Source organism: Pyrgilauda ruficollis, unplaced genomic scaffold (assembly GCF_017590135.1).
Source record: "Pyrgilauda ruficollis isolate IOZ18807 unplaced genomic scaffold, ASM1759013v1 scaffold41, whole genome shotgun sequence".
NCBI lineage: Eukaryota > Metazoa > Chordata > Aves > Passeriformes > Passeridae > Pyrgilauda > Pyrgilauda ruficollis.
In genome coordinates, this window is record NW_024525601.1 from 9,067,338 (window position 1) to 9,128,285 (window position 60,948).

General features: G+C 39.2%; 1 protein-coding gene across 3 annotated transcripts; it reads right to left on the minus strand.

Annotated features, from left to right (window-relative positions):
* Window positions 1-16,852: 16,852 nt before the first annotated feature.
* Window positions 16,853-59,487, minus strand: SS18 (SS18 subunit of BAF chromatin remodeling complex). Of its 3 annotated transcripts, XM_041477728.1 has the most exons (11): window positions 59,358-59,487; window positions 55,810-55,886; window positions 54,384-54,468; window positions 42,525-42,678; window positions 35,972-36,193; window positions 27,840-28,007; window positions 26,992-27,096; window positions 24,674-24,766; window positions 23,818-23,940; window positions 21,040-21,173; window positions 16,853-18,925 (listed from the first exon to the last, which is right to left on the minus strand). In XM_041477728.1, the coding sequence occupies exons 1-11, from the start codon at window positions 59,424-59,426 to the stop codon at window positions 18,899-18,901; spliced, it is 1,257 nt and encodes a 418-aa protein (XP_041333662.1). In that variant the 5' UTR covers window positions 59,427-59,487; the 3' UTR covers window positions 16,853-18,898. The 3 variants fall into 3 exon arrangements, with proteins under 3 accessions (XP_041333662.1, XP_041333663.1, XP_041333664.1); XM_041477729.1 differs by lacking the exon at window positions 24,674-24,766; XM_041477730.1 differs by lacking the exons at window positions 24,674-24,766; window positions 26,992-27,096.
* Window positions 59,488-60,948: the final 1,461 nt, after the last annotated feature.

Here is a 60,948-nt window from a genome sequence, read left to right on the forward strand (position 1 = left end):
TGCTGCAGGTGCAAACAGCTGTGGGCTCGGCTTCCGCATCGGCTGTTGGCATAGCAAACACTTTAAAAAAAAAAAAAACAATTTAAAAAATGCACAAAGGATTACAAGTTTTATAATTGTATGGAAAGGCCAGACTTCTCTGACTAGGAGCCTGAGATTTAGCATAAAGAGACTTTGGCACTCAGTGATTTCCCATAGGTTATAGATGCTTGAAACTCTGTGCCACCATTTAAGCTGGAGCTTCACATCTAAATCTATCAAAACATGGAGTTTGCCATCAGGTACAGTGAGATGTTGTACTTCACCCAGCAGGAGGATGAGGCTTGCCAGATTCCCCTGCACTGTGCTATTTGGTCTTTGTGCTCATCGATCCTCAGGAAAAGTAAATTCAGACTGTGCAAGGGAAAGCAAAGCACAGATGGCGAGCTGGAGTCTGTAGAAGGAAATCCACAGAATCATAGGATGGCCTGAGTTGGAAGGGACCTTAGAGGTCATCTTTTTCCAACCTCTCCTGCCATGGGGCAGGGATGCCTTCCACTAGACCAAGTTGCTCCAAGCATTGTTCAACCTGGCCTTGAAAACTTCCAGGGATGGGACATCCACAGCTTCTCTGGACAACCTGTTTCTGTGCCTCACCACCATCACCACCATGAAGTAAAGAATTTCTTCCTAACACCTAATCTAAACCTACTCTATCTCAGTGTGAAGCCATTCTCCCTTGTCCTGCCACTCCAGGCCCTTGTAAATAGTCTCTCTCCATCTCTCCTGTAGGCTCCCTCAAGGTACTTCATTCTTCTCAGAAGGAAAAATTATAGTATTGCAAATATTATTTTCAGAAATCTGGTCAGATAAAAGAAAAAGTATATTTCTGGGCAGACTAAGACTGTGTTTCTTTGGTTTTTCTTTTTTCATGTTTTAAGGTCCTTACTGTACCTTTACTATTGCCTGAGTGGATGCTGCACTTGAAGAGCCTCCCTGATGTTTAAGATAAGCACTTAGCCTCCTGGAGAACAAAAGCAGTCAGGATGAGACTCGTGTAACCTTGAAAAACTGAAACCAATCCTTCCTGTAATGACTTTCCCAACGTTTTTCTTTTGTTTTTCTCCAAGCCAAGGAGTATGTCTGAAACCAATAATACACAGTTTCCTTCCATGGGCATTTCATTACTACCTTTAAAACTAGGACTTACAACCACTGTTTGAAAGTCAGGTTTCTTCTTCCCTGGTGCTTTAAATGTGAATTTGAGGCCATAGCTTAGCATGGGCTTTAAATGAACTTGAGAGTACTCAATGCTCTCTGTTCAGTTTCAATGAACACAATCTAAATTACTGAGGACAGAAAGTTCTTCAAGTTGATGTTTTCCACGTACATCTGAGATTTAAATACTACTAAAAGCCACTCATTGCATAAACCTTCATTGATCACAGCAGCATTCAGTGCCTGCTGTCTGCTCCCCAAGCACTGTTGCTCATATCCCCAGTTCAGGATATCTTGACTTTGAATGGGCATAGTGGCAGAAATCCATCTGACACCCCAAAATAAGTTGAATTTTGCAGCCATTTCTTACTAAGCTGTGGAAATGATCCGTCCCCCTCCATGCCCTCTAAGATCCTTGGAAAAGTTTTTTGCAGTGGTGTAAGCAAATATAGAGCTGAGTCTGGAGAGCTCAGTGTCACCTGTCTTCTTCAGATGTCATTTTCCCTCATTGCAAACAGGGTCTCTCAAGGAGACAGACACTGCTTGCCTGTATTTCTGTGTAGTAGGATAGTCATGAAAGGAAAACACAGGAAAACATATCCCTAAAAGGTAATTATTACTAATGGAAGATAGCACTATGGAAAGGAAGGAAGAAGATAAAACTCCCAGATACATGTTGCCTGGTTTTGGGGCTTTAATGGGAAAGAAGAGACCTCCTGAGAGATTCATTTTGCTCAGCTTATTCTCCAGTTGCAGTTGCATTCTTATTTAGGGTCCTGGTATTTGGCAGAGAAAAATCCTTTTTCTGGTGACAGTTTTCTCCACTAGAATCTAATGAGATTCTGCTTTTGGGAATAAAGCACAGACAACTAAGGGGTGGCCCCTCAAGAGGCCAGCTCTTGGATTGCTCCTGAGACATCCAGGGGAGCAGCAAGCAGTGCTGAATCCAGGGTGTGAGGACAGCACAGCGAGCAGCTGCCAGCCCTGACCACGGCTTTCCTTTCACCTGCCAGGTCTCCAGGACCCTGGAGCACCTTGAGGGCTCCACTTTCCCCTCTGCCATTCCACTAGCAGAAGACCTCTGCCCCACGCTGCTCTTCCACAGTGGGTCATCTGGTGGGATTTCTCCCAAGCAGAGCCAAGGTGTGCTTGGGGGCTGTCATACTCCTGAGAGCAACATCAGCAGCCCTCCTTGGGAGAGGACATGGGACCTGAAAGGGCAAACCTCAAACTTCAGGCGCTTCTTTTTCTCACAGAAGTGAGGAGGAGCATCTGCACCGAGGGGAGAGCAAATGGGCACAGGCAGGACACCACAAACCACCTACACGTACACACAAAGACACACAGACACACAGACACAGACACACAGACACAGACACTTGGCTGCTGTGCTTTCTCAGGTCATAACTTGTGTTTTTTGCAGGCAAGAGGGGGGCAGATCTCAGCTGTGCTTTCTGAACTCCCCTGGCTTTGCTTTTCATCCTGATCTCTGCTATGGTGTTACCCGTTTCCTCTCCCACATCTGATCGGACTAAAAATAAGCCATAAAAAATCAGGATGACTCCAGTTGGAAACAAAATAAGTTATTGTACCTTTCTGGAGCAGCTGTTCCCCTCTGCCTGCAAATCCCAGCTGGCAACTGAGCCCCACACAGCCCCACACAGCTCACTTCTCCCCGTGGGATGGGGGAAGACATTTGGGAGAGTAAAATCAAGAAAACTCATCAGTTGTGACAAAAGCAGTTCAGTAGGTAAAGCAAAAGCCACACACAAGCAAAGCAAAACAAGGAATTCATTCACCACTTCCCAGGGGCAGGCAGGTGTTCAGCCATCCCAGGAAAGCTGGGATCCATCACACCTAACAGTGACTCGGGAAGGCAAATTCCATCGCTCTGGACGTCCCCCCTTCCTGCCTCATCCCCCAGCTCTTTTTGCTCAGAATGATCCATATGGGCTGGGATACCCTTCTGTCTGTTGGGCCCAGCTCTCCTGGCTGTGTCCCCTCGCACCCTCAGCCTCCTCACTGGTGGGGTGATGTGAGGAGCAGAAAAAGCCTTAATTCTGTGTAAGCACAGCTCAGCAGTGGCTAAAACACCCCTGAACTATCAACACTGTTTACAGCACAAGTCCAAGCCAGCACCCCTTACCAGCTAGCGTGAAGAAAATTAACCCCACCCCATCCAAAACCATCACAGGAATTCATCAGACTGAAATGAAAACTTTGGAAGGTGGGGAGGGGAGCTGCCATGAAACTCATTGCCAAAGGGATGTGGCAAAAGGTCACACAGACATGCCTGCACCCTGGCTAGGGCTGGGGGTAGCTGGGTCTTAAATGGACAGATGTCCTGGCATTTTTAAACCTGCCCAGCTCCATCCTAGATAGGTTTCAGACATACACCTCTGGCTTCCTAATTAAGGTAGAAGTCACAAGAAGAAGTTTCCCTCTTCTGCAGTTGTTTCTGTCAAAGGGAATGATTAGGTTGACTATAAATGATATTAATGTTGTCCTTAAAAAGTCATAAGGAAATCTGCTGTAAATCAGCCAGCTATTCCCCTGGAATACAGAAATGTGTCTGTTTGCTTCCCAAACAGTCATTTGCTGCAGACAAACTGAGTAAAAGGAAATACATGGCACCAAAAAGTGATTGAGAGAGTGGGAGAGCTGGGAAGCACTACTGGAGCAGCATAGCCAGGGCTCTCCTGCAGCCCCATGTTCAATATCAGAGTGCACTAGGTGGTTCTTGGATTTGTCATTGTTATGGATCTGGTGAGGTTTAGAAGAGTCACAACAAAATTTTCATTTTAGAAGTTATTTTGTTCCCATATCGTATTAGCTGTATTTCCCTTTTGTTGTTGTCATTTACAAGAATATTGACATATAAACCAATGTTTGTTTTGCTAAGCTCATTTTCTCTTCCTACCTACTTCCCCTCTGAAATCATGAGGTGAGCTATTTGCAGAAACAATATATTTGATAAATAAACTCCTTTTCCTTTTCACAAATTATCTGGGAATAGACATTGATTTTTTATTACTTTGTTCATTATCTAAAGCATTTGTCAAATTCTTTCCAATAAAATTCCAAACCATGCGTTGCTGTCACAGCTATCATTAACAGTTTGACTTAGTGATTTACTTTCTGGAGCCGGATCTTGAATAATTCTTCATGTCATTTCCAAATCCCAAAGACACTGTTAATTTGCTTTGCAGGAGCATCTTCTAGTTCCTGCCATGCATCAGGATGACACTGTGCTAGGTGCTGCATAAAAAATCAAAAAAATTCTTATTCCAATACCCAGTCTAAGTCTAGAAACAACTGGATATAGCCAGGAAAGCCAGAGCACAGCAACAGGTGGGTATGATGGACACTGGTGCAGCATGCAAGCAGTCAAACAGTTGTCACATATTTTGTAGGCATTATAGCAAAGAAGAGTCTGTCTAAGCAGAGAATGAAAAAACAATGAGGTATTTTACTTAAATAATGAAATTATTTTGGTTTATTCATTGATCTGATAGTTACAGCCCCCTATATAATTTGATGTTGCTTGAGTTCTCCCAGACCTTGCAGGCTAGCTGCAGGAATAACTTGGGTATCAAATGTCTAGAGAGACAGATCTGTAGAGATATTTGTAAATTCCATCAATATTTCTTGTAATTACATTTTCAGAGAGTAAAACAGATCACAAACACAACTGGAGCAAATATAAGAAAATGTACTTTCTCAACCTTTAGCTTAAAAGTCAATTTCCTACGTTCAATGAGGAAACATTCTCATTTTAACAGAAGTCTTCCTGCCTGAAAAGGGAAGAGTTTGCAAAAAGAGACAGAGAAAAGACTCCACACATGAAGAGTTTTCCCCATAATTTTTCAAGAGAAGCTCGCAGCTCTTTAAAACTAATAATCATCATTTCAATATATAAAATCAAGCTTAAGCAGAATCAGGCAAGAGCACATCATATGTGACTGCCGGGATTATATAATGGGAAAGTTCTCATTGATTTTTATAAAGCATTGGATCCCAGAGATTTTAAAATTAGGCACGAGGCTGACCCAGTTTGGGTGGAAAAAGCTCACAGAATCCCAGGGAAGAGCACAGCCCAGGGAGAAGTCTCAGGAGGTACTGTTATTTTTAACCTTTTGGACCTGCAAGACAAAGAATGAATTCTGAAAACTCTGGGTAGAAAAGAGGTACTTAGTTTTGAAATTTTAGAACCCTCTACCCCCTCCCCTAGATCCTGACCCTGGTAGAAAACCTGTACAGCAAAATTTTTTTTTTTTGCATTAAAAAAAATTTGGTGTAGACTGAAGCTGGCATTCTACTCATCCCTCCACAAGCACGGAAGACAAAAGGAAAACATCTTCTAGGATGTGATTCCAAGAAAGAACAGAATATGCAAGGTTAGACCACCAAAACAGAAAGGGATCTTGTTTTAGCTGAAATCAAGGAAGTTAAATTTATAACCAAACATGGTAAAGAGAAACTGTTGAATACAAAGATGAGCTTACTTTCAGAATTAACATTTCAAAATTGGTCTAAAATGTGCTGCAGTTTCCCAGCGATTAAGTGTGCCTCATTAGATGACTCAAACAAAATTTGACCTGGACAAGCACTCTTTTGAAATTGTAATTGAATTTTCTTTCAACATATAAGAAGTTTTCAGCCTTTCTTATAAATATGAAGGGACCATTATCTGAATAGACTCTATTATAGGCACTGAACAGCATTTCGGACACAAATTTATTTGCAGTGGAGTAATGTTAAACAGGCATTTGTGTTTTGAAACAGGTGAGGATGAGATGCTCGTGTTGGTACCTGATCTTATCATACCAGTGCACAAATTTTTAGTTGCTCTGAACTGGAAAGAGAACTAAGTAGACACATTTTTTTTAGCAATTCAGTTATATGGTACTAGCTATACGTATATGCTTCTGGATTGAAATCCCCACCACTGTTTCAGCCTCTTTTCATCACATGAGAAGGTAGATGAGGGCTTCAACACAGTTCCTTCCTTTCATCCCTAAGAACAGGATGTACAAGCAGAAGCAGAACAAGGATGGATACCATGGATCTAATTTCCAAAGACCCTTCTAAAACCTGGGACACAAATTAGGATGGGGAGCCCCCAGTGAGGCAGAGGTGCCCAGACTTGCTGGTGTGTGACTCCTGTAGCATCTCCCACACTCGTTTAAGGGATGCTTTCATTAGCCAGTGCGGAAATTTTACAATACGGGACATCGGAGGAGCTTTGGCCAGAGAGAGCCAGGAGAACCTCTCTGGACATGAAGCACAGCCCTCCCTGATCCTTTCCACTCCTGCCCATGCTGGGATCTTCCCCAGCCAACCCCAGCATGCCAGGCCCTGTGCAGGCATGACAGGCAGCTCCAGCCTTGCAAAGCACAAGGCTCCAGCCCCAGCTGTTTGCTGCTGGCACTTGGGGAGCAGCAGCAGCTCAGCAATGGGCAGCTCTGGGCTGTCCTGTCTGGGTTACCCCTGCATCTGCTGTCCCTTATTCTCGCCTTTCTGTGTTTGTCAGGTGTCCCAGGACACCACTGCTGGCAAGAGCTTGAGAGATTTGTCTTGTTGTTTTGGTTTAGGTATTTTTTAAGGTTTTATTTTTCTGCTTAAGCCAGACGAAATTCCGGATTGTGTCCAAGTCCTGGCACAAATGTGAAGGCAAGGCACTGCAGTACTGGCAGAAGGTGGCAGTGCCTTAAGCTGGTACTGCCAATGAGGACATGGGCAATTTCTCAGATGGAAATCACTGGCCTCACAGCCATATTTTGTTAACAGAGCTGAACATTTCTCATTCATTGCAAGCTGGCTTTGTTTGAGTTCTACTTCTGATTTTCAGTGGAAGAAAAACAATTCTAAGTCACTGCCTCAGAAATTAAGTTTTGGGTTGTTTCTTTGGTTTTTTTCATAATAATCTTCCATAACTCTTGCACAATTTTCCCTTTTTTATCTACCAATGTTAGCATTGTCACCTTAGCCCAAAAGTCAGCATTGCAGTCCTGCCCTGTTGATCCTCAGCCATCAGTACTGAAAGACACAACACAAAGCACACAGCTGTAGAAAGGAGCTTGGACAAACTTCATTCTAAGGCAAAGACTCCAATTTCATTGATCTACAACTTGACATTCAGTTCCTGCAACTGAATAGAAAAAAGGCATTTATAACCTATTAAAAACCCAAGGATGATTTTAGTCTTCTTTTTTTTTCTTGTTGGAGAAATCAGTCTTTCAGAATAGCCTGGGAGTTGCAAATAAAAAAGAACTTTGCTATGTTTATTTAGAGAACCTAACCCCTTGGAGCCAGCATTTTCACTAATGCATTTTACATTAGCGGGCTGCATCAGGAAATCCTGACTTTTGGTGCCAGGGGGGTAATTAATATCAGATCATGTTTGCAAAATGGTTGTGTTTATGTGGGAATGAGGACTGAGCTCTAACTGGCAGGGTCTGAAGTACTCAACTTTTGCTACGAAGCTTCCATGACTTGCTAGGATGGGATGCTGAAATTAAAGAACTAGGTCTTGGTAACTTGGTAGAACTACAGCTGCTGAGGAGAGCTGCAGCCTTTAGGATTCTGTTCAGAAACCTTTAAGGGGATTCTGAAGAGTGTTAAGAGTGTGAGGAGATTGGAGGTAACATACAAATAGTTGTTTTGCTCCTGTGGTCTCAGATGTGGCAGCAAGTGCCCAAAATATGCATACTAGGATTGTCATTTCCCAGTGTATCCCACCTCCATTGCTCCCAAATCCCTGTGCTTACTAGATAAGGAGTATCCATAGGTGGTGCAAATGCATTTTATCAGCAGACCTCAGAAGCAGTACTTGCTCTTGTGCATTCATCAGCCAGCATGGTCCAAAACAGTTGTGGTCAATTAAGAAACTTTGAAGCCCAGTTTCTCCTGAGCTCTGTGTTTTCCAGGCGATCTGCAGTGCCACTCCAGTGCTCCCCACTCTAGGAAGTGCAGCTCTCCCTGCAGTGGGCACCCAGCTGTTCTGCACACTTGCTTCTTCCTGAAAAGAAGGAGGAAGCATACAAGATCTTCTTTACCTCCTCTTCCTCCCAACTCAAAGCCAGGGTATTTAGGGAATGGGAACTCTACTCATGATGGTAATTCAGCCTCCTTCCCTAGCACAGGCACAGTCTGCAGCTCCAGCTGGGGCAACTCCAGCTGGGCCATCTCCAGCTCATCTCCAGCTGAAGACGATGATGGAAGGATATCCTGAAAAGCATTATGTTCTTAGTATCAAAAAGAGAAAAAAAACTGAAGAACAAGCAACCTGATCTAGTGGAAGGTGTGCCGCCTGTGACAGGGGGATGGAACTATATCATCTTTAAGACTCCTTCCAACCCAAGCTATTCTTTGATTCTAAGATGGTGCCCAAGAACAGCCTATTTAGTAAAGACCTTGGGTTCTCACCTCCCCAAAAATCACAGTTTCTTAGCACCAGTTAGGAAACTTGGAATAAAGTTTAATAAGGTTGAAAAGGACCCACTGAATCATAACATTATGAATTGGTGTAGGCAAAATTTAAAATTAAAGGATGTTTTCTGAAGCTGAAAAGAGGAAGAGTGCAACTGAATAACAGCAGCAACTGATGTTCAAAATGGGTTTTATCTGCTGGTTTCCCAGCATCCATTTCCATGGGATGTGGCAGCTGGCAGGTTCTCTGCAAGACCATTTATTTACTCCCCATCTCTCTCCTTTGCTGGAAGTTCATTACTCCCTCAGCGCTGGTGGGGATTAAAAGTAAAGGTGTAATCTATGTTAGAACTAATATATGTTTTGTACTATAATGAGCCAATATACTATTATGGATCTTGTGGTCAGCTCACTGTGTTTGATAAATATGATCAATAGATGTTATTCCCCTCTGAGATGCCCCCACCATCATCTTCCCATACTCACCTCTTGCCAGTAGTCATTTGGGGATAATTATCCCCACCAAGATCCTACCTCTAATGTGCCCACTGTCTTTCCTTCTGTCATAAATTGGTCTGATAAGATAACAAATCTGAATTCTATTGCTATTATTGCTGTTATTTTACTAGTTCCTTGATCCTAGAATAGGGCTAGCAATCTTCATGGCAACAATAGTAAAATTCTATGTACCTAATGAATTTCTCCACATCTGGTATTTGTGTAACTGATTATTCCTAAGTTTAGAAACAATGCCCTAAGCTTGAATACTCTGCAGCAACACTGTCTACAGCTTTTGTTCTCTGAGAAGTAATGGACCACCTCTTCTTTTTCTTTTTTTTTAACCAGTATCTCTCAATAATTATAGTTCAGTTTGTTGCTTGCCTTGATTTTATTTCAATGTGTTCTACTGTTATTTTAAGCCAAGTTCTAAAAATGAGAGCCTTCAGTGCACTTTCTCCTTTGTTTGAAGGCAGTGATGAGCTCCTGATCCTCCACATTGGGATAGTTTGTACATCTACCATAGTGTCGTTTTCTTTAAGGACTTGCCAGCTCTTCTGGACTTTTTTAGACTTCTTTTTTTCCCCATTAAAATTTTCTAGGGTAAAATCCCACCATGATGACTGCATTTGGTCTCTTCCAGCTGTTGTTACCATGCATTCTCAACTGGTCAATCTTCCATGCCTCAGAGAAATGCCTTATTCACTGACAAAGCATCTCCTCTCTTCAATTGTAAAAAAAGATGTATGTTAATGTTCAAAACCAGCAATAAATAAATAGAACTGTGTATCTGTTATGCCTATGTAGCTATAGTTTCAATCATACACTTATGAATCTTCCTGTATATTCCTGCACCTACAGCATTTATACACAAACATCTGGAGTTTTAAGCTTATCAATTCAATATCCTCATTCTTGTTCATCCTCTGATCTTATAGTATCAACCACCTCAGTCTACAAAACATTTGGTTCCTGACCCTTTGTTTCTGGGCACTGACATCTTTGACTATTGGGGACTGACTGTGCATGTGGACCTGCAGTGCTGTGTCCAGGCTTGTCCCACCCTCAGCAAAGGAACGGATGAAGTGGAGCAAATTCAGTGGAAGGCCCCCAGGTTGGAGCACTTGCTGTTCGAGAGGAGGTAGTGAGTACAGGGCTTGTCCAGCTGCGATGAGATGGTTTGGGATGGCACCTACAAGCAGTGTACCTCTAAGTGTATAAAGGCAGGCTAGCAAGAAGACCAAGTCAGGAACATCATGGCAGTTCATAGTTGGAGGGCAAGAGACAACAGACTGAGCTGAAGCATAAGAGGTTCAGACTTGCTAAAAGACAAAACTTCTCCACATGGAGGAAGAAAGTCAGTCAGGGGACCATGGCTCCAGGGAGGCTGTGCAGTCTCTCTTCTCGGAAAGCGGTCAACTTGATCTGAACCAGGCTTTGAGCAGGAGGTTGGACTAGAGACCTCCTTAGGTCCCTTCCAATGTGTATTAGCTTATTATTTGACTTGCTGCCTTCCGAGAATGTCATCAGTCATCAAAGTTGTTGTAAACCACCAAATTCTCCCCTTTTCCCATCTGTATTGGCACTGGTGCTACAGACCCTCCCTTGTCTTTGCAAGTCTCCTGGGATACATTAAGGATTAATTCTTTATGCTTATTGATGTGTCTAAGTTTCATCATCTATTCCTCCTCCTAAGCTTTCTACACCCTCTTTTTACTCAAACATGATTTTTTTGCTTTGAGAGGCTACATAGCTCTCAGCTTCATCAGTGTGCAGTATGGTGGATAAATGGAATCTTTTCATGACCCTATGCTACAGCTGCACCACAACTTTCCAGATGGCGCTTAGGGAGCTACTCTTCTTGGATATTTGTTTATATGGAGAAAACAGTACTGGTCCCTCCCACTATCAAGATCTACTTTTGCAGAAGATGGTGGAAAGAAAGGTGTCCCAGTTTGGGCCAGTGAGGTCAGCCAGTGCATCTGTGAAAATCTAGGAATACTCATATAAAAGGAGTAGCAAACTCTTCTTGTTGATGGAGTCACAGGTGCTCACAGTGCCAAAAACTGAGGACTCAGTGCTGGGATAGGTTCCATACAACCTTACAGATTTTTTCAGGCAAAATTTGCCAAGGCAGATTTTGTTGTCCATTTTCCTTGCAGTAGACTTTCCCACTCCTAAGTCATCAGTCAGTGAGCAACAGAATCAAACCTCTTGGGCACCCTCTCCCTCACATGAACTGGTGCTTGGAAGATGCTGTGATTGTTTAGAAACTCAAGGAGCAGTTCACTGTACAGATGTTCACCCAAAGGCCCTGCTTCCAAATATAAACTAAGTCCACTAATCCATAGCTATCTCTTGGTCTCAGAGCCTATTCACAACAATGGAGAAAGCAGTCTCAAAACACACACCATGTCACAGATGTCTCCCAGTATCTCCAGCAGCAATTCTGCCTTTGCATCTTCGTCAGGGATCTGGGAGAGTCTTGCCTGTTACCCTTCTAGAAGATGAGCTTGGTCAAAAGGTAAACTGTCGTGGCTTACAACAAACAGATGGCTAACATGGTCTCACTGCTGTATGAGAAACAGCAGCAAAGGAGAGAGCTTCTGAATATTCATCTCTATATACAAACTGTCTGCACTACTGATGCCATAATGTGGGATAGCCTACATGTTACTGAGTGATTGGATCAGCCTGTTGCAAGGACACAACCACACACTCACCAGCACCACAGCACATTCCAGCATCCTCCTGCAACAACTCTCAGTGAAAAGCAGGCAGCCTAAAAGGTGCTTCGACCCATAAGCTCACTCTGACCAAACAGCTGATACAAGCTGGACGTGCAGCCAAGTGCCAAGCACCAGCTGCTGTCAGTGGTCACCTTAACACTGATAATGGGGCATAGTATCACGAAATCCTGGACAGCCGGTCACCGCCATCGTGCTTGGCCCGCAGATCTCAGGTCTGCCACATTTTAAACTCCAGATTTCTCAACAGTCAAAAGAACTACTGAAGCAGTCAAATCAATTAGTCTCAAGTTCCTTGTCAGCAGTCTCACATAAGACTCCTGCTTTTCTGCCTTCCTTTTTTGCAGCCAGAGAGGCAGAAAACATGAAGCAATGTGAAACTGATGGGCAAATAACGCAGGCAACTTAGAACTAAGCTTCTGAGGCAATAGAGTATCAGCAAGACCACAGCAGCAGCTGTAACAAGCACCAATGAACACAGGCTCCATTAGACATGTTTGTACACACACAAGGCGCTTGTAGCCATGACAGACATCCTCGTACTCACCACATATCTATTTTGGTCCTAAAATCAACCTCTTGTCATCAACCAAAAACGGTGGGGGATACTACAGAAACCTTCATGCTGCCTCAGGTTTGCCACATGCACTCTTCCCCAGCCTACGTGGACACTGAAGCAGGAAATAAATCCTAAGCCAGTGTCACTCTAGCAAATACTTTGTCATACTCAGATGGGCTGGATCTCTGTGCTTATGAAATCAGAAACTCTGGTGTTTATAGGCAGAACCCTTTTTACACACCAGTAAGCTAAGAAGGCGTTCTAGGATAGATGGCAAACACTTTTGCCAAACTGGAAACAGTGTTGTGAGCAGATAGATACAGTTATCTAGGTGCTCAAACAAGAGCTAGCTGTTAAATAATCTGCATCCTTGGTGGGGTGAAAAAAAAAAAAAAAAAAAAAGAGAGAGAGACAAGAGAGACAAAGATTCTGATCATTAACCTTTGAGACTGACACTGCATCAACTTGCCAAAACACTACCTTAACAAGTAAGGCCATAATTAGCATTTAGAAAGATACTCTAAGAACTGTGGCACTTGTTTACATTGTAGCCCTGTGGAAAGAAAGTCTAAAGGCTCTGGGCTGAGAAAAGCTACATGTGGAAAAATGTCAATGTGGCAACTTAATACCAGAGACCAAAAATTCTTAACTTGAAATTTGCTAAAAGCATCAGGAAGTACAACTGATGGAACTGAATTTCATAAAAACAAAATGTGTGTTTCTACCAAGCCTGCCCTCGCAAATGGCATTTTTCTATAAAAGCATCCATAATGAACCTGTGTCAAGATGCCAGCGCACTTCTGGCAACACCAACTGCAGTAGGTGATTAGAATTTATGCTGTGTAAAATTAACTTTAAGATTAAATTAAAATTATGAATCAAAATGCAAAAGCATTTGTATGGCAATTCACCTACAGCATTTGTTTAAAAAGTGCCAAGGCAAGTGAAAATAACACAGTGCCCTGAAAAGTTCACAGACTATTGCATTTGGCTATTCCAACAGCTTCTTTCCAGCCCCACAACTCATCCCACTAAAACCTCCAGGTGTACCTATGTAAAGCCACTGACATAACAAACTACCTTCATTTCCTAAGACCAACATGTGAAAAGTTAAGAAAAAAATTAGAAAACTTTATGTATGGAAAACAGAAAAACCTCTTGTAAAATCATCAGGTATCAAGCAGGGAAAAACAGACATTCTGATGGATTAGTCAGAATTTTCCTGAAAAATTATGTCATGGGAAGCTTTACAGAGTTTAGTGCAAGTACCCAGCCAGCATCTTGCAAGACTGAAATGTAAGTATTTCACTTTTCACATTATTTCGGAGATATATTTCACCATAGCAAAAAAATAGCTCTCTAAAAAGACTATTGCTACCCCAGTTCAGCTCCAGTTTGATACTGGAACACACAACAGTCTTCTGCTAGTGCTGCCTACTTCCAGGTTTTGCAGGGTGACATTCTAAATGTGACAATTGGAAAAAAAATCAAAATATACTCCCAACATTTACTGTCAAGGCACCAACACACTTCTACACTTTGGAACACTGCTTATTGCACAAAGCTGTGAAACATGAGGTTTTAACATTCTTTCAAGTTAAGCTTTTCATCTGCCCTAATTTAATTGTTCATGTGAAATGAGGTTGCAGCAAAGTGGGGGTCAGGCTTTTCTCCAAATAACAGCTGATAGGACAAGAGTCCTATTCTCCCCTCACCAACTTACCAAACCGCACATGGGGCAGTTTAGATTTGGTATTTAGAAAAAGCTTCTCATCAAAAAGGGTTGTCAAGTGTTGGAACAGGCTGCCCAGTGAAGTGGTGGAGTTGGCATCCCTGGAGGTGTTTAACAGACGTGGCACTTGGGATATGGGCTACTCATAGACTTGGCTGTGCTGGCCTAATGGTTGCACTCACTGCTCTTAAAGGTCTTTTCCAACCTAACCAATTTTATATTATTGTACATCAATTATTGTACATTTTTTAATCCTACTAAACCCATCGGATTGAGGCTGCAGTTCTGCATACCATAAGAAGCATTTATCAATTTCAAAGGTGTTGCTTTTAATTTTTGGTCATGCTGTCTGTATCCTTACAAAAATTACTTTCTGTTATTTACTGCTAGTTTACACATACTGACATGTGAAATAATCTCAAACACACTATATTTGTCCTTGGCCATTTGTTACACACTTACCTTTCACCTGAGCTATCTTTTTGATGTGGGAGAGACAAGGTTGAACAATTCTGAACTGAAAAGAATTCTTATCAGTATTAGAGTATTTCGTTAAGCACTCCACAGCACAGCTTTTTGAGTATTTTTGTAGCCATGTGACTCCTGACACCCACTGAACAGAACTTTACTGTGTTAGCTGCTGGACTACTCCTGACAGCTGAATAGCTGGGCACCAGTAAAAAGGAATTATCTCACCCAGTACTGTATTTATAAACATCAGTAATTTCTTAAGTTCTGCTATATATGTTCCATTGCATTTCTAGTTTTAAGTCCTGCACAATCTAAGTAGCACCACTTCCACCTCATGTTGCTGTTGAAATACATATTCTTTTCTCCAGTTTATTTTTAAGTGTTAATCAGTGATCCCTAGAGAGGTCCAGCATAACTTACTACCAATCTCCATCACTTGGGATACTTAGCATTTATTCCTATTCCCCTTTTGCTGTCTTATCCCATTCCTAGTGCTTCACAGTCAACCTTAACTCCATGCTTTATTTTTAGGATAGCAGCTTGTCAGAGAACTTCAGGCTTTGTGAACATAAAGATCAATTCCATCAGACTGTGCTATGAGTTGTTACTATAATTCTACCAGACTGAGGGTCAGCTTTTATTCTTTTGTAGCTTTTTTTTTTAAATGAACATATTTAGCTCAGGTTGTTGGTTTTTGGGTTTTTTCTCTTACTACTTTATTCAGGTATCTATTCATGTCAGAAGGTTTGTTTGGCTTCATTTCACAGGATATCACTCTTATGCTTCTGTTTTATGATACAGCAATTGCTGTTCCTGTAGGGAAAGCCTGCTACTTTCTTTCTGAATTTCTTCAGGGCTTCTGGCAGAACTCCACCTAGACTTGCTGAAGTAACAGTTTCTCTTAATTTTGTAAATTTAAGTATTCTTTTTTTGAATAAAAAATCTGATCTCTTATCACACTGTAGTCTTTTAGCATCCTCTGTGGTGAAAACTGTAGAAATACAACAATATTTTTGCACTGAAGTCCTTGCCCCTCTTTAATCAGGCGCATTTTCTCAAAAAAAAATCAATTACCTTACACATTTTAGAGTAGTTTAGGTATGAAAATGGAAGTGTGTCTTTTGCAAAATGATACATTTACCCTGCCTATAAAGCAGCACATTTGCTTTCTTATGGCCAATATTGTGAAGTCAGTTTCAACTGAAACAAGGAGCCAGCTTCTCCCTTCTGCGAGTCATTCACAGAGCAGAAAAGGAAATACAGTCTGAATAGAGAAAAAATACAACGGCAAAAATCATAACCCTATGATAATTAGAAGTCACTGAATGCATTAACCTCTCCTCTTTACTCTTTTAACATTTTTATAATTTCTGCTCATGTGTTTAATTTGCTGTGTCAGTCCCCCTCTTATTGTCTATATTCTGAATGTAAAATGCCAGTTGCAGCATCTTTTTTACTAGTTTCCTGTTGGCTGGATTTTATTTAATAAGGAAGACTTACTAAAATGAACTTTTTATCTTGCCATTTTCTCCTGGTCCTGTCATGCACTTTTGCTTCTTCTTTTGTTTAGGGAACACATGTTCCTTTTTAATATATAGTCTTAGTAGAAATACTTCTGTGTGGAGCTATCTCCTCTCAAGTTGTTCTTTTGGCATAGTATCAGAGGAATAAGGTAATTTTTGTCACCACCAATTAAAAAGTTTTACGAAACAGGACTGTTATAAAACAATTAAACCTTGCAAATGCAGTAGTCTCTAGGAGGGAAACCCTGGAGGAAATTCTGCTTATTAAAACTGCAATTTTAGTTTCCATTAAAAAGGAGAATAAGACAACAGAAGATGGGTTGGCAAGACAAATTATTTCTTAATGTCAGCTGAGCCTATTTCAAATGAGATAACGTATCTACACCAGGTTGGGTTCAACACATTTTTGCCTCGTCAACTCATTTATCTAATTCAGTCATCTTGATTATAGCCTCATGGACCTTCATTTTCAGAGAAAGAATTTCTTAACAAACAACCTACACAACATGCTGATTACTGAACAGTTAATTCTAATTAACTTGGCTATGGCAAGAGAATTTTGATAAAGTCCTAGACTGCAAATAAGGTCTAGTTATTCTGGCCAAACATCTTTAAAATCAAAACCCACAGCAGAGTCTCCAGATGAGACATCAGAGTGATAGGGATCTAATTTAAAGAAACAAATGAGAAAATTAAAATCACAAATAATTTATTCTTTCGTTAGAATTGATGGAGTACAGTTTTAAATAGCAATGAAGTACACAGTGGTGGAAAATTGGCACAGAACCTACAAGATTTTAATTCATAATAATGTTCCTCATGCCATATCTGTTCAAACCTTGATGTGTATTTTCTATTGACTGTTTTCCTTTTAAAAAGGATGCACAAATTGAAAATCTTGTCTTCCATATATAATGTCACACATACTATGAACACGAGTTGGTTTTTATCCCCCTGAACATTGATTGCAAACTGAAAAAACACAAAGTATCATTTTACTCCTGGGTTAATTTTAGGTTTTATAATTTATAAAAGTTGCAAGGGATTCTTGAACACATATATTTCTGCAGAATAGAATATCCATTTATCTGATACACAGTTGTAGGGCAATTTCAAAAACAATTTTTTTGTGTACTGTTGTTAATGATCAAGGTGCTGCCTCTCTCACACATGCAACTCTATAAGCATTAATGCAGTTCCAAACAAAATTTGGCATTTGCCTCACCAACAGGTTTTATACTTAATGTTATAAAACATCCCCTTGGTCTCATGTTAACCAATAAGAAAAATGGGCACAAACAAAAATGCCCCTTTTCTAAAGTTATTAACTCCCAGTTAGGAAAGCTGTCCTGGTTCCGGCCAGGACAGGGTTAATTTCTGCAGTAGCCAGGAGAGGACACCTCATTTTCAAGGGACCCTTCTAGGGGGACCCTTCCAGCCTGTGTAGCATGGGGTGGAACCGGGCTCTGCGTGGTGAGCAGTCAACCACGTGTGAAGCCTTCACCTCTTTCTTGCACCCTCTGGCACTGGTATTGTTGCCGTTTCCTTAGTTTTGCTGTTCACAGTAAATTGTTCTCTCAAGCCTGATCTTTACCTTTTGTGCCTCTGATTCTCCTCTCCAGCCTGCCACAAGGGGAGGGGAGGGAGAGTGGGGAGCAAGCGAGCGGCATGTGGTTTGGAGTGTGTCAGTGGGAAGACTAAAATTGGGGGACACCATTCCTAAACCATGACAAAAGTTTAGACAGGTTTTACAAAGTCCTCTAGGCTATTTTGATACATACAAATTATTCAACTAAAGGTTAAAATACACTTATACAATACAGTCCTGTTCTCCATATTCTTTTTCAAGTTCTTTGCATATTCAAGCCAAGTAAAATTAACACTTGTCATTTTCTTTGTTATTGCAATTATTAAGAAGGATTACAGCTTGCTTATGCAAAGCTCTGACAAAACACTTGAGAAATAAAACCCAAACGTTTATCTTGTTACCCAAAAAATGTCGCAGAAAATTGTCAAACTATGTTAGAAATAATTTTTACAAAACCGCTTCACTCAGAAAAATTGGAAAGCTTAAAAAATTTATCTTTGCACAAGACTATATTACACTGTCCTTAATTATGTTCCCATTTAGATAACTGGGATTCTCAATCTTTGTACGTGAACCCATCAGTGACATAGAATGCTCTCCATCTTTTCACTGTTATCTTTATTGTACACCATTTCGAGACTAATACAATCAAGCATTTACCATGCCCCTATCCATTTTAACAATTTGTTATCCTGCCTAGCGAGTAGTGTACTGTCTTGCATATTCACCACATGTAAAACATAATATACAAAATATTGCTGCTGTAAAAAGTGTGCATTTCCCCTTTCCCCCTACAAAAAAAAATCTGTGGAAAAAATATTAAATTCCCATAACCTTCATAAACATACAAAGCTGTTCGCACCTCTCAGTCTGTAACAGTATATTTGACATACAGTTCTCGACTCACTGCAAATTGTTATGTCACAGATTTTCTGTCCAATATTGCCATCTAGAGTAGAGATGTGAAACTAGTTTCTGAGAAGCTACAGTCTTTAACAATTAACCCATAAAGACTGTATACCATAAAACAGCCACAAGATTTTTCCAAAATCTAGATGGAATGGGAGGTTCTCATCTTGGGAAGATGTCCACAGTGCTGAGGAGACAATATGGCTGCTAATAGATTTTGCCTACCGGAATGTGAGTACTTTTTCACTGTTGGTAATTTCCATATTGACCCTAAAAAAAAATTCAAAATACATAATTAGACCACATGGCATATTTTCCTGCATTTAAAGCTGTAACTGGAAGACCATCCAAATAAACCGTGATACTAAAACTGTGGAAACAAATACAAGGAAACAATATACTGACAAGAGTAACCAGTATAGTTTCATCTCACTAAAAATATTTTGTGCTCTAATGTAGAGTAAGACCAAAGACATGAATTTAAGCCCAGGAACCCAATTTGATCAAGAGTATACCTTTATATTCACTAGGCTGCTGTGAAATCAGCAGAACATCATATCAAAAAAGAAATGGGGATTACTTCCCACATAAACGTTGAAAATTATTTCAAAAAGTCAAGGTCATCGAAATTCAAAGTAATTTAGGAAACTAACCATGACACAGAGGTATCTAAAATTATTCATCTATCAAGCATTACAGAATAATGGTACATGTATTTCAAAACCAAGGTACATCCTGGTGAACATGAACAACCAGTCTACATATGCTACAAGAGGCAATTTTTCCCCAGATCTGATACACAGAATTACCACCCTATTGATATTCTCTGCTTCTTTTGACAGAATGTCATGTATTGCATAGGTGGACAGAGGTGAAAGCATCAATGCTATAAGCTTATCATGATCCTTCACAACAGGGTTCAAGGCTTGCAGAAAGAAGTACTGTGCTAGGAAGTGAACATGCTCCAAACTGATCCTGCCACCATTCCATGTAAAGTACTACCACAACAAGGCAGTATTTTACGTTTTAGTTTTATGTTGCAATGTCAGTTATGTTCCATTATAATATAACAATCAGTCACTAAGAAGTTTCACAACAGCTGCCAGATGAGAATTTAAGCAGCAGAATTCCTATGGGAATGGCCAGTATGAAAGAGAGGTCCTCTATAATTGAGTTTCCCACTGGAACTTACAAGTGCACAAACCGGAGGAGCACAGCCTATCAACAGAGAGGGTTATCCACCGCTACTGCATGGAAAGCTGGAAAAACTCAGCAAACTGTGATTAAGTTTCCTTGACCCTATACTGGCCACAAGCAAAGAATTCTTCTGTAGCTTATTGTTTTCAGAGGAAGCCACTGGTTCAGTGCATAAACATTTTATCTGTTAAATAATTAAAAGTAATTGCATCTTTAAACTACCACACAGAGAGGTTGTTCCTTCTTTCTTGTCTTTTCTAATTTCTCTAGAAAGAAAGCCAACTGTTCTTCAAAATTGTGGGCAATTCTCACTTCCTCAGAGAAGTTTTTCGAGAAAGTTCAACTGATCTTCTACTGACATAACAGAATTTTATTTAAACATTAGAACCTCAAGTTTATAATTTAGTTAATCTTAACATTATTTATACCAAGGAAAGTAATAGTATACATTTTAATGACATTTCTGAATGATTCATAGTGAAAAGTTTGGATTTTTACAAGTTTGTACCTTTTACACGAACAAAACCTGTTTGATCCTTTAATTTTAAGACAGTTTTTTTACATGAGCCTTTCATTACAACTCCAGCATAAAGTTTTGGTGGCAATTGTTTGTTTGTTTTAATCTTGTCTTCGCAGTGATAGGAATGAAGCACTGTTGATTTCCAGGTCACTTCTTTCCCATTTTCACTGCCCCTTATACTGCTCAGAGAAAATCTGTGCAAAAACAAGTTCATGTCTCCCCATAAGCTCAGCAGCTGAAGGACCTCAGGTGCTTTTGCAACTGAAGAGGAAGATTATGATTACGATTTGTGTTTGTGGAAAATAAATTAAACCATTTCTATTGCAAAGAAGTAATGAAAAATGATCCACCATGAGATTTAGAAACCTCATCTTTCATATTAGTCATTCACCATAAGGCTATGAAACACATCACCTTAATTTTTAACATCCAAAAACACTGCTGGGAAGGCCTCACTTTGCCAAATTGCATTAAAACTTAGCAAACTCAGGAGAGAATGACTAATCACAATTCAATATAAATTACTCTTGGTAACTCACCAAGAAATAAACTCCATGAGACTTGTACGTACATACCTGAAAGACCATGTCTTAAAATTCATTAGTGTCCAGAATCTAAGACTATCAAATGAGTGTAAGAATCACAACTTTCTCATCAAACAGAATACCTGGTCATATCCGTAAGGCCTCTGCTGTGGTGGCTGTGGTGGCCCAGGCTGCGTGGGTCTGTATCCCCCATACTGCTGTCCTTGTCCCTGTGGATAATTGGGATACTGAGGCCCTGGACCACTCTGGGAAGGACCTGGGGAATCATTAAATTAAAAAAAAAAAAAAAGAAAAAAAAAAAAAGAAAAAAAAGAGTGCTTAAGATGTTGGAAAGAAGAGAACAGGAAAAACACTGAATTTTACAGCTAACCAGGACTAAGAAGTACCACTACTATGCAATTAGGTCTTTTGAGTGCCCCATCCCCCTCCTCCTGGAAAGCACCTTGGCTGCCAGGGCCTGTGCAGAAACATTTACTTTTATTTATATATTCATTATTTAGTATCAATGCATGTAGTTCCACATATAGGACAGAGAAGAACAAGGCAAGAAATTATAAAAATGAGGCCTTTCCAGGATTTAGGAAGGCAGTCTCCTGATGTATGCTGCTTCAGTTCCAGAATTTTCTAATGCCAAGAACAGCCAGATAATCAGCTATGTTTAACATTTGGACTTTTTGAAGAGACCAGCAGTACTGTGCTGCCAGAAAGTGAAGTCTCACACCACAGCAGGCAATCATGGATGGGGTGTCAGGCAAGCAAGCTATATATGTAAAAAATGTGAGATGTGACAAGCAGTAAAAGGTATTGTGAGATGGAAAAAAGCACCCTCTACTCCATACTCCTTTGGTAATATTAACTTCCCAGAAAAAGCTTAGGAAAAACCCAAAACTTGGACTCCAGTCTTTTTTGTCTGTAAAAGAAGTAGTTCTTTTGCAAGTATAACTCTCTGTTACTATTCACAGGGACTTGGTGTGTCTACCACTGGAAGCTGCACGTTAACACCATCAGGCAGTGCAGCAATATTCCAAACAAAATTATCCTCATCCCCTCCAGCACTGGGAGAGATGTACTCTGTATTTCAGTGGCACTTCCTACGAATCCTCTGCAGTGGATCTGTTAGCTTTTTTAACAACACCCCTTAAAAACTGGGTCTCTATTTTTCAGAGCTCAAGATCTGCAGGTTTTCAGAAGGGTTTTTCTTTTAAACAAACCAACACTTTTGTTTCCCTCCCTTCAGAAGAAAGAGATGTGTTTTTAGCAACAGTGATTCAGTGCTAGACAGAGCTAGTTTGAGCTACAGGCATTGGACATTAAGATGACATCAGCTGGTAACTCCTTCAGCAATTCTAGATCTGTAAGACAGTGAAAAGATGACCTGGAGAAGAAAAGCTCCATAAGCTATTACCATTCTCCTCAGGCCTCAAATCCCCTTGAACTATGCAGTTTCAGCTTTCCACAGTGAAACAATACCTTAAAGATTGATAATGATGTCTGGGATATTGATTTATTTCTGAAAATTAGAAAGTAATTAAATATTAAATTGAGCAAGAATACGACATCCTAAAAGTGCTGTGTTCATCTGACAAATGAACATGGGTTTATTTATTCATGGTAACTCTTTATAGCTGAATTCTAAATATTCATTGACACATTTCAGAGAAAAAAATGGAAGTTCAGTAACAATTCCTGCTAAAAACCAGAAACTGAAAAATATGTTATTCTGTTTTACAAATTAAGTTGGGTAACTGGCTCCAAAATATTTCCTAATCCCTTTTCTTCTAGTATTTCTTAACCTACACTTTCTGAATAAATCAGATTTTATTTCTTTACTTAAAAAGTTCAGAGCAGTGATCTACACAGACCTCTACTCTGACTTTTAGTCTGTTCCCATATTATGTTTAGTAGAATGTAGGTACTGGTATTACCTCAGAACTATCAATTCATCCACAAACACCAGAAGTAGAACTTGGTAAATCTCAGTGGATTCTCTTAAAACTTAACTTGTCTCAACAGAACTGGATTTCACGTGAATCTGACATCTTATCTACATGGCAAACAAATTACCCGTGCATTTCCTCACTTACACACAATGCTGAAAGCTTTAGCGTTTAAGCCTGCAAAAGAGCTGAAAGCTAAAATACATGGAATTTATGGAATTTCAGAGATTCCTTCTTCTGTCATAAATTTATGTACATTTCTTTACAGTATGCAAGCAAATAAAACTTAAAAGAGCAGTAGTTTCAGTATGCTCTTCTGACACAAAGTTTTTTAGAATTAATGTACCAAAATTACATTCTACTGCTTTAAGTTTCCTTTTTGGGAGGTTTTCCTTGAATCCAGGGACTTGTGGCAAAGTATTTCTCATTCCTGCCAAGTATCAGAAGGTTTTGACTACTAGTGCAAATTTATAAGGCACAGTTTCTTTTAAAGGTGTGCTGTCAATGCTTACAGTCATTTCTCTACTGATTTATGCAACAATTTGAAAATAATGATTAATGTATGTTGAATGAAGTTTTAAACCAGTTTTTAGAAGACTATTTTAATTGGCAAATCCACAGATGAAAGTGGTTCTTGGTCATCTTTGTGAGTACGTTCACCTACAGAAGACAGAAAAGAGCAGAATCTTTCTAGGTCTTTCTAAATTACAGACACCCATTGCAATGCTGTTTAGTCACCTTCGGTTTTCTGTGCTACCACACTCTCCCAGACTGCCAACAGATCTAATTCCCAAAAGCTGCTGCCTTCTATGTTTTCTTGTCTCAGCCCAGTGAAATTGCAGGCACAGAGCTGTTCTGTCCAAGCCTGGCCTCTGGACACAGTCAAACAGGGATGGAGTAATACCCAACAAAGGTCTCTCTTAGTCCTTTCTGTGACAGCTGTCTGTGTCCTCAGATTCTTACCATAACCCTGCTGTTGTCCTGGATAGCCTTGTTGGCCGGGATATTGCTGCTGTTGTGGTGGATAACCCTGCTGTTGGGGTGGTCCTTGATATGCATCTTGCTGCTGACCATATTGCGAGTTTCCTGTAAGATCATTGTAAGAAAGCAAAAACTCATAAAGATACCTATTTTATTACTTTTTTCCTTCTAAGATGCACAGCCAACAACACAAGAACAAAATGAAAATGCAATATTGATTTCAAAAACTGAACAAAACAAAGAAAACTCAAACCAAACAGAAGGAACTCGGCCAAACAAACTGCAGTTAAAGCCAATTTTGCAAAGTTGAACTGCAGCATTTTCAGCATCTCTGCCAAACGAGCATTACATTTACTGGAACATCACAGTCCAAAGATCATGACTATGCTAAATAAAATAAAAAAAAAAAAAAAAAAAAAAAGACAAAATTAAGGACAGCTACAAGAGCACAGACTAGCTACACAAGATCAGCAAGCTGTTTCCTAACGGCACTATAATTATACAAAATATATACACACACAAAAAGATATATAACTGAACCAACAAATTTATGTTAAAATAAAAATTTCCATTGAGGTAAAAAAAAAAAAAATCTCTAGAGTGTTTTAGTCATTTTACTGTTGTTAGAATGGCAAATTGTGGTTATATATTTAAGGTGTTTGCAACAAATTATTCTGAAGGCTCCAAGTTCCCTGCCATTTCCAAGACAGCCAGCAACTAGTATTCTACAAGAGCTTTGCATGGGTATAAGTTGTGTTGTGCAAGAATTTCTGTTCCCGTTGAGGGTGGGGGAGGAAAGGGAATGTATGTGCGTATGTGTGTGAAGGTATATAGATACCTCCTTCGTAGTAATGTTGTGAGGAATCCTCATAAGGCCTATCGTAGCCTTGTTCAGGATACGACGGTTGCTGATAACCGTAATCATTATGACCTACATCAATTCGACAAGAGACAGGAAGAAACGTTAATGGCCTCTGAGTGAAAACCCTAAAAATATTTCATTTCTCAGAAAAATGAAAAAAAAAATTTCAACTGGATATACATGAAAAAGAATTTTCAATTGTATTAGCCAAAGACTTATTAATATGATTTCCTTTCATATTGAATTAACATGTGACAGGGAAAAAAAAGGCTTAATGCAGTAGTTCTAGAAACATCACAGTAAGGGACGGTCTTAACCTTCCAATAATCCTTGTTGGGGGAGTCGGGGGACGGGGGGGAGAAGTACTTCATCTTTCACTCAAAAAAAAAAATGAAAGCATTTAGGCCTTTCACATGTAAATAACCTGAATTAAATTAGAATGAACAAAGAAAGCAATTATCATACTTTGTCTAACACCTGTTCTGCTGATCTCCAATTCAAAAGCATATGCTAAAAGCAGTGTGAAATATAACAAATAAAGCTCAATGAAGTTATGAACCATCATCTACATTAAATTCTGGTTTTGAATGGCAGAAATACAACATTCTCAAGGTTTTTTCCTACAAACAGAATTCCTACTTAAAGTGTTAAGAAAACTTTTCCTCTTGCATTCCAGTCCTGAGCAGATTCATTACAGACAAACCTTTCTATTCAGAGACTACAGGCATCTCTGATTAAGAAACCAATACATGCAGTAAGCACCCCACCTGTTGTTGTTTTTAGCACACATATATTTTGTCTTACAGATGATGAAGATGTATCTTATTGCTAACTTGGTCAAGAACATATGCCAAAATTTTGTTTACATTTGAAATGAAATAGTATCAATTTAGAATAAAATTTTTAGATACAAGTAAGGAAAGGAGGAAACAGTTCTGAAACTCAGTGGTTTTGTCATCAGGTCTGCAACTGCACAATACATCACTGACTGAATCTTACATGCATACATAACCATTAAAACAAGTCTTAAAATATTCTACTTGTATTCTACATAAGAGTAATAATGAGGTAATGATAAAGATGACTCTTTAGAAGGAATAGATCCTAGAAGTCATCTGTGCTGCCACAAAGCCATTGATGGTAACATCAAACTGCCCTTACTAGAGTAAATCGCCTGTAACAATTTAGTGTTCATTTGTATACATAAATGTTCCAAAATGAAATCTGAATAATTACCAGTTAATGCAACTTGTAAAATAACACTGCACACACACCTCCAGAAATTAACACATGTAAGCTTATACAGGTAAGGCTTGATGTACCTTAAAATCAATTTGATGGAAATCGAATTCAAACAACTGACTTACGTCCCTTTATTTGCTATGAGTAGTTGCTTTGGCAATTACACAGCTCTGCTTTGTACGTATTTTTTAAATATTAATATCTACCACATTTCTTGAGCTTCATAAGACACCACTAAGTTGCACACATGGTTATCACAGTAGTCAGGAGTTAGCATCTTTGTTCTCCCAGTCTCTGCTCACCCTGAAAACAAGTTAATTTCAACTTTTCTAACTTATAACACAATCCAATAGTCTTCAGCACTCCATATTCCAAGAGGTAGAAGGACAGATTTATGAAATTCAAAGTTTCAGTCTTGTCTTGAAAGCACTGAGGGGAAATCTAAAGAGGATTCACATTTCCAATATCCTCAGGGCAGGGACCACTTTATTCCTATACAAATGTTAAACTGAGGCCCATACCATGTCAGCAATAACACATTTGTGCGACTTACATGGAAATGAAACACTAAGTTAACAAAGTATTTACAGAAAAAACCCACATCTTTTTAGCAAGTTTTTTCAGTTCAGTGATTTTTTTTAATAAAAGGATATCGCCCCCTCTCTTATCGATAATAAAGTTATGACTGTTTAAATTCATCTCAATTATATTAGATACGCTAAGGAATTCTCCATTCTTTCTTTGAGAGAAACATCCATCAAGGAACATTCTTCATCTCTTTGAGAGAAACAAATTATTTGCATTCTTTTGAAATCCTAAAACTGTTTTTTAGAGTTTCAAATGGGAGTCATACAAATTACATGCTTTAAGTTGCAAATTTAACTAGTCAAGTAACTTAAATGTAGTAACAATTCTGAATTTGGAAGGTTTTTTAAATGTGAGGTATGATATCCAATTACTATTCTTGCCTCATCCCCTAATTTTGGGCATATGACTACATTAGTATTGGGCAGGTATAGAAAATGGGAAAGTTAACATTTATGAGAGATTACCATCAGGGTAATATTGCTGGTTCATGCCTTCTGGAGGACCTTGTCCACCATGACTGTATTGGTCCCCATAATAGTCTTCCTGGCCTGAGTACTGCTGTGGTGGGCCTGAAAAACCACAACCAGTCAATACGTAAATAACTTGTTTTTTCTGTTATAAACCCTGCTAATTTCTGATTTTAGTATGAGAAATATTTCTCAAATGTATTCCCCACCCATACTGTTGCATTACAGACAATATATGTAATCTGGTTTAGTTAAAAAAAATAAGTAAATGTATCTATCTACAAAAACAAACACACAGTTGTTTGGCTGCACTAGACTGAGACTATATACATCAAACTTCAGTTCTGAGCTCATTTTAGGAATATGTGTATAACAGACTAGGGTGTTAAAAATAAAATTATTCTTTGTTGAAAAGGACTAAAAAAAAAAAAAAAAAAAAAAAAAAAAAAAAAAAAAAACAACCCAAAATCGTGGAACATTGTTCCTTTTTTGTAAATGAATGAATCCAGAACCAAGTAGGTACTCTGTTCCTTTTCTGTACCTACCATTTAAATATCAAAACAGAATTCTGCATCAGTATATCTGAGATGCATAATTTCAGAACGTATAATCTCAGAAAGAACCAAAAGAAAAAGAAAACAAACTTGTCTTCACATTTCATGGTGATAGCAGTAATCTCTTCCTGCAAGAACCACCCTTAAAATGGGTAACAAAAAGAGTATGCAAACAAAGTCTGTGACACCAAATGACTTGATAGAAATTTGGTGTAAGCAAGAAAGAGATGTAAAATGGTTTTAAACATGGTTATTTAAAATCAATGCAAAAAGACTGAAGTGAATTCCTACCTTGCTGTGGTGGCCTGTATGGAGGAATCTGTCTCTGCCCCATCATGTGATTTCCTTGGTTAACTTGGCCCATCATTCCCATCGGTGGCTGCTGCCCCTGGTAATGCTGGCCACCTGCCTGTGGCATGTTGTATTGCTGGGAGGGAGGCTGCTGGTGCATCATTGGACCTGCAAAAGGAAAAGCAGCAACAATGTCAAATACACAAAAATGATTTGTGATTAAACCTGTCCAAAAGAACCTGGAAAAACTGACCTTTAAAAATGGATCAAAAAAGGCTCTGTATATCCACTGCTCTGGTAAGGGTTTGTTGTTTCTGAACCTATGCAAATGTAGGTGAACAATTCAGTAGCCGAACTAGAAAACAGCTATCAGCCTAAACAAGGTTGCTTTTTTAGATGGTTTATCTTCAAAACTACAGATATTAATTTACACATACACAAAGACAACTGAAACACTTTCATGACTTTTTGTTTTAAAAAATATCTTCAAAAAAAGTGTAGGTGAAAACCTTGATAAGTCATAGAAAATTATTTAACATTTGTGATCTCCTCAGAGCATAGTTTCAATACACATACATAATTGCTGTTATATTCCATCAACAAACCACTCAGCTGTTATCACAAAATCAACAATTTTATTTAGCCTGTAAAGACAAACCACATGAGCCAGACAGGCAATTACACAACAGGCATACGCAGAAGACCCACAGAACACAGGCTCTGCATGACACTGAACAGTCCTAAACAATCTGTAACAAAAAAATCTTTCATACCTAGCTGCACCAAGTTTCTATGAACCACAGGAAGAGACCAGGAGAGATCAAGTATTGTCCATGTTTTATCAACTGACAAAATCTGATTAAGGCTGTACTTGAAGAAATGCAAATTTCAGTAATGAAAACAGACAGTTAAAGAGCACCCTACTGACATCACACAGCAATGAAAATGATGATTACAGTTTCATTATATGAGATTGCAGGTTAGACTGATACAACATGTAACAAAGAACAGCCTCTGCACCTCCTCTGTAGTACCACTTCAGAAAAGAGTTATTCCAGTATCAAAAACGTGAAGAGGAAAAAGTTTTGAAAAGGAGCTAAACTTTTTTTAAAACGGATTTTTGCAATATATTAATTCCAACCACTTCACACATACTGCCCAGTCTATAATGGTGAAAGCCTAAGCTTTTTTGGCTTTTTAAAAAATAATTTATTTTATAAACTACAAAGACAGTAAGAAACTAGAAGCCTCACTAAAAACTAAAACAAACCATGACATCAAACATCAAACTAGCAGAGCCACTCCTAAGTGCCATCAAAGGAGAAAAAGGAAGGTATCACCTTCTTTCTGTAGGCTTAGATTTTCTATTCCATTTAGTATTTTCGAATAACTAGGTGCTGAAGCACAAGCAGAAAGTCCTGTGTGCAACTACAGTACCGTAGAAATACTTAGATACAGCCAAGGTACAATGGATTTATACAGGCAAAGGAACATGCAGTCACTTATATACTGTCTATGCAGAGTTCTGAAGGAAAGTTATGACAAATTAATTAATGGTATGAATTCAAAATGCATTAGTTAAATCCCATAAAACCCCAATGTGGAATCTCTCTCACTAAGAAGTAAAGCGGCCTAAGCTGCATTTTCCTCTAAAGATAAATACTGGCCACTCTTAAGAAGATCCAGTTATGCTTCCGTCCTTCAGTATGGCAAGTTTCTGTTTCCTGAATTTAAAGTAAAAAAAAGGGGTCAAATTCAGATGTACTTATTTTAATTATTGGAAAAATACATTTCCTTTTTTGATCTTCTAAATGAGTAGGTAATTTAGATTATTCAATTTCACTGCTGCTCTGTTTGGAGGTACTGAGAAACATTAGGCAGTCTTGATAAAAAATAGAAACTTGTTGCCATAATATTCCTAGATCTCAAGAAAGCTTGTTAATTAACAATATTAATATTAGTCACAATACAATGTGATAAAATGTGTTGGGTCCCTGTGGTGCAATGTAGAGATTTTCTGTTTGCTTTTTAAATTAAAACTTCATTAACACTTTGTGGAGCCACAATGAGAATTCACTACCCTGTATTAGGCTGTGTGTTGTGTTCATAGCAGACGGCCTGGCTTCCTTCCAGTTTGGTTCTTCTTATTAAAAGATACCTAAAAGAACCACCATGGTCTCTACTGCCTCATGGAACATATCCATTTTATGCAGTGGTTTTGAGGGATGAGGGAACTTTGAATTTATTCTTCCATTTGAAAAATCTAGCCCAGGAGAAAGCTATGTACATTCGTCATGTAATACTTAATATGACATAAAATCCCAAAACTTCATAAAACACTTAAGATTCTTAATTCATTATCTACTTGGATATGGACAAACTTGAGAAGTGTGCCCAAGAGAACCTCATGAAGTTAACAAGTCCAAGTGCAAGATGCAGCACCTGGGTCGGGGCAAACCTAGATAGATATGAGTACCGAGTGGGAAAGTCATTGAGAGCAGCCCTGAGAAGAACTTGAGGGTTTGAATTGATGAAAAGCTGGATCTGATCTGGCAACTTGGGCCTGCAGCCCAAAAAACCAACTGTATCCTGGGTTGCATGGACATGGTCAGATGGTCAAGTGAGGTCAACCTGCCCCTGTACTCTGCTCTGTTGAGATCCCACCCAGAGTGCTGTATCCAGCTCTAGGGTGTCCAGCACAGAAAGACACAGAAAGACCAGCTGGACCAATCAAGAGGAAGGCCACAAGGATTATCAGAGGGATAGATAAGGAAACTCTAAGAGAGCATGGAGCAGAGAAAGCTGCAGGGAGACCTAACTTTGGCCTTCCAGTATTTTAAGGGGGCTTTATAAAAGGGAGGGAGATGGACTTACTATACAGCAGACAGTGATGGGACAAAAGACAATAGTTTTAAATTGAAAGAGGGTAAGTATAGATTTGATATTAGGAGGAAATTCTTCAGTGTGAGGGTGGTGAGGCACTGGAACAGGTTGCCCAAAGAAGTTGTGAATGGCCATCCCTGGATGCGTTCAGGTCACCAGGATGGATGGGGCTCTGAGAAATCTAGGTTAGTTGTAGCACAGGCAGGGAGGCTGGAACTGTATGATCTTTCAGGTCCCTTTCAACCCAAACCATTCAACGATTCTGTAATGTTTTCTAATATTTGTGGCACAGATTTTGACAAGCTCTCTGAAACACAGCTCTTGAATCTCTGATCAGGTAACAACAAACTGCAGCAGCCCTCACCAAAACTTTTTTGGTGTTTTTCCACATGTTTAAAAAAAATTCTTCTTTTTTAAAAGACAGTTTTAAGCCTCATGCAAACTATCTTAGAAACTATAACACAGGGTCAATTTAACTTGACAAACACTACAATTCAGATGTGCTTAGTCAAATGAACCACCATCTAAAGGTGTTTTAACACCAGGAGCAGTTTAAACATTATCTCAAAAGACTTTGAGCATACAGAACTTTTTCCTACTTCTAATGTATGATTGAGGCTGCAAATTAAAGACAGTAGACACTTTTCCACACTTTATTACTCCACAAATTTCTCATCTCAAACTCAACCACAATTTCAGGTATCATTTAAAAAAAACTAGAACACAAAATGACATAGAAAAAAATTCCTTAGTTACTAACACTGCCTTTCATGTTTTACTCCAGGGAAAGAAGATGAAAGCACAAGCTCTGTGGCAGCTGTTTATATCTTTTGTTTTTTCATGACAAAACTAGTGTCTTCTACAGCTAGACATCCTACACAATGCAGCTATAGCATGATGACATTTCAGAATGTGGAGGCAATTTTATTTCCCCTTGATAGGCTAGATTTCAAAAAAAATTGAGACTGCCCTGCTTTTTCCATAACATCTTGACTACTGTAAACAGTCAAGGTACTGAAACCTAACAGTCTCAGCTTACATGGGGGTGAACAGATGGGAAGACATTTACAAAAGGTAGTCAAACTCAGAAATCACTTTATCCTGATCTGCCATACCCTGAATATGTTTATATTTTAGCTAACACTGGATGTTCCCATCTTTATGTTTCTTTATGTGCATAACAAAACAACCGGAATCTGCATCTGTCTCATCTCTACTCTTTCCATATTTGCTTGTAAGAGAAAGAGCTTTGAAATTTTAATGGAATTTTTCCAAGGTTATATAAATGAAACTATCATTAAAAAATTTCAGCACCAGATTTGACAACTGTCTGCAAGTGACTGAGTCAACATGATCTTGTCCTGCAGAAGTTACCTGTAAACTAGTTCCCCTCCCTTACCACAGGAAACATATAATACTCATTCAATAGGGAATGGGAATTTGGCAATTTTGTGTCAAGCTCTTCTAGCAGGGAAATGGAATCCCAGCAAAGGGGTCTGACAAATGAGAAACAGTCTCTGGGATGGCCATGTGTACCAAACAGAGTTTCTGAGATGACCAAGCTACAATTTCTTGGTTTTTACTTATAAAATTTATTAATTTCACTATTAAATATTATTCTCTGAGTGTGAAAGATTTGTTCAACATAAAAAAAAGAGGAATTTCCATGCAAGTTTCAGGTTTCAGAAAAATCATGCCTATATCTTCCCCCCTGAAAAGTCAAAAACTGGCAACAGTTGAAATTTTTTTTCAACCTAAGTAGTTTACCACACACAAGAAGAAATGCACCCATAAGAACATAGTTTCTTCAATATTCATTCAGCTCCTTCTGTTCCATATTTTTTCCAAAAAGGCAGCCAATATTCCTTGCAGATGTCCCGGGCTGCTGTATTAACTCTTCAATGAAGAGTCATCAACAGAATCTTCCATTTATAATATTCTGCTTTTAAAGTCCAAAATTACTAGAATTCCTCTTTTAAACTGGACTGACTATATAAAATCAATACCATGAAAACTTTCCTTCTCATTTAAGGTATTCCTCTGGATAGCGTTTTATAACTAGTGCAAATCAATAATGAGTACAGAGTGGATACAGGAAGTAAATCCAGCAAACAGTTCTGTTACTATGCATTTTATTTCTTAATTAGCACTTTTTCATTTTTTTCTTGCTAACACCATCTGCCTCACAAGGTGTATATACAGCAAGATGTTTTGGTAGCAAGTGCACATAAAGAGGTTATGCTCAAGCATAACCCAAGTGTTAGAGCAAGCCTAAGTGTTATGGTGGTTTTATCTATCATATAATAGTATGCTCCTTTTCCTCCAGAAGTACTGGCTTCATTCATTACATTACATTACACTGGAAAACTATTTCAGTATTTTGCTTCTTCCTAATAGTTCATGTCAGATGTGATGCCCAGTCAAACACTGAAGACAGAATTATTAATTTATTCAAAGGTTTTCTTATGGCACCCATAAGTAATTGGTCCAAATCTTCATAATGAATACACTTTGACAACTCTCCTGTGAAATCAGATGGTATTGTAATCTTACCATCAGATTCATTCCTCTGCAGATGAGGAACCCACACAGGGAAAGATCAAGGCCAAAAACATCTACTAATTTTTAACAGCCAACTTGAGATGCTAAGATCTCATCTTGTGGAATATTTAGCATTATATTTAGCTAGTGCTGTTATTAATTGACAGATTTGGTAGGATCTCTCATTTTCAGTACGGATCAATCCTGTAAGACAAAGAAACAAAACATACTTAGGGGTTCACAAATGTCTCCTGACCAAGAACACTGAGGTTCAGAAATTTTGGTTCACTTGTATTTCTGAATTGTTGTACATATGACCAGTTAAGAAATCTTTGAGTCCAAATGTGTTTATCCCCCTTTTGTTAAACAGCACTGGGTGCATTTCCTAGCAGCTCATTCTTGTTTCTTCACTTCGGAGAGAAGCCTGAAGTGGCCATGCTTGGATGAGACATCTGCCCAGCCAGACTGGGGCTTGGCTACCTGCCTCTAAATTTCTTACGGTTTCAGAGATTGCTGTAGTTGTCTGCCCAGCTGTCTTGGAGTCACAAGAGAGTGAAGATACAAGAATACTTCCTCTAATTTGCCATCAAACATCAATACACATGCAACAACTAAGAGTAGAAAATGGAGGAAATGTATTAAGCAGACCTGACTGGGAATCATCTTAGATCAGAATAATGAACATCCCCATCTTCAGACTTAAGACTTCCTCTCTCACAGGTATTCGGAACAGTATTTTCATTTAACAGCAAATAGCACGTTGTTTGCGTAACAGACAAGTTTCAAAGCCTTACTTTAAAGAAAGGGGCACGTGCACTCCTATATTTATATATGAAGTGCTCTGTTTACTAATGTTTTTGTGAGACATTGAAGCATTTTAAAGAATATGATTTTTCACCCTACTGGCCTGTCCTTCTGTGAAACTTCTGCAAAAAATAGAACCAGCCTTGAAGCAGACACTTGAAATGGGAAAAGTCTCAGCCTAAAGGGTCAAAACTTGCAGAATTAGAGTTACACAATGCAAAAGCTTGCTGTGGCCCTAATGGCACTGTTCTAAGTAAAGATTTTGCTCTTGTTCTTGAGCCTATAATTTCACTAATACTGTTTTCATTCTCTATTCCCCAAAGTCACTTCAGTACCACTATTTGCTCAGCACAGAAATTTTTTAAGTTTACTTCTGCTTGGTTTCTAATGACCAATTTTCAAGTTTAACAGAGTACTGAAAACACAACAGAGGAATATTATGTAAAGAATGCTACTGTGAGACACAATCATCTCCTAAATTTTAGGCCAGTCACACAAAATTGTTTTCTGCAGAGTGACTTACTAGATGGCTCCCTCACTTACTGCTACACAATTATTGCTAACTCTGCAACTAAAAAATCTGAATTGAAACAGCATAGGGCTTTTCCAAAGCATCTTACAACATTCACAGAATTACTACGCTATGCATTGCCCAAAATACAGAGATAACTTCCCAGTTCAGAGAGTACTCCCACTTATGATTTCCCCTACTATGTACCTATCTTTTGTTTATTCCATTGTTATACATTAAGAAAAATGCTATTAACTATGTCGAAGTTAAAGGCCTCAGTGCACTCAACTTTCTCTACTGGTAAGAAAAGTGCAGAAACAGCTTCTCTCATCATGACTTATTTTTAGCCTCTTATTAAGTTAGTCTTCTGTCTGTTTTGCACCTTTCTGTAACCCAATAATCAAACTGATCAGTATGACCTGGTCTGTCTGTACACCTCAGGAACAGATGGTATCTACACATAAAGTGGAGCTTTGGTTTGTCATATGTCTTCTAGCAGGTGCTATGTACAGATCCACTGCAGTAACAGACTTAACAGGTAAGCTGAAAATACTGATTGCTGACTTGTAAAGCACCTCTGTAAGAATATGCAGTACATATACAATTTAGTAATTTGCTGTGCTGTGACTCTAATGCAATATTTTAATTCCACAATGTCCTTGCAGTTCAACAAGGACATCAAAACACCATCAGTTTATGCAATGGAAATACCTTAGATAGAAAATTAGCTTTGATTTTTACTATATACACAATGACATCTCATGAAAACAGCAGGGAGTACTAAATTTGTTCCTGGAACTGAATTTTGCTTCTCTAAGACTAAACCGACATTCCATGCTAAAACTGCTGAAACAGCATACAGCAGAAAACAAAGACTAACTAGGTCTATCTGAGGGCTATGTGACTTTGATTCTTCCATTTAACCAGGAGACTTAAAAGTAGAGATGCATTTATCAACCTGAATGACAGTAACACTTAGCCAGAAGTGTAAAGTCTGAAAAAGACAAACAGGAGATTCAGACTGCTGAAAGTAGATCCATTTCCAGCTTCTCACATTATACATGAAAAGTTAAATGTCTGCAAATAAACAAAAAGTCACAGATATATGGGAGAAAAGAGGTGTAGAATCCTCCAAATATGGGTACAGAATACTCACAGAGTATTCTGAGATGATCCTTCCACAAGGATCATTGAGTCCACGTCTTAGATAAATGGCCCCCATAGGGTGACTGAAGTCACAATTTTTGTGTTCTTAACACCATGCTCTAAGCAACGGAGCCAATCTCAGTTACAAACATATACAGAAAAGGAAATCGACAAGATAAGACCACTAAAATAAAATCTGCACCCAAGATGTTTTCCTTTTACAGAAGCTAACAGATACCTCACTTACCTTGGTTTGGTTGCATATTCATGTTTGGTCTGGGCCCATAGTTGCCCATCGGCTGTCCCTGGCTCATTGTCATCTGATTCTGCACTGGCATGCTCTGTGATGATGGCACTGAGTGATTGTAGCCACCCATGGACCCATGGCTACTTGAAGGCATATTCATGGAACTGTTTGTCATATTGAGCTGGTTAGGTCCAGGTCCTTGCATAGGCATATGGTTGGGTCCTTCAGGAAGAAAAACAGGGAAAATAGTTGTACATTAACCATCACAAAACTATAAACCATCACCAGGTGAAAACAGCCATAATGAATCACAAAACTAAACAGAAGTCATTAAATACAATTACATGAAAATAAATTTAAAAGACAGTTTGCAGGTGACTTCCTCCCATTAAAAATAACAAAGTGAACAATAAAGTTCATCTCTACTATGAAATACATTTTCTTTTGCTGAGTAACTAAAACTACTGAAACAAAGGTGAATTTCATAGAGCTCATCTTCTATCCATATCATACACAAAACTAGTCTTTTTAGTACTTGCATAATACAGCCTGAATGTCATTCTGAATGGCACAATACCAAACAGACAGTTTGATAACTTCATCAGAGTTGTAATTGTTACAATGGATGTAACATTTCTGTGTATTCAAACAACTCATGCTAGACAATTTTTTGAAACTAACAATTATTATTTTTAAATGCAGGCAGTATTAACATTGACATGGTATAACTACATAGAATCATAGAAACATTTTGGTTGGAAAAGATCACTAAGACTGTCAAGTCCAACAACAAATTTAACACTGCCAAGTTCACCACAAAATGCTAACTTGGGCTAACTTTCATTCAAATAATTATACAGTCACCCATAGAAGAAAGAGAAGGTGATAAGCACTCCATGGATCACTGATACAACAGCAAAGGCTTTTATGGAAAACCTGTGAGCCAAACTTATTCTGCACAGGTGTTTTAATGCCCTTGTAGATAAAAAAATGTAATCAAAAGTTGTTCATGACAGGAAGACAACTCCTGAGTTTATCTCCTGAGATGGGAATGTGAACAAATCTTTGTGGTAAGACATCAAGACTTTTTTTTGGATACTTCAATCACGACTTTTTTATAAGAATGACATGTAAATGGAAAGCATTTAGTGACCTAAGCTGGTAAGCACATCACCTTTGCTGGTAAACACACTACCTTTGCTGTGAATACGTAAAAGAACAACCTTGGAAATCAAGAAAGTGTGAAAAAAGGAACAAAGGGAAAATGTTACAGGTGATGTGCTGCATCTTCTCTACTTGTAAATAAGGTGGAAAATTTCAACACAACAGAAAATCAATGCTTTTGATTTCTAATGGACCTAGCATTGCAGTATGAAACAATGTAGAATAAAAATGGCTGAAGAACTTTTTAACATTTTTGATCATATACTATATATAGCCAATATTCTGCAACTGTATTTGCAGATTACTAGAGTGGGGGATGATGACTCAAAGGACAGTCTCCAAATTATCAGTTCAGCTTGTGAAGATGCAAAGGAAAAGCAACTTGCTCAAACACCCATGTGCCAACAACATCTTTACACCTTTTATTTCCTTTTTTCCTGACAACAGAGGTTGAATTCGGATCATTCTCTGAATTCAATCTACTCTCAATGGGTACTTTAACAAGTACAACATTACAATACCATCTGGTCAGTTTACTCATTACTTTAGGTGGAATAGGTGAACAGCTACTAGAACTAAAATTAGTAAGAAGTGGGACTGGATGTAACTATGACAAGTAAAAAAGTAGATGAAATGCATCCCATGACAAGCACCACATGAAGACCTCATGAAAATAGAGGACATGACAGACTAGGTCAACTGTAAACAAGGCAAATGTTGATACATACAGATTTCACCAAGAAGATGCTGCTGGTTGCTTAACATGCCACAGGTTTTTTGTTAAGCTAGAAAAGTCTAAGAAGGGGTATCTAAAAGAAACTACACTAGTAGAGCTATAGGAAGGTACTGATTTGTTTACATATTTCCCAGTGAAAATTAAAAAATAAAAAAAAAAGAACCATACACACACACCCCTATGCCTTCAGATGTAAACAGCTCCTAAGTCCTTGGATAATGAAAAAAAAAATGCACTAATCTAGGGTAGAATGAAGGCAGAAAAAAGGACACAGAGAGCTGTACACAAGGTCACAGATACAATACTAACTGACGGAAACAAAAAGATGCAGAAGGAAAAGATAATAATGATAAATTAACGTGGCTACTAAAGCCAAAGTGAAGAAACAGAGAGTAAGTTTTAAAATGTGTTTATCCTCTTGCCCTTAAGACACCTTACTGAAATAAACACAAATCTATTTTGTCAAGGAAAAAGCTGAAAAAGGCATCAAACATGCAGTTCACTGCTCCTGCAAAACAAGGTGAGCCAGGATTGCTGATATGTACAAAGGCAGGTCCACCACAAATACAGAAAAAGTAATTCAGTGAATAGGATTATGCCCACAAGAGTACTACAGATGCCTATGCTGCCCCTCTTCAATTCAACACTGCTTAATTCTGTAATAATGAGAACATGGAGACAGTTTAATTATGAAAAAGTGAGCTTGTCTCTAACCATGAGCTCAATCACGAATGTGCTCTGAGGTAAAGCTACAGTGATGAAAAGCTTCCTACTGTAGTGCCAAGCAACTGTTGCAGAGCTGCTAGAAGACTACTTGCCTAAGTAAAGGAAGGAATACTCAGCGTTAGTGCCACAAAGTTAGGGCCTGGGAGTGGCTTCGTTTCTTTCTGATTAAAGGAAGACATTGTCAGTGTTAAGTCTTCAGAGAGTTAGGCAAGCACACAGGGGAGCAAGTTTTTAAAAACTGGTAACATAAGAAGCAAAATGAGGAAGGCAAAAATCATTGCAAGAGATAGCTTGAAAAAATAACACACCCTCTCTAAAAGGTTGGTTTATATTCATGTCTCAGATAGCACTAAAACAGAAGAAAGCACTCATAAGAAAAAGCTGTCATATGAAATGCAAGGTATGTGAATTTTCTGTGGTCAAAATCTAGGGGTTTCTTAGTGAGAAGCTAGAAAACAAGAACAGAGAAAAAGCTAAGACCATAGGATAAAAAACCTTGCAAATGAAAAATAATAAAAACACATTTTACTTTTAAGTTTTTTTATAGTTTGTCAAAACACTTCATTGAGTTCTCTTGCGTATAAGGACAAAACAATTGATTTTCTTTTTTTATATGGATAAATGAAATAGGAAGAGAATATGAATGGACTGAGAATGAATTAACCAGGCATGAAGTGTATCTCCACTTTAAAGTAAGTGCTTTAAACGCTATACTAAGATATATATACTTCTAATTAGATTTGTTTTATAATGAAGTTAGCAGAGTAACTATCTATCCTAAGTATAAACAGAAGTCCTTTTTCCTCTTAACCTCCTATGCATACATCTTACCTCCAAGAAGCTGTAATCCAAACTAAATACATTTGAGACTACATCTGCAGGAAGGAAAGATTTTGAGATAACTTGTTGGGAACACACAAACACCTGCGTTGTGGTTTAGAAATGCTATTCCCCACTTTACTGTTTCCACTAAAACACTCCAAATCACACACCACTTTGCTCGATCCCTTGTACCCCTTTCCTGTGCTGGGCTGGAGAGGTGAACGGGAGGCATAAAAAGTAAAGATTACAAGTTGAGATAAGAAAAATGTACTGGAAACAGCAATGAAATAGGAAAAAAGAACAATTAACACAGCAACAGTATTAATAATAGTGTACAAGATGCAAAGGATTCACAGGCAATTGCTCACCACACAGAACCCCCACAATATCCTGCAGGTCCTGGACATGCCTCCTTCTGGCTACTGCAAAAATTAACCCTGTTCTGGCTGGAACCAGGACAACCTGTTATTCAGGAAGGTCACCTACCAGTGGCTCAACAAAGGACAGAGACCCCTACAGCTAGTCTTACCTTTCAACTTTTTATATGTGAGAAAACAACCTCAAGAAATGAGGAAGACAACTTGCCCTCAGCACATCTTAGGTCATCATCTCCTTCCACACCACCCTTACTTTGCATCACATAAACTCAGTCAAAGCAACTCTTCAGACAGCAATTTTTTCAGCTAAAAACCACAATCTGTCACAGGTACAAATAACACTCAAGTGTATCACCAGCTGAAAAAGGTTTGTAATGACTGTCTTTCCTGGCAAGAGGATACAGACACACATTTATCAGGGGACGCAATTAAAGGCCCCAGCAGCACTTCAGGTTCTGCATTAACCAGGACACAAGTACAAGAAAAATCATCCTTTGCCCTTCAGGCAATGGGACAGGTCTGTAGCAGAACTTTAAAATTACTCATGCCCTGATGATCACTAGGCAGTTCTTCTAATCCTCTCATCAACCCTTCTCTTCTGCCCATACTCAGATCTCTGGAAGCCCCTGCCCAGGTAATACCTGAAATCCATAGCGGGCATTTTTAAGAGCCTGCATTTTATTTTTGCCATGCTGGTCAACAGATGTCAGTCCTGGTTCTCTCAGTTTAAGTTAGTGACTTTACTCCTTTTAAACAGATCATCTCTACAGATATTTTAAGATTTTGTATCTGGTTTTTAGTATAAATGTTTATGTAAGCACAGAGTGAGCACCCTAAAACCAGAAAGCAAATGCATACAATGCAGAAATTATTAGAAATACAGAGAAATTTCTCTGTGAAATATTGAAAGGTTCACAAGCAGGTAAACTAACACACACTTGATTAGTGTAATTCAGCTGTATGCTTAAAAAGATGATTCTGTTTCCCTTCTTCCAACCTGTGAAATGATTTTAGGAAGCCTTTCTGATATTAGAGATGCCCTCCTCCTAAGCTGTTTATCTTCACATCCTCAGAGAAAACTTCAAACTGAGATGGAAAGAACAGACATTCAAGAAAGGGAATACGTTGGACGAAAGGCTAAATTAAAGCTTAGTTGGAAACTGTATTTAAGTATCTGTCTAGGTGAATACCAAAACAAAGCTATTTACCTTTCACATGTTTTCCTAAGAGCTCTTTTCTTATTCTATCTAATTACAAAATATGTATGTTTAAGGAGTGACTTTTCTCCCCCGTGGCTCTGCAGTGAAGTCATTATGCTCACATTGTGACTTAGTAATCCTTCTCCTTGGAAAAGATCACTATAATAACAATAATATGATTACACTTGAGGGTCAAAGAGACTGATTTTTGAGAGGCAATGCTATTCTCCATGGGAACTGATGGATCTTAGATAAAGGACACCATAATCAGAATATCTCTGCCCTACTTAGGGAGCAGCATATATTGCTTTTTACCCTTCCAAATACAGGCCACGACCAACATGTATGATGAAACTTCTCTAGATCTTTTATTGCACTTCTTACACACAGTCTCTGGAGGCTATTAAAGCTACTCTTTCAGAAAAGCCACCATTATCAAGATTTGCACAGAAATTAGAGACTACAGCAATTTTTATATTTTTTACTTTGTATTAAGTTTTGCATAGTTATTACTGTGTTTGCTGTCAAGAAGGTTATCCTTGACACCAGTGAGAGATGAATTTTCAAAGAAGATCCTTTGACAGTAGTTTCCTTTTTTGAAAGTATCAATAACATGAGGAGCTTTTGCATGAAAAGTTCCTCCATAACAAAAAAAAAAAAAAAAAAAAAAAAAAAGGAAGAGATCCTGAACAAAAGCAATCCTGGGAATGCAATTTTAAGCTGAAAGCCATTTCACATGAAATAGGCAGTATGATTTTACAAGTGGAAATTCAGGGGAAAATAGCCTCTATATAAAGAAGCATGCTCTTCCATTGCCTACTCCACTCTGATCTGACTGCTAAAGGGAATAGTTACCCCAAAGCCAGTATTGGTAGTACAATGTGGAATTTATCATCCTCCTCCTCTGCTTTGTTTCTTCTTCCCAAGTACATTTCTTTTTATTACAAAACAGGATGGCATAGAAACTGACTTAAAATTTACACCTAGAACAATAATCTGGAGGCCATTTCTTTACAAATCCCTTACAATTCAACACATCTTCAATAATAAAGAACACAGGAGATTAGTGGAAGCTGTATAAAAGCCATCTTTTTTTCTTTTAAGCATTTACCCAAATCAGAAACAGCCTCTTTCAGATGTATCTATTTTATTATTATCTAATTATTTAGCTACAATGATTTCACATTATCTTTTTATGGAAGGATTTGTGTTCGCTCAGCCACAGGCCAATACCTTTCCCCAGTAAGCCCTCTAAAGCCAGCTGTACTGCATGGTTTCAAACAGACTAAATTTAGCCAGTTCTGTTCATCAGAGGAATGCTGTGTGTCAGCTACATCAAAGCCCAAGGGCAGCCTGATAAACACTGAATACAGGTCACGTAGCTCTGTAGCTAACAAACTCTAAGAGAGCTTGTACTCGGGGGCATTCAAAGCAGTTTTGTCATCAACAATCTAGTATCCCTTGAGCCCCCATGTCGTTTCAGTTGCCAGGCAACGCTGGTGTTAATGTCTTAGAGGAGAAAAACTTACCAGGCATCTGGCCGTTCATCTGGTTCTGCATGTGTGGTGCAGGAGGGCCCCCACCTACCATACCATCTGAAGACATGTTGTGCGAGCGCGGGGGTGGGGGAGGGCCGCTCTGACTCATCCCGCCCGGACCCATAGGCATATTCTGTGTGGGTGGCTGAAAGGAGACAGTTTAGTCAAACACGAGAAGCAGTTAGTCTGACAAATATATTATATGTACATATGGTACAGCACTTGCCTATACTGTTCAATGGCGTATGAAGGAAAACGCTGAAATGCATTTCTTTCTCTATCTGATATGTTTAACTCCTTCCAACATTAATTCTGGCAAAACATTTAACATTTTAATCAATTTTACATTAAGTATTACATGCAGACAACACCACAGCACCTTTGAGCACTACTTCAAAATTAAAAAAATAAAAATCAATGCCTCATTAAAAACTGCATCTGAACAGTTTAAGATTGCTGGAGTCACTCCCTTACACACACACAAAAGCTTTCATTCAACACAGAAATAAGTGTTCCTGTAATTCTCTCACATCAACTATTTGTTGCTGTTAACAGACCTTGCACTGGGACAAAACAGGTACAACATGAGATGAAAGCCTCTGAATGCTCATAGACCAGCAAAAAATTTGCACCTGGGTGTGGTAAAACACTAGCAATCTCTTCCCCGCTCTCCCCCAAAGCGATGAAGGCCTAGTTCATAATTCCATGCCAAACACCCCCTACAGACTGGAAGCACATTAGTGCTGGCCTCCAAAGGTCCAGAGACAGCTGCCTAGAAAGGATGTTTTTGGCAAATTTCCTAATGAAATTGTGAGGAAAATAACTGAATAACCTTGAGAGTTCAAAGAGGGAGAGCAAGAAAAACAATAAATACAAGGGGGAATTTACTGGTAGGTTCTACTCATAGCAATGTAAGGAGATAGAGAAACCGCTAGTAGCCAGCTTTGTTTTCCTACTAAAAACACCTGGGAGACTCTACAATCCTTCTCACATACCTTAGCCAAGCACTTTCAGGGGAGTAAAAATCATCTCAGTGAGAGCAAATTTCTGGCTCTCTGGCTTTTGAGGACTCTGTCTACAGGTTATAACTATTCATGAAAAACTGTCCCCATGAGACAACCACGTGTGCGTTTTTCAACATTTCTCTTCACAGACAGAACAAGCAGGTGAACCCTAAGTTCCCCTCTAACCCAGTCCCTGCCTATGCCTACACTATTCACCAGGTTCATAAAGACAAAACACAATACAGTAGTGAAGAGTAAGGCTTTCCCAGTGAGTGTATGTTGGCGATGGTAACAGCAGGGTAACGCAGACACACACATACATTCACTTGCCAGGGGAGGGGAGTGAATGGCAGTAATTTGTTGTCTCAACATTTCTTCAAATACCTCAAGCAGGTATTATTTTCCCTGCAGTACTTTAAAAAATTCTTCAGGAAATTAGTGAAGGCTTTTTTTTCAGCAGGAAGAAGGAAGGAGCTGAAGAAAAATACAAGCAAATAGGCAACTTCTCTTACTAAATTCCTTTCATTCCTCCATGAAGAGTAACATTTTACAAGCAAAGTTCCTTCTTCAGCCTATAGCAGAAGCGGCAGGAGGTGAAGAAGGTTAAGAGTGAAAGGCAGCTCTACCCTCTGAACACTGTGACTGAAATGCTGCTCCATTCTGCTTGTTCTTCCTCCACTAGTGAGCAACCAAGGCAAGGTTGCTTCCCCTCAGTTAAAGTCTTCCATCCCTTCACCTTCAAAACCCACTATCATCCTAATTTTTCATTTAAGAGAATCTAACAGAAATTATCTAAAACTGATATACAAAGAAACAACAAAAAAGAAAACAGACTATTTTAATTTTTGTCTGGAAAGTATGTTCAAGAATACTATCAAAACCAACACACTTGTAACCTCCACATGAACAGAGCTCAGAGACTGTCCCATGTAAGCCTCAGAGAAGGCCCATGCCAGCAAACTGAGAGCAGAGTCAAAAATCATCCAAGCTGAAATGTTTCTAAAATTACAATGAACTTCTTCAATTCCAAGTATGAAACATTAGAAAGTCCAATGAAGTACCAAAGAAGATCAGCTCATATCTAGGTTTTAGCTATCCTGCATATGACATTGTACAAACATGGGCATGCCCTTATCTCTGGAAAGAGGGATGCAAAAAAGCTCCAAGAATTATTTAAACAAAACTATATATATTCCAACTCTCTTTAGTCTGAAGTTTTCAAAACAACTATCCAAGAAAAACATTGCAGTTATCAAAAAGCATGAGAGAATGTAGACATGCAAGGACAGGGAACAAAAAATTGTTAGGGACTTTAGATACAAAAACCTTAAAGAGACATCACAAGCCACAGGGAATTAAATCAATTGAGGGAGCAACTAAAAACACTTGAAGAGGTACTACCACAAAAGTAATTAATCAAGAGGAGCTTCTGGATATGGAAACAGTCCAAAGACCTGTGTGAATCCATATCAGATTGTTGAAAATTATGCAAGAAAAAGGTCCAAGATGCTAAAAAAAGTAACAATATTTCATTAAAAGAAACTACCCTATCAGATAACTAGAAGGTAGACAAAGACTATACATTCTACTTATAAAAAAAGTAGTAGGACCAACATAGTAAAGTCAAACCTTTCTAATTTACTAGAAATTTTTAAAAATATAAATTAAACCACCTAGCTGCATAATTAACAGAAGCATCTTAACACAAGTTTTTTGACAAAGCCTTTTGGAGCAATACATTGTCCAATGGCACTGATCAGAAACTGCCCAAACGGAAGCTGAAAAAGTAAAGAAACTTACAGAGCTCTCCTGAAAATATTTCAGTAAATGTCAACATGTGAAGCTACTGTAATATTACTGAAAATGTGGAAGAAAGAATAAGCACAAGATGCCAAGTGATGTGGATAATTATACGGCAATTACATGGAACTGTAAACCACTTTCTTCAGAAAGAGGAAGCTCCTATTGCCACTAACCCAGAAAAAAAGTAACAAACAAAAACGAACTGACCACAATCCAGAGAGTTTGGTGGGGAAAAAAAAAATCCCAAACCAAAACAAAAAACCCAACAAAATAAACAGAAAACTCAAAACCCCACAAAATCTATGCATAATACCTGTGGTCACTTTCTAGTATCTTCAGTAATATCCAAAGTCAGGTAGAATACTAAAGAAAAAAATGCCAGTGTATTTGATACCATAATACACATTCAGTTTGGGCAAAGTAATCTCAAAAAGATACTGTAAAAATAGCAGGATTCTAAAGAGAGGCATTCAGTGATTAAAAACTTTGACTTTACACCTGAAACAGCAAAAAGGACGGTTTTGTTTTTGTTTTTTTTTTACCTATAAAGGAATATAACTTAAGAGGATATGACAGAAAGACAATTTAATGCATGATACATACAAAAAGTAGATAATCCAATTTATGGTTTAACAAGAAAGAAAACCTCAGGAGAATAGTCAGTAAATTGTAGAATAACATTAAACATAGAAGACATGCCATAAATCACATAAATCTGAGGTATTCATCAACACAGTACGCTAGAACTAAGTTTAAATAAGATTAAGAGATAATTACACATACATATATGCAATAGAAACAGTTATATAGGATATTTTAAAGAGCATTACAAGCCTTTTTGTCAGATCATAAACCAATCACTACCTGATAGTAATTAAAATGAAATGTCTCCTGCAGATATAATTATTCCCCAGTGAAATTCCTCCAGAGTATTTTTCTAGTGTATGCAGACAGTAGAAAACAAGAAAAAATTGTTTTTAAATGGTAACTCCCCAATTTCTATTGGACTTGATCCAGACTTTTACAGATAATAAACTTCTTTAAATTAACTTCAATTTAAAAATCCCGCAACAACAAAAGAACCCCACCCAGCTACATAAACTAGATTATTTAACCTTTTTTGTTCCTTACAGAAGTTAAGAAAATTGTCTATCCCCAAGAACATGCACTACATATAGCAAAAACTTTTTAAAAGGCAAAATGATCACACGGTATTCAAAAGAAACAACCCACCCTTTATGGAAGAAAAGCTACCCAAAATGAACCCTAGCCATTAAGCCTAGATACGAAGGGTAAAATGGCATCCAAACACAGTTTGGTTAACAGAACCAAAGGAGAGGCTACTTCCCTCCAGTGTGGAAGTGTGACAAAAAGGAATGAAAATGGAAATCACTGCTGATTTTATTCAGATTATGTAGTAGAAAATGGAAATATTTTATTCCAGTAAAAAGTAAAGACTTAGAAAATGTTAGATATAGCTTCACTTGCTAAACACTAACTTTTGGCTCATTTCCCCAAACACACAGATTATACTTATAGTGGCTATGAGCATTTAAAATTTATCAGAGCATGAAAAAAATAATTATAAGCTATTTACTGAAACTCTACAAATTTGAACAGGAAAAAGACTGAAACTGACCCAACAGTTGCAACAAAAAGAGAAAAGGAAAAAAAAATAGATTTTAACTGACAAGTTCCAGCAAACAAAATCCTACTAAATCCAAAAGTTATTTGAAAGCATGCATTAAAGACAACAGCTACACTGTATTTTTAGAGGATTTTCTTTTAAATAATAAAATAGATCAAATACAAGATGCAACAATAAAATCTCCTAGGGTGAAAACGTGCACCTGAAGATGGTAAGATTTTTCTTCCCACCACCAGCAGGTTCAAAGATTTGTTTAGGGAATATCGTTGTAAAAACTGAGACTGAACATCAACTCAGTCACAAAAAAAAGTAAAAACCAGGAAATACTGTTAAGCACATTAAAACACAATACTGCTAATCAATACAACTAGCAACAGATACTTAAAGTACACTATCAAAAATACAATTTTCTTTAAATTCTCTCAGAATAACAATTAAAAGCTAAAAGAAATGCAAATATAAATAGTCTTCTTTTCTTTCCAAAAGAAGCCTTAACTCAGGATTTAATCAATCATCTTTGTTTTCAATTCTCAAATACCATTTTCTGCAAAACACCCCTTCCCAGGGGGTACTCTGCCCTGCTCATATCACATTGCTAATATCACAGGACCTGTCCCAGTCTCAGAGAGCAGTACTCTGTTGATAGGTGGTGATGGCACCTGTGGAGTACTCACTGAGGTGTCAGACTGGGAAATAAGATTGTAAGGGAATATGCTTTTGAGATTTGAAAGAGCAGAGATTTAATTGGGTTACAACTCTTCTACAAGGTACAGGGTATTCTAGTACTGAGTGTCTTCAATAAAATAAAATAAAATAATAAAATAAACCCTGTATCAACTCTCAGCTATTGTAATATTTGGGGGTAGGGAGGATTTCTACAGGAAAAATATTCTCAATCATGTCTAAATGATGAAGTTAATTATAAATGTAATTTGTGCTCTCACTGTTGGATTACCAGTTGTGATTCAGAGTAAGGAATTTTAAATTTAGAATGACAACGAGTTTACACATCTTGATTTACGTCAGTATCTTCAAAAATCAGACAAATTCTGATTTAACACTTAAACATTCTGTTTAAAGAGGAAATTGGAATCTTTAATGTTTCAAATTGCATATGTCACTGCATAAAAATATTTTACTGTCCCAATATTCTTTAACATTTCAACAAAGAAAATTTAACCCTGAAATATCTGATGTTCTCTTAGCAATAGCTACTCTGATACTTATAAAAATAACCTCCCAAAAATTCTTTGGGGGGCTTCCGTAGAACTAAAAATTACTTAAATCATAAATTTTAAAAACTAATTCATTATTCAGTATTAATTCATATGGGTTTATTAAAAGTAACCATGAATCAGTTAACTGTGGATGTTAACTCAGGGATCACTGAATTATAGAAACTAGACAACTTCTGAGGTGCTCTGTAACTGCCCCATAAAATGCAGTTCCTGTCTGTCCTCAGAAGCTCTGTGTTCCACAGCCCTTGCCTCTTTTGCTTTTAAGATGGTTTAATGTTTGGTCTGATACTTACAGGTTTTGCTTGCATTTAGTAGCCTAAGAGAAAAAAAAATCCACCTCTGTTCTAGCTAAATGCTTTATGTAAACCCACCTAAAGCAGAAAGAATCCAGCAGAACCCTCACAGCAAGGCATTTGGGAAACAGCAAAACCATACAGCCTCTGCACCTATGTTACCAGACTACCTGGTACAGCTCTCAGGAAACAGCCCAGAGTTGAAAAGGTATTTATTGTGCAGATACTGCACTACAGAGAGGCAAATGGTATCTTTGAGTATGAAAGAATTACACTTTAGAGCATACTCCTCATTCAAACTGCCAGCGACTTTTACTGATTTCTAAATCAGCCACAGAAGTTCACAGGCAACAGACGTAGTTTTTTGTGTACAGTGCACTAGCTCCCCATGTGGACACACCTGATTAACAATACATGCAAAGTAGCTTACAGAACTTAGAGCTATCCTGTGGTTTAAAATGGCAGCTATTGGGCTCTGAATTCACTCCTAACAACTGAAATTCCTGTATTTATTTTTTTCTTAGTGTAGTTGCTGGGTTAAGAAGCTCCCACCAGTGACTCTTCCTTTCCAAGAGTACCCTTTCAGTTGTGCCAACACAGCCGCCTTCTTCTCTTTTATAACATCTTAAGAAATTATTATGGTTTTTCAAAACTATTTAACATTTAATCAGAGCAATTATTCTTCAAAATCCAAGCTCCAGTAATCACTAATAGCTCCCTTGCCTCTTGACAGGAAACATTCAACCTTCCTTTTGCTCTGTTCTTTATTAATTCACTTTACAAATAGTTCAACTTGAACTGGGCATGGACTTGTGCAAAATTATGCAGCATACTCCACATACCAGAAACAGATTTTCTGCTATGCTACCCGTCCTGATTTCTGCTGGGATAGAGTTGATTTTCTTCCCAGTAGCTGGTGCAGTGCTGGGTTTTGGATTCAGTAGAATAATGTTGACAACACACTGATGTTTTAGTTGCTGCTAAGCAGTGCTTACTCTTAAATCAAAGATTTTCTGGTTTCCCAGGCTCTGCCAGCAAGGTGTGCAAGAAGCCAGGAGGGAGCATGGCTGGGACAGCAGACCCAAACTGGCCAAAGGGATAATCCACACCACAGAGCACCAGACTCAGGCTGGGCACTGGTCTGTGGTTTTACTGTCTCATTTTAATTACAATTATAATCTTATTGTAGTATTTTATTTCAATTATTAAACTGTTCTTATCTCAACACATGGGTTTCATCTTTTTTTCTGATTCTCTTGCCCAGCCCACTGCAAGGGGAAGGAAGGTGTGTGGGGTAACCAAGCAGCTGTGTGGTACTTAGGTGCCACTTTACCAGGCATTTGGTGCATAACTGGACAAGAATCTCATTAATTTAGGATTCCTCTCATCACCAGTAATAAAAGGTTTACTTGACAATTTTATTTTAAAGTGTGAAAACTGAGTCATATTTTTATTCTCAGGATGCCACCTTGCTTTTTTCAAGAAAAGCCAAGTCAAGGTAATTCAATTAATATATATTTTAGACAACTTTTGTGTTCAAAATAAAGGCTACTAAAAAACCAGAGTGCACAGCTCAGTTCTTAAGACTCAAATTTTTTTCTACAACCACATCGCAAGTACATTAAAACCATAGATTGAACATCACCCCTTTGAAAAATAAAAGTGTGTAAAATTATATGAGAGTTTTCATTGTTTGAGTGAAACCATGCTTATAATGAAGATTCCTATTTAGCCTTCAGAGCGGTCCACAACTTAGAACCATTAAACATCATTACTAACACTTCATGAAAGCTTGTCTTCAAGTTAATATTTGGAAGTATTTAATTATTTTGTGTTTGGGCAGTGGTTGTTTTTGGTTTTGGTTTGAGAGATTTTTTTGTATTAGTCCGGTTTGTTGCGGTTTGGGTTTTTTCCTATCTCTTGATGCAGTTGCTTTGGAAAGAACCAGCATTTCAGTACGTGTTGAGATTAGGTATTTATAAAAAGCAATCATTATCTTATAGAGAAGTATTTTATAACTAAAGTGACATGGACTCCTCCCTAATCTGTGTGACAAGTTTGGGAACAGCACAAAATGAGGCATTTCGCAAGTCCTACAAAAAGCTTAATTTTTGAAAGAAACAGCTCAAGAAAAAAGGTATTTCTTGTTTGTAATTAGAAAGTTTATAAATAACCTTTACAATATTATGAAATTTAGAAAAACTAATGCAATATTCAGATTCTTCTATGATTTGGACACAGTAAGTTTTCTTGGAAGTCATTACACACACAGACTGCAACTTAGTACTGGAAGAAACTGGCACTTCCAACATAAAAGAAAGCTCAATGTTACACAAGTGAGTAATAATCAGAAGCACTTATTTTCAACACCTTGAAATACACACTGAAATCTCATGCTCTACATACTGACAGAATGTAAGAAAAACTGAAAAAAAAATCACTTCCTATACTAAAAAAAAAACAAACCTAAAAAACGGCCCCCCATAAAACAAAACCCAAAAAACCAATAAAAACCCACACACCAATGTTCCCAAATAATTCCTGCAGATCTCAATATCTGCCCATTATAAAATGGAAAGTTTCCCACTACATACCAAATAAAGTGACGGTCATGGATTGTTTCCTTAAAAGTATCTGGCAAAATGAAGACATATAAGAGAGGGAAGATGTCCAAAAAAACCCCAGAAAAGCTGGGTTTTTTTTACTCAGTAGTCTTCAATGACTTTTTAAGGGCACTAAAAACACTTCAGAAAACAAAAAAAAAAAAAATAAGTCAAGGAGAATGCTTGTTATGCAGTTTGAAATTTCATGTTTAGAAACACACACAATACCTCACCACCACTTCAACTGCATCTTTGCTCTCTACAGTTCAAGGACATCGGTATCTTGCTGTAAGCCTCCCTCAAAAGCAGCACCAGTGAAAAACCACAAGAAAGCAAGCGTTGTGTTCCTCATGCTGCAAAAGCCCTTTTTGGGAAGCTAGCTTATCTCACAAGGTGATGGTAAAGAGACTCGACTGTGATCCACGAATACCTGCCAAAACTCAGAAAGAGACAGCAAAATGTTGCATCAACTTCCCATGTGAAGTTAGTCACTGCTCTAATCCAGCTGGGATAACAGCCCTGCCCTTAATAACACAGCTCCTCACACAGCTGAGGAAAGACTGGGTGACTCAAGAACTCACACTTTGTCTTTTAATGTGAAAAAAGGTGTCTTACCCCAAAAGTAATAATTTAGTACTCTAGTAGGCATACAAGACTACAGGAGCTTTGTTATGACACTGGATTTTCAAAGTCTTCCTGGCTCCCTTCACCCAGACTCTGCAGTGCTTGCTTCACTTGTTTCACCTTTCCACACTTCCAGGTCCCAGTTATATAAACATTTCTCTGCACAGCACTGTTGGATCACTACACTTTTTGTTTTCTAAGGTAATACCAGAGTTTCAGAAGCTACATCAGTCATTTCATTAGAATAGTGAATTCTGAAAGGCAAGGGAGAAGGCACAACAGCCGACTACAAGCATTTTTCCTAACAATACAAAGCATTAAGTGTAAGGAATATTGCTAGAGGACACAATCAAGTTCTCATAAAGTTGGAGTAATTTTTGCTAATATTAAAAATTTCAATGAACCCGGTAACTCATGTCTTTTGTTCAGTGTGAATGATATCTGAAGAGAAGAATTCCCTTTCCAACCTCACTTTAACACATAACTATTACTTTTTATGAAATGCTTTAAAAGTTGTGAAACTTCTTGAGAGCTTATTTACCTGATTAAAACAATAACAGGATAAAACAAAAAAGAAAATTTAGTCTACTGGGGGGAACAAATCTCCCAGAAATTAATAGATGAGACACAATCCAACTTCAGAAGGTATCCAAACTCAAGGTCTCCTAACTTCTGTGGAAAGAAACTGCAATAGTAGTAGCATAAAATTGATATATTTTAGTATTAAAAATAGTAGATGTCTACACACACAGTATCTTGCTCTGTATTTACTGTTACCATCCACACCTTGCATTTAGTAAGACTGATCAACTGCTGATACATAAGCATGGTGAAGAGAATCATACTACCTCCAAGTCAGCATGAGCCTCACCAGCTCCTACATGGAAAGCCAGTGGAGGAAAAGACTCTGAATTAGTTCATCTTGCATTGAAAAAAGAAAGATAACATGACAGCTCACATGTTCCCAAATTCTGTTAGCTAAAATTTACTAGCAAGACAGAAAGAATTTAAAGAATATTTTCCTATAAACCCAAAAAAAAAATCACCTTGTCATATTATGCTACATTTTGGGACAATCTTCAAAGATTGTAGGTCAGAGCATTTACATTTAGGTAAGACTGAAGATCTAAATTTCATTCAGTATTTTTGAAAGAAAACCCAAAGAAACCCAAGAACCTTTATTCCCTTCCTCACCTGTCCAAAAGAGACTTTCTCTACCCACTCACACACACTATGCTATTTTTCTCAGTACCATGGAATATTCCTGACATTGGAGATCAGAAACACACTTCTGTCCACATCGGCAAAAGCCTCTCACAGCCCTATCTTCATTTTCTTTTAGGAAGAGAATGTCATCACATTGAACCTGAACAACAGGGTCGCCCACCAGGGACTAGGATAAGGTCAAATTCATTTCCAGTTGTCATCAGAACCAGGATATGAATTAAGCCTCCAAAAACATATTAGTTGAGGAACACACACAGCCCTCTTAAAGGGTTCTTTCCCTCCCCCTCAGCTACAAGCATGGATTTATAAAAAGAGAAACCTCTACAGGCACAACAGGTTGGACATAATAAAGCACTGTTTCTATAGTCCTCTAGGTACCAACTTGAAAGGATGCTTCGCCAGTAGCAATGATTGGAGAACACTTCTCCAGAGACCAAAGAAAAAGTAATTCAATTTCAGTTGGTGAAAACTAGTATCTAGGAATGGCTGTTTTATAGACATTCTTTTTAGCTTCATTTTGCAGAAATGAATCAAACTATATTAATTCAAGAAAAGTCTTATTACCAAAAAACAAAGAACTTCCTTGTGTTACTCACAATGAACTCCCCAAGCTTTCTGTTTAGCACAAAAAGCAAACAGACAGCAAGCTATCTTTATGCTGCTGTTTCTTTTTTTACTGCGCATAAACAATGGAAAAGGGGAAAATTTTGAGGCATCTTATAAAATACAGAGTTTAGGACTACAGATTCAGAAAAAATTCAGACTAAAAAAAGATAGCAAGTAATATCCAAGACATGTAAAGTGATGTAGTGTTTCAAGGGCCTCTGGGCCCTTACTTCTTTCATATTATCATAATCCACCTTAAAAAAAGGTTGTTTTCCAGTACAGGAGAAAGGCAAAGAATTTGAGACTCGCCTAGAAGGTGGAAAAGCAGAGAAAAACTGACCCAGCCTCATTCCACTGGGGCAAGAGAATGGATGATATTGCAGTGAAAAATAAAAAGACAAGGAAAAAATCCCATTCCCCCACCTTTCCCTAATCTAAGGGAGAAAAGAGTACTGATGTAGGAGTTGACTAGGAACCATAGCACTACAGTTCTCAGCTGAGGGGAAAAAAACAAAAAAGGAAAAAAAATATTGTCTTTGAGGCAGACCAGATAGTTGAGCATTGCATATCTAATTTACAGGAAGAGCCTACATTTAAACAACACAGATTTTAAGCAAGTGAGATTACTCCAAATACAGCATAAAGACACAGCATCATGTATTCAATGTAGAGTATATCAGAGGCCAAGTGTTTGGTCATTATCTCAAACATTTGGTTGGTTGGTTTTTGGTTTGGGTGGGGTTTTTTTACCTTCAGGAATCCAAATGAAATATATTCCCTACTTTTACACTACTTTGTACTTACTGCTGGTAGTAGAGACTGCATGTTCTGGTTGGAGTCAGCTATAGTGGCTAGATAAACCAGGTTTGTATGCAGCATCTGCTGGTATCTATCAAAATAAGCAAAGCAAAACAAATCTTAATTCATAAATACAGTAACATCAGAATTTACTTTAATTCCACAAATGTAAAGAAAGCTACTTATGCAAAACAAGATTCAGGACACTTACAAGAGTACCATTATTAGGAATCTTAAGCCTTTTCCCTCACACTTATCTATTATCCAATCTTTCCCAATGTCTCCATCATATCTGTGCCTAACTGTACTACTGTCTTGCTATGAAAAAAAAATTGAAAGCTGGGTGACACTGTTCTCATATATTTCACTTCCTGTTCTGTGCCTAACTGTACTACTGTCTTGCTATGAAAAAAAATCGAAAGCTGGGTGACACTGTTCTTACATATTTCACTTCCTGCCTTAAACTAAATCACCAGAATACATACAGCGAGTGTGTTTGTGTCTGGTATAATTTCCATCACAAACACTAGAGAAAAAGAGCTGTTTATTATGTCCCCATAGTCAAGATATCATAGATTTACATGACCACATTTCATCAGGACCCTGAGCTTTGGAAGTTTGCTATGGAATAATTTTTCTGCTAGAGAACCACAGTCCTGATTCTCAGTATCTAGACCACAGTCACAAAAACAATCTTGAAAGCTGGAGAAGATTACAAGTACATAACGACAGGCTTGCCAACAAAAGTAGTCCCTTAAACCAAAAGCACCTATTATTTATGATCCCACTCCTATTTCCAGATTACCAGCTCTTTTGGCAAGGGAGTAAGATGTGCTATCTGTCCATATTTGTCTGATTACATGGGTGCCATCATCATCTCATGCCAGAAAAGAGTAATGGGAAAATAACACTCCTTAACAATTCACTCCTTCTATAGTTCTCTCAGATCATTCTACGAAGACCCCACTAGACAGCAAGTCTATGATGGATATTTTGGCAGGCCAAACTTCTACAACAAGCCTGTTAGTTCTTGGGCAAGTGAAAAGCAGGTAGTTTTCAAACATGCCATCAGGAAGCAGAAGGGTCCATTTTCCGGCACGACTTTGAGAATTTTTCAAACAAAACTACCTCTTTCCAACAATGTAATTACAATACAGAAGAAAAAGATCTTTGTTAGGCAGTCCTTATTTTTATGAGCATCATCATCATGACATCAACTTGCAGTAGGCAAGTTGCAACATTTCAGTGACAAAAGTGATATTCATGGACCAAATAAAACCCACCCACCCTCCACAAGAATTTCAAGTGTAGTATCTGTAGCAATGCTTTTCTTCACAGCACAGCTGCCCTGTAAGTTAAGTTAAACAAATCAAGAATGATGACCTAGATAGAAATTCACCCAGTCCACAGTAGGTATGGATTAAGGTCTTACTGAGAGCATTCAGAAGTCTTTCCCTTGTTCTGATAGTCCATTATACACTGGATAAGGTGGTTGTTTTCATCCAACATCTGAAACAATAAAGAAGTTTGAAGTAAATTCCATGCTCTTTTTGGAAAGAAACTGAAGAGAAGTTTGAGTCTTTAGTAATGCTCCTCTTCTTAGTTTTAAAAAACAGCAAAAAATGTTGTTATCCAAAAAGTTCTACTTCACCACTTATTTGCAGGACACTGTTTTGCTCCCATTTCCACCCTCTGATCAGTTTTACAGGTTTTGGCTTAAGGGTTGTACAGTGCTACCATCAGCAGCCACATCTGTGAAGCATCCTATTCAAATACCTATGCTGATTCTGCACCAAGTTCTTAGATAGTTTTAAAAGCTTTCTGCATTCCTTCATTTGATTGCTAACAAGAAATTCACTTAAAAGTCTATGCCCCAAGCTTCCCTTCTCCTTTTAAAGCCTGCAACTGCTTAGAAATTTAATTTAAAAAGGCACTGAAATTGTTATTGATGAAAACTGAGCTGACCAGATTTGTTAAAAGCAAATGCACTGGAAAGCCAGGCAATATTTACATGAAAAATCTCTAAGCTGCATTTTATAAATATTTGGTATAATGGCACACTATGGTTTAGGAATGGTATTGCCCAATTTAGTATTCCTATTGAAACACTCCAAACCATGCATTCCTCTCCCCTCTGGTAGGGTGGAGGGGAGAACTGGAGGTACAAAAGGTTAAGATCACCAGCTGAGATAGCAAAAATTTACTGGAAATACCACTGAGATAAGAAGCAAACAATACCAACAAAAATACTACTAATGGAGGGTACAAGAGGGCAAATGATTCACAGACAAGTGTTCACCACACAGAGCCCCCAACAATACAAGACCCCTTCCCCCATTCCGTGGAAATGGAGTGAGGTGCTACAGAAAAACCTTCGGGTCCATGCCATGAGCCTTCCTGGCTGCTGCAAGAATTAATGCTGTGGTGGCCAGAACCAGAACAAATTGACACAATAAATCTATCATACTTCAGCAGTGTCCATGAAAATGAACACCTAATAATTAATTTTCTCATCAAGAAAGAGTAGTTCTAAAAATCATGGGAAATGGCCAATTTCACAACTTTCTACAAAAAGTTCATGAAGTCAGAGTGTTCCAAGCTCTGTAAACAGGGAAAAAATACACAACCTGGTCTCCTGGAGTGCATGTGGCCCACACTCATCTTTCTAGCTTATTCTCTGCACTCTGATCAGGCAAGAGTCACCAGAACCATGGCTAATCTGAGCCACCAGCCAAGTTATCAAAGTCAACTTACAGAAATGGGAAATTTACTGCCAAATGCAAAATTTTGCATCAATTTACTCATTTGCTTTTTCTCACTGGAAAGCTAGTTTAGATCCCTTTACCCAGCTGCTGAATTTCACAAAACTAGCAGAATCTTAAAACATCCACAGATTCTCTCCTTCTTCCAAACATGGCTGAAACTAGCCATGACTAGACTCATGCTTCCACAAGGATAGCACACCACCATTCCACAACCTTTATTTCCCTAACAAATTCTACAGGGAGGGGGAAAAAAAAAAGTAATGACACTTTTCTGTACCTAATCCATCTCTACTACGAAAAGAGTATGGAGTCAGAAACCTTATGCAGTTCACTCAGGACTTCTATCCAGTAAGAACAAGCCAGTCAGCCAAATTTTCTTAAAAACAGTAATTCACCAAAATGGACTAGAATGATCCCAGTGCAGTATTCTGCCTGAAACTGCTGGATCTGGAAACACATTTATTAAGCACTAAACACAGACATAACTGCAGTATTTTCAGCTACTATGTGAGCCTCAGAAAACTGGCCAAGCTACAACTGCACTGTCTGAAGAGGACCACAAACCCACTGCTACACTGGCACACAGCACATGTACTAACTTCAAGTTTTGTAGGAAACACGGCGGCCATTTTCATCAGAAAAAAAGGAAAAAATTAGATAATACTTTTGATACCAAAGTCTAATAGAGCACTTACAAAGGAAGCTGTGAATCAAGGCTCTCCTCAGAATACCTCCCACAGTCCTGAGGGAAGTAGCAAATTCTTAAGGCTTAGCAGACAAGTAGACCTTGAAACTGCCCATTAGATGGTTGCATTCTTCATTATAGCCATGTAAGCCAAACATCTTGGGGAGGAAAGGACCAGAGGGGGACAGGAATGCTAGGGCTAAGAGGACAGGGAACAAGAAGGAATATAACTGTATCCTAGGTGGGGCTGCATACAACTGGTTTTTTACAGGTTTAACTGAATGTCTGCTGATAGAAAATTGGGATAATTATAAACACCTACCATCGAAAGAGAATTTAGTTTCCAGGTGGATGAAAATACCTTCAGGGCTTCTGACAACTTAGGCACATTACAAAAATTCTTCAACTTTAACACTGGGTTTTGCCAGCACACCGCCATCGAACTAATGGTTTGACTACAGCCCCAGGGGAACTTTATTGTCCGTATTCTCCATGTGCACCTCAGCATCCTGAAGTCTCTACTGACTACTTCTGTGCAGCTTTCCACCCAATGGATATGTATTTTTCATCTACAGTTCCCAAGCACTGACTTCTCCTACAGTGCCCTGGATGCTCCCATTACAATTCCAGGGTCTTCTTTGAGATCCGTATCTCTTCAACACCTGCTTTGTAGAGGTTCCAATTCTTTACTAAATCAGAGGCCAGCTCTATCTACCTAAAGAACTCCTCTAAATAAGGAGCTGGTACCAATCTGAAATCTGTTTGATTCACGGCCACCCACACCAGTGATGGTACGAGTCTTAAGTTCCTAAATACCACAGTTACCAGTGAACTTGAACATGCTCCTTTGTTGCTGCTGTGGATTATTATTAATCCTGTATGCGCTTTTCTTTGATCGCTTTAGCGAGTTAACTTGCTCCCTCCCACACAAGCTTAGGTGGAGTCGCCCGGAGCCGCTGTCATTGGCTCTGAACGCGATATTTTCAATCACACCTAAGGCTTACTGGGAGGCAGCCTTAACTACCAGGTCGACCAAGTTTGGGAACTGGAGCCGCCTCCTACCCCGCAGCGCCCGGAGTGAGGCAGAGGGTCTGGAACAACCCGGCCGCGTTCCCAGTCAGAGCCCCCCCGCAGGAAGGACTTACTCGGCTCCTCCACTTTCAGGCCGAGTCCTCTCGGTCAGTTCAGGCCCGCGGGGGCGATCGGGGCAGCCCGAGCGGAGGAAGAAAAACGAGGGCTGGAGGCGCCCAGGGGCATCGCCCGCCTCCGCCCGGCGCCTCCCGCCGGCCCCGGGACCCTCCAACAAGTGTCCAAGCGCAGAGAGAGAGGCAGCGTCCCGCCGGGGCCCAGCCCCGGGCACAGCGAGGGCGGCCCGGCCTCCTCCCTTCCCCGCCGGGCCCTCAGCGCTCCGGGCCTGAGCCGCCGCCGCCGCCCCCGTTCCCCGCGCGGCAGGAAGCGGCAGCTGCAGCCCCCGGGGCCGGGCCGCCCGGGCCGGGCCGGGCCGGGCCCTCCTCTTCGCGCCCTTCTCACCTTCTGGATGGCGGCCGGCGTGATCTCGCCCTTGCCCCGCTGCCTCGGGGCCGCGAACGCCACCGACATGTCTGGCGGCTGCCGGGAGCCTCCGCGCCCGCTCCCGCCCGTTCGCGCGCGCGCCCCGCGGACCCAGCAGTGGCGGCGATCCGGGAAGAACGCGGCGCGCGGGGGGGCGGGGGCGCGCGCCCGGTGGGACGGCCCATCCCCGTCCCGCCGGGGGAAGGGGTTAAGGAGGGCCGGCGGCGCGTCCCAGCTTTTGCCCCTGGCGAGGGGGCGCCTCGATGAGACCGTGGCCGCCCCGCACGGCCCGACCAGAACAACTGGACCGAGAGCCGACCCTGAGCCCCTTCGAAAGTGGTCTCCCCCACACAGCCTTGTCACGCGCCTTTCTTGTCTACCCCTTTCCCTCCGCCGCCTTGGTACGTTCCTGCCCGACGAGTCTCATAGCAAGGAAGTGGTACGGTCGGCTGGGGGGGAAGGGGGGGGCGGGGGTGATGATGCTGGGCGCGCACGTTGCAGGGGACACGCTCAGGCTGCGCCGGGCGGCAGTCTCTACTCCCCCCTCTGCCCAGCGCCGCAGTTGGTTGCACCCGGGCAGCCAGCTCTGGCGGCAGCGCGGGGCGGAGCGGGACGGGACGGGACGGGACGGGAGGGGAGGGGAGGGGAGGGGAGGGGAGGTGGTGAAGGAGTTGGAGGGTACCTGGTCTGGAGAGTCTCTCACGAAGAGAGACTGCAGGAGCTGACCCTGTTAGTCTAGAGATTAGACAATTCATTAATGCATGTACACCTCTCAAAGGAGGGTGCCAAGAGAGTGATGCCCAGCGGCAGGACAAGGAGCAATGGCCGTAAACTAGAGCACAAGAAGTTTCCTCTTCGACATGAGGAAGGACTTTTTTACATGGAGGGTGGCAGAGCCCTGGAACAGGCTGCCCAGGGGCTCGGGACGGCTTTCCCCTATGAGTTGGGTGGCTGCAGGTTCGCTGCCCTGAGAGTGAAACAGAACAAGAAGAAGCTTGTCTGCAACATTAAACATTAAATTACAGATGCTGGAAGCCCTGAAACCAGCCTTGATTTGTTTCAGTGCAGCCACTGGAGGGAATCTCAGTGTCGCTGAAGAGCCTCGTGAACAAGTTTGTAAAGTCTAAGACAGTTTTTGGAAGAATGAAGAGTTGCAATGGGCAGTTGGAACCGGGACATTGAAAGTCTCCGCCAAAGCGTTTTAAACCTTCTTTTTCCTGGGCACACCCGTGGCTCAGCCTGTGTGCAGTCCAGTGCCACACTACAGCCTGTGGGTACAGAATTCCGTGCCTTTGGCCAGCTGGTGGCTGCTCTTGCAGCTGGCCGAGGTCTGTGTGCTTCCATGGCTGGCAGGACATGCCTGCCCGGTGACGGGATACCACAGCCACAAGACGTGAGCCTTGATCCTGACTTGCTTGCCCTGTTTCTCAGCAGTTGCTGGTGGAAGGCCCTGGCTCTTCCCTCCAGCCCCAGCCGGCCCTTTTGGTCACAGCACGCATTTGCCAGTGGCATCCATGGCCACCCCGTGGCTGTGCAGCTGCTTCCCTATTGGCATGCTCTCTGCTCACAC

Excerpts from the sequence above, each read along its gene's own strand:
- SS18 (XM_041477728.1), bottom strand. The coding sequence starts at position 59,426 with ATGTCGGTGGCGTTCGCGGCCCCGAGGCAGCGGGGCAAGGGCGAGATC. Across the intron at positions 23,941-24,673 it reads ACAACATTACTACGAAGGAG|GAAACTCGCAATATGGTCAG; the intron begins GTATCTATATAC and ends ATGATCTTACAG. Across the intron at positions 18,926-21,039 it reads GGCCTTACGGATATGACCAG|GGTCAATATGGAAATTACCA; the intron begins GTATTCTGTTTG and ends ATTTTTTTTTAG.